The sequence below is a fragment of the Scardinius erythrophthalmus genome, assembly GCF_964197995.2.
Source record: "Scardinius erythrophthalmus genome assembly, chromosome: 9".
NCBI classification, from domain to species: domain Eukaryota; kingdom Metazoa; phylum Chordata; class Actinopteri; order Cypriniformes; family Leuciscidae; genus Scardinius; species Scardinius erythrophthalmus.
This window is the reverse complement of record NC_138229.1, coordinates 11,916,413-11,988,501: the sequence shown is the minus strand read 5'-3', so window position 1 is coordinate 11,988,501 and position 72,089 is coordinate 11,916,413. Positions and strand designations below refer to the sequence as shown.

Genomic DNA, 72,089 nt, shown 5'->3' with positions numbered 1-72,089 from the left:
ACATCTATGGTAGGTCCTCATAAGTTAAAGCGCACAACTTGTATGTGTGTGTTTGGTTCACCTGCGGTGCCATCAAAGTTCAGACACACCTGTGATAAAGCGTTCCGTCCAGTCGTCGCCACAGGGGATTAGCGAGCAGCCTCTGCACTAATACCTGCTATCATTTTTACACACAAACACACACACTTTCACTCGTCTTGTGTCTCTACCCGACACCTGAAGCACAGTCTTCTCTCTCTAGACGTGCCGACACGGGGATTTGACCATCATCACACACCAACGCTAAGCCTGCTGTCAGGATGAAGCGCACCTTTGAGATGCTATCACATTCACAACATAGCATTCATTCCCTCGTATTAACAATCAAAAACCTTGTTGTTCTCACCCTCATAGTCCTGCAGGCCTGCTTTTTAGTCTTGTCATGGGATTTGATTCATAGGGAGATTCTGTGATACTCTGTGGTGTGTTTTGAAGAACGGCAGGCATAACTTACTGTAATGTTTCTCGAACAGGCCTAATGGATTTCAGTGGCATCCAAGAACATATTTAAAAACGATGGCGGCTTCAAAAACATATAAGCCGATTACAGTAATCTTCCATTTTGTCATTCTTGTCCACTGCATGCTTGTTTTGGGACCGGTTTTAAAAGTTAAGGAGTTGAGGACTAAGTGGACCGTATACCTTCAGCCTAATGCATCTCTCCCTCAATGACTATCTATCTTTCCACACTTTTTATTTCATTATTGAGTTGTTTTTCTATCTGAGTGTGGCCACGTCCTTGAAAACCAGAGGGTGGAGAAGCGAGTGATCAAAACAGAGCTTATAAATCATTTGAATTGACTATTGAAGTGCATTTCTCTGTCCCTCCCTCTTTCATTTTCTTTCTCTCTATCTATTCATTGGGTTTGATGAGTACAGTCTAATAGCTTTTTAATGCTTCGCTGCATGAGGAGTAAGAGTAGGAAAGAGTGACGTGTATAGGGGCGTCAGAAAAGCCCCACAGACGAATTTGTCTGATCAACAGTGCAGGGAAGGTTATTACCCATAATGAAGGTATTGAAACAATTCCAGATGAACTTCTCTCCATTATTCTTTCTCTTGCACACTCTCTCATTCTGTCTGCCTCTCTATTAGTGAAGTGTCAGTGTCAGTTTGATACTAAAAGTAGAAAATGCAACAATACCAGTTTTCTACACTAGCAGTAGTTGGCTGCTTTCAAACACTTTAATATGTGTTTCCTAAATGCTTTAATGATCTTGTTGTGAACAATTCATCTATTAATTCCGTAATGTTTAATAATCAAAATCGATCTTCTCAATCTTCCGGTGAAACAACAAACTTCTATCGAACCTCTATCAAAATTTATATCCAGAATTGTGACATTTCACTGGTATTGATATCGACTACATTTGGTAGGTAGATGCTTTCGAACACGCTCATATGTATTTTCTAAATGCTTTTTAAAGAAATAGTTCCCTCACTTAAAAATGAAAATTGTGTCATCATTTACTCACCCTCAAGTTGTTTCAAACCTGTATTCATTTTTAAGTTAACTATTCCTTTAAAGGACAATTCCGGTGAAAAATGAACCTAGGGGTAATTAACACATGGTTACCGAATCGATCGTTCTCTGGGATGCGTTTTCATGCTAATCGAATGTAAAGAGTTTTATCTCTAAAAACAGATTAGCTCATAACACTAGTATATGGGGCCACGAATAAGTAAAAGTAAATCGCTAGTAAATACCACTAACAAGGCTCAAAATAGCCTCACACTAACACGGTAGCATAATGAGGGTCCCTACATGCAAACCGAAGCATTGAGAACTTTGTATAGTGTACAGACAGTTTAATAAGAAGATAAAGGCAGGCATCTTGAAAACATCGTCTCGACTAGTCGGGTCACGAATGCCGTGCAACGTTAGATTTCACAAAACTAAAACTCCTATCGACCAGTCACTTAGTCACTTAGCACGGCGTTCGTGACTCGACTAATCGAGACTGTTTTCCAAGATGACGCCTGTCTGTAAACGCGTAATGTACTGTCTTTATAAAGTATCTTCTTATTAAACTGTCTGTACACTTACAACGTTCTCAATGCTTCGGTTTGCATGTAGGGACCCTCATTATGCTACCGTTTTAGTGTGAGGCTTTACTTTTACGTACTCTCTGCCCCATATACTAGTGTTATGAGCTAATCTGTTTTTAGAGATAAAACTCTTTACATTCAATTTTCATGAAAACGCATCCCAGGGAACGGTCGACTCGGTAACCATGTGTTAATTACCCCTAGGTTAATTTTTCACCGGAATTGTCCTTTAATGATCTTTTTGTGAAAAGTTCATTCATTCATTCTTGATCTTCCAGTGAAAAGATAAACTTCTATCAAACCTCAATCAAAATTGAAGTCAAGAACTGTGAAATTTCGTATCAACTCACTACTCTCTTTCTTTCTTTCTTTCTTTCTTTCTTTCTTTCTTTCTTTCTTTCTTTCTTTCTTTCTTTCTTTCTTTCTTTCTTTCTTTCAAAAATCCACCGAATTCAACTGAAGCAAAGCAAATCACCGCTGGCATGAAATGCCATCGTCTGTGCTGTGTTCACACTCCGGGGCCCATATACAAAGAGCGTCTTTGCCAAACAATGCCACATGACAAACAACTCCCTCAATATCAGCAGAAGATGCTGCTGAAAGAAACAGTGTAAGTTGATCACCTCGTTACAAAAGAAAGATCCACATCTGCGTATAGTTACCGCCCATTGCGGTTTAAATATTCGAACGCATGCTATATGATGACACTTCAAGCGCTCTTAACCTGTTTGAATCAACCCATTCTTTCTCACTCTCTTTCTCATACACACACACACATATGCAAATACACACATAAATCCAGATGTAATTGAGGACGGCAGTAAACAGATGGCTCAGATGACTGAAGTGACACATCATAGCAGGGTGGGAGGGGTGTTTACTGGGACGAGCTCAGGAGACAGACACGCAGACAGTGACAAGATATGCATTTGATACCGAAAAATAAGCTCATTATAAAAAAAAAACATTTACTGTTCACGCTAATCAGTAAACCGACAACTTATTTCAAACCGAAAGCTTTTTCTAACTTTTTGGGATTTGCTTAAGGACTGTGAAGTTTAAATGTAGGTATCTGCTAAAAGTTCATTTTACAAGTACACTGGCTTAAAGATGGTCATATTGTTGGCTCATTAATCCTGTAATGCACTTTAAAATAAGATTCCATTTGTTAACATTAGTTAACTACTGTACAGCTAACATGAACTAACAATGAAAAATACTTCTAAAGCATTTATTCATTTTAAACCCGTTCACATGAGTCTCTATAGCACGCAGTGTGTTGGTTATAGATACGCATGGGTTGGTTAGGGTAGGTTTAGTAGTGTGCGTGTGTATTATACGTTTGGGTAGGATTAGTGGTGTGGGGTGCGTGTGTATTATGCGCAATAAAGTGCGTATCAAATGCACACGAAAACTGCGTATCATATGGACGTAAAAACTCATTTTCGCGTTAACATTGGACGATAAACACACTGCGTGCTATATGACGCCCTGAAATGAGAACGGGCTGGAACAAACACAGCCGAGATGAAAGACGATCTTAAATTTACCTAACGTAAACAACTTACAGAGCTCTGACAGCTGCAGATTCATTTTTTGGTGTTTATAGTGTTGACATAGAAACGTAGCCTATAAATCCAAGTCTGAGGACGTGAACTGCTCCGGGTAGAAATTCACAGGTTGCCATCTCTTAATTACGGTTACAACATGGCGTGAACACAGCATAAGCAGGGGCGGAGCTAGGGGGTGGCCAGGGGTGGCCGTGGCCACCCTTGGTCTAAGCTTGGCCACCCCTTTGGCCACCCCTCTCACAACTGCTGTTTCTGTCCCTTTTTTATTGACAAAAATCGCGTTTTTTAAAACGCTGAACCGTCTCTTTAAGACCACAAAAAACGTGAGACTTTTCAGACGCACACTCCAACTTCACCTCAGCGCCAGGCGCAAGCCAAACCAGTGCGGAAATGCAAGTGCCGAATGAGCTTCAGCAGAACATCAGACAGTGAGATGCACATAGTAAATATAGAGTCAATCTTTCTCAACTGGTGGGTTGTAAGACCGTTTTGAGCAAGTCGAATAATGTGCAGTCAACAACAAACGTAATTCTCTTTTTTTCTGATGCTACTTTTATTTTAGAAGATGTGTGTGAAAGCTTGTGACACTTCTGTCAGATGCTGAGAAAAGCGCATTGTCCTTATTCAGTTGGCTATCTTCGGTAAGATGAGATGTTGTCAGGCCAAATATAAGTAAAACTAACTAACTTTCCTGTCATACGGCTGAGAGTTGTACTGTGCTTGCGGTACGCACATCACGCGCAAATGCGGCGCGCTGTAGCCGTAGTTCTGTCGTCAATTAACTCATGTAAGAATCAAAACGGCGATTAAAGCGGTCAAAACTGCATGCATGTATTTGTTATGCATGTGTCACATTTGTCTGGATTAAAATATTCTGCTATGTGAGATCACAATATAAGGCACAGATATGTAATGTTTTAATGTCCAAATAAATGTGAGCACTGTGCGATAGGCATTAATTTTGCGTTAATTTGTAAAGGACAAACAAAAATGGATAATTTTTAAATCCATAAAATAACTTAATTTTACATTCTGGCAACATTACATTATGAAAAACATAACATTTTACATTATGTGCTGTTGACTTCCGCCTTGTTCACATTCTTGCACATGGGGATTCAATAGAGAACTTTTGTTTTCCTTTTTAATTTAGGTATGATAGAACTGTTGCAATTATTTATTTTGACAACTAATATAGAAAGTTAAACATTTTTTTTTGACAAACTCAGAATTGGTTGAAGAGTTCATTGATTATATAAAACGTATTGAAGGTTGAATAATATTTGGACTACAGTATTATCTGCACGTTATCTCATCCATGAAGATGCAACAATGTAGAACAAGCTATTAGAGATTTTGTGAACCAGAACCAAGCTAACTGAGCAAGTTGAACTTTAGTTATAGTGTGTGCCCTTTTATTACTATTTAATTAATTTTAACATAAGGTGGTGGGTAATAAAAAAAAAATCACTCATATATTCCATGATTCCTAATTCACTACTATTTCAATTACAATTAAGTACAAAATAACTTTATTCAGTTGTGTAGGCACTAAAACAGTCCAATACATTATAGTCAAATTATTTTTTATGATAAAATAATTAAGATTTCTGTGCCACCCCAGACTGGTTGCTGGCCCTTGCCTGGCCACCCCTATGAAAAAATCCTGGCTCCGCCATTGAGCATAAGATAGTTGTTTTGGTTCAGGAGGAACTGTGAAAGGCGGCTGCTGTTGTTTGTGGCGCTCGGTGACTGGATGTCCACAACTCTGCATTGCCTTATGGAACTCACTGATGACGTGTGATGTCTGCACAAGCAGTGTGCATGAAGGTATGGAAATACATATGTTGACAGGCAGGTAGGACATGGCCTCATTGGATTCTGACCGAATGCAGTGATTTGACTAAACTTTTATTGTCCTTAAACTTCCACAGAATATACATTTTAATAGCTAGACCACATCTATTATTGATTGCTATCAGGATGTGAAGAGAGTTTCAACCAGTATTACAAAAAGTTTATAAAACACATTGCCTACTGTACCTTACCTTTAATGTTAATTTCAACATTTATAGAATAAGATAACAACCCTATTGCAAAACCCCATAGGAAAATCTTGAGGTAACCAGTGGTGAATTAGTCTTCCGGGTTTTGACGTCATCCCTGCACCACTCTATAAATACATTTTTAAAATCAAAAGTTATAAATGGTAATATTACGGACCTGAGCTAACATAACCTAACAATGAGCAGCTGTATTTTTTAACTAAAATGACCAAATATCCATAATACTGCAACAAATGTAGGCTATTGCTCATTGTTAATGTAAAATGCCTTAACTAAAGGGACCTTATTGTAAAGTGTTACCAATGTTTTTTTTAGTTTTTTTTTAGTATTGAGCGCCAGAGTCTTAAGCATAATCAGTGAAAGGGAGACAGACAAACAGCCAATGACAGCGAAGCAGGGAGACGGACACATGCATGCATGCGACTAGTGAGGTCAGTAATTACTTTCTGCACCTCTGGGGGACGGGAGCTTCAGTTATTGTACTTTGCTGGAATTAGTTATCAGTCTCTGCACTCATACCTTGACGAAGAAAATGGAAAGACAGACAGAAAGAGAGGGAGACACAAAGAAAGTAGCATTGTGAAGCGAAGAATGAGTCTAAAATGCATAATGTAATTATGGAAGGAGCACAAGTATTTCTGCAGCTGTGTGAGGCATCTCTCACAATAGTAATCAGCCTTTCACAGACATAAAAACAGGGGTGAAAATTCTCCTCAGGACACGCTATCACTTTAGTTCAGACCAATCAGACTCAGACAGAAAACAAGATAATAGATCAGCTCTATATGAAGAGATGGAAGCTCTATTTACTATGTAGGATAAAAGTGTGCAGTTTAGATTTGAGTATTGATAATGACCCTATAGAGAAAGGCTGTCTTGGAAGGAACTAAGGTATACATTAGACATCCAGACAGACAACTAAAAAAGAATCAAACTGACAATTTTCAGTTTTTTTTTTTTACACACATATACATTAGAGATTTAAAAAACATGTTGTATCATTATGAAACTGTGGCAGGACAATGGCAGTCTATTAATGGTAATATTAATTATAATATTAAATATACAGTAAATTAAATATACACTACCGATCAAATGTTTGAGGTAAAAGTTTTCTTTTTTGAAAGAAATCTATTCTTCTATTCAGCAAGAATGTATTAAACTGATCAAAAGAGACAGTAAATACATTATAATATTATAATGATTTCAGCTTACATGTTAAAATACATAAAAAAATATTTATTATTATTTTAAATGATAAAATTTACCCTAAAAACTAACCCTAACCCTAACCCTAACTGTTTTTTAAAATCAATGAAATGCAGCCTTGGTGATCATAAAATACTTACGGTAGTGTAAATATGTCTGTAAAAACTGTATAAAGCTGACTGTAAATATATATGGCTGTATACATACTGACCAGTCTACATAGTGTATAAAATATAAACATATAGTTATATTGTATTACTATAATATATAGTATTAGATGAAATGTGCATGATGAACAATGTACAAATGTATCCCATTTTCTGGGTTATTTATCTGTTGAATTGTAGTGCATGAGATACAGCTCTTAAATGCAAATAGGGCCATGACATAAACAGAATAAAATGGATATTTGTTTGGTACCTGACAGATGCGCAGTCTGCTCGGTTAGTGTAGAACCCCAAATCTTCTACATTGATCCGACAATGAGCTCTCATCTCTCATTACACTACCATTAGAGGTGAGGTCGGGGGTCATGCTGCATTGAATTATTTCTGTGTACTTGCACAAAGCAGGCCATTCTTTTCTGAAGACAATGTTCATTAAGACTGGGACCTCTCTGATTTGTCTTTGTTGGATTTCTGTCCTGGAGAAAGGAGGTGGACAGGTCAGGCCGTGGCACTGTGGGAGGATCTATGTGGACACACTGCACTTTATCTGGTCAGCTGGTATCTTCTCTCAGTGACCCGTGACTTTTCTCACAAGCACATACACACACTGTCAGCATCTCTTAAGTGCCATCAATCTGTCAATTACTACTCAGGTAGAGCCATTCATCCATACAATTCAGGCCTGTGGATACAGTCTCAATGATCCACACACACACACACACACACTGAAGGGGCAAGGGGATGTTCCACATGATTGGGTTTCCTAATGTTAGGCCATTCCATTGTGCATTGAAACACAACTGAAGTGCCATATTGTTCTGAACAAGGGAAAGGGAAAAAATCCCCGGGAATTACAAAGTTTCTCCCTGTGAGCCACCGTGAGCGCCGTTCGCCCATCCAGTGCCAATGAGCCCTTAATCCACAAGGCCTGAATGAGCTAGTGTGCTGATGGCTTTATTTTGTATACCGTCTTCAAGGCTCAGCATCTTCTGTTTGTTTGTGCGTGAGAGAAAATGGTGAGAGAAGCAGAATCAGTCCGGATAAAGCATGGGTTTTTGGCCCGTCGCAGACCCAAATTTACAGCTTCCTTAAGGAGCATCCCAGAAGCGCAGAGCTTTCAGCTGTCAGCACTTAGAATGATTTTACTGCTTGCATCTGATGTGTGTTTGATGATCCTTACTGTGTGTGAGAGAGAGAGTATGTGCATCCATATGCAGTGTTGGGGAATGTAAAAATAATAATTTAAAAATGTCAAAGAAATTAATGTATTGCATTATGGGGTTAGTCCTCATTTGACTATTTCACTTTTCTTTTTATGAAATGTTGCATTATCTTGTCATTTCTTGGCTAATGCTCTCTCTCTCTCTCTTCCAAAGCAGTAGCACTATGCTTGGCTTGCAGGTGCATTCTACAATTTGAAGTGGTATTCTGCTGTCACAAAAGCGCAGTTTGCATGTAACAGCTACCCCATAAAGACATTGCACTGCTTGCAGTATAGACAGCGTTGTTGATTATAATGGGAGCAATCCAGTCACGTTGCACAACTTGCTTGCATTGTAGCCAGACTGTCACATGTGTTGATTCAGCCTACGTGAACAGTTTAGGGAAGGGAGGGGAAAGTTTTCAGTTGCATTTATGTGTAAATAAATTATAGAATGCAAAATGATTGATTTATATTTGCACTAGCTCTACTTGGAACGTACATCAGAGCTCATGAGAAAAATATTTACATTTACATTTATGCATTTGGCAGATGCTTTTATCCAAAGCGACTTACATTGCATTTCAGGGTACACATTTACATTATTATCAGTTCTTGCTTGGGAATCAGGGAAAGCAAGAATATTGACAGAAAAATATGAATATTCAATTTGTGAACAATTGGCAAATCATTTTCAGTACATGAGCGAAAAAAAACGTCTACATTTTGAGTCTAAATAATTTTTAGATTAAAAGTCATATTATTACATAAAAATAATCTGTCATAATACTTTTTATTTCCGATTTTTTTTGTTGTTGATGTTTTATAACTAATTATGTCATAGTTATGACTTTTTTTTTTTTTCAACCAAAGCATATTCTTTTTATTTCCTTATGTGGTAAAAATTGGCTTCCATGCGAATTAGTCTCAAATCGATATTACTGTATTACAAAACCGTATTACTGAATCAGTGAGTTGAACTGAAGAACCAAATGAATCATTTTATTACTGATTTAGTCATCGCCATTTATCTTGTGAACAGAGCTGGAGCAGATGTCAAGACTTTCGAAATACAAAGTGCTGTACAGAACAATATAATCGAAAAATAAGGACATACAGATTACAATACATATTAAGAAATAGCATGCACAAAACAAAAAGATGCGTGAAGTATTAAATCCACATTAAGAAAATGAGTTTTAAGCTTTAATTTGAAAATGGAAAGAGGTGACGCCTTTCTGATCGATACTGGTAGGCTATTCCAAAGTTTAGGGCCTATACTATAGCAAAAGCTCGGTCCCAGTAAATTCAGTAAAAAATTACTGTACCTCACACAAAGCTCATATGTACCACTCTGATTATACTTTTTTGACAGCTCCAATCTTCATTCACTATCATTATTTTAAAAAGACTGACCATGATTTTCTTCTGGTTTTGCAGAAGAAAGAAAGTCATACAGGTTTGGAACAACATGAGGGCGAGTAAATGATGACAAAATGCTAATTGAGGTGAACTAATTATTGATAAAGTATTTGAAAAAGTAACCTGGGTATCAAAGTGTAAATCCAACAAATGACACATTTTGTACTTCCAAAAAAAATATATCAAAAGCATTTGATTAACTGATTGCATGTGAGCTTACAACAGCTTGTGTGTATACCTATGTCCATATATATGTTTGTGCTAATGGATGTGCAAACATCCCTCTCGTCACATTGGCGTTGTGATGTTGTCAGCGCAGATAGCTGATGTGGAAATAATGGCGTATGTCAGTGGGAGCAGACATGCCTCTCCGAATCCACACTGAAAGCCTCCACTTTTCAGCCTCATCTGTAGCCAATCTCCCCGCCGGACGGACCTCGCCGTGCCCGTGAGCTCATTGAGTTGTCAAAATCTCAAATAACCCCAGCTGCGAAGAAAAGAACAACTGCAGAAATGTCTGTCTTTCCTTCCCCCAGGGTCAGTATTCCAAAATCATCTCCTAAAAAGCTCGGAATCAGGGTTGCCGTGGGAACCCCTAAAGCCAGGACCTGGTCAGACCAGCAGGCATTTAAATGGAAATGGGCAGTGCAGGCAGCTCTTTAAAGGCATCTCCCTTCTCTCCTTTAGCTCGTCAGCACACATTTGGGCACGGCTGGCCGCGCAGCAAAGACACCCCACCGGCACACCGCGATGTTCAGGCTTAGAAGATTAGGAGATCCTTTTACAGAAACTAATCTGGTGATATAAAGGGGGGACAATGTGAGCGAAAAGGAGAGGGGAGAAGGGCTGGTTCATTTTAAACTGTGCCTCGGCAGCTCAAGTGATATTATTCCGTTTGCCCACCCCAAAATATGCTCATAATGCAATCTGGACTGCTCTTCCCCGGCTGATTGTGTGTCGTTCTTGCGTGTCACGATCCATCAGGATCAACACGCAGGCAAGAATCCGGCACAGAGGCGGAGCACACGCTCGGATCGCATGCTGAGACGGGAGAGAGTGACATGAGAGAGCGGATGATGGTGCCAGGATGTCATAATAAAATGGGCAGAATGAAAGGCCGCTGTGTCTAACGTGGTTAAAGAGATCAGCTCTTCAAAGCAGCCGTCCCCTTCGTATCTCTCTGATGCACCCCGCACCCAAAGGGCTGCCTTTCAACCTCACAGTGGTCCGGTCCAGACTCACATGGTGCAGCTGTTTCAGAACGTCTCCGAGTGTATTTATATGTCTGTTTGTTTGCACACCGCCTGAGGCTAGGATGGTATGCAAAAGCTGCGCTGCATTATGGGAAGAGCATGAGGTTGGGCATCGCAGCGAGGAGTGCCGAGAGTGATTTGTTTGTCATCTCCATGAGTTCAGGGATATTGATCCCACTTTATGTAAATCATTGGAAAATGAAGGCATTTGAATATTTGTGACAGACACGAGTGAGGCGTTTTGGGTAATTGGTGCAACCTTTACAAAGGCATAAATCTGGGTTTTCTCCTTCTGCAGCAACAAAGGATAACAAATAGTCTAATTGAACATTCTGCAGTTATTTGAAATCCTCAAACCATATGGCTGGGATGAGCAACCAGTCCAAAAATCTGCTCCTGATTTCACTAGTTTTATCAGCATCAGTTTTTTTTTGTTTTTTTCACCCCTACGACTGCAATTCTTCCATTTAGATCGCGAAACCTGAAAGTTACTCTCTCTCTTTCCCCTCCGATCTGTCTCTGAAACATTCATTCATTCATTGGTTCATTCATTGGAGAGCTGCAATCAGGCAGAAAATCAAGCTTAAAGAGAGGGAGTGCCAGACACAGGGTTTCCTTCCCAAACCTAATCCACTTTTTGTTGCAGGCTACTAAATTGCATTCCTGTAGGCGAGGAGAATGGAGTGGGACTTTGGACTGGGTAATACAGGGGCTGAAAAGACAGAGATATGGGAGTTGTTACCTACATGGCAGGAGATGTCTCCTGACAGCAGCTGTTAGGACATGCCAGCTCTATAATGCTGCTTGAAATAGTTTGAGACACTGATTTTCTCCTTGGCTAGGAAATGAATCACCTTGAGACATTCTCAGCTTCAAAAAATAGTATGGATTACTGTATCAACAACAAGTCGGATATTGAAGGATAAAAGACGTACTGCATTCTTAGTGACTTTAGAAACATGGAATGCAATTTTTTTCATTTTTTTTTGGTAGACAGAAGAACGATTAGATATATAGACAGACAGACAGATCTGCGATGGTTCGTGCTCTTTGAAACACTGGGCATTGTCTGCCGTGATTTAAGATGATTCCTAATTCTGTATTCACTCTGTGTGGGAGATACATTAGGGACAGGGTCGGCTCTAATCGTTATTGTCGCGACTCTCTTTTCCATTAGTCAATACTTACGTCCACACACGCGCACCACAGACACTGGGCCGCACAAGACTGATTGAAGCTGGGCGCAGTAAGTTAATGAATATATGCACAGCGAATACAAATAAGGTTCCTGCTAAAGTTGATCTAAACAACAAACAAACAAACCGCATATAGAGCAGCACAACGGAGGAAAATCTCAGCAGTGGAGAAATTATTCAGATATTCACAAGGAAGCAACACCACGATTGGAGTCGTGGCCTGATGGTTAGCCTGGAGGGCTTTTTATTTTAAAGGTTGCTTTCTGACCTCAGGAGAACGAATGCTATGTTTTATTTACGGGTCAACTTTGTTTCAGATGTTTCCTTTTAAATTCCTTAAGAGAAATAAAAATAGACACAAGCACAATTGTTGACATATAGCACAAGTACAGAGCTATTAATGTGCGTAGAAAATGGAAAGAATTTCATAACAACACTGTAAAAAATTTGCTGTAGTTTTGCAGCTGTTTGCCAGTAAATTAATGTAGATTTAAATTTATGTTATTTACTGGCAACAGTTTGTTCAAAGTTAAATGAACATTAAACATTAACAAGTCTTTGTCTTTAAAGAATAAAATTATAAAATAACATCCTCATGCAAAGCATTCTGGGAACCAGAAATCTTTATCAACCTTTTTCTGTTTTTTTCCTTCAGATTTTGGTTCCCAGAATGCTTTGCATGAGGATGTTATTTTAGTTTTATTCTGTAAAGATAAAGACTTGTTAATGTTTAATGTTCATTTAATTTTGAACAAATTGTTGCCAGTAAATAACATCGTTTTAAATCTACAGTAAGTTACTGGCAAGTAGCTGCCAGTAATACTGTAATTTCTACAGATTTTTCTAACAGTGAAGTAAAGCTGCAGTCTGGTGTCTCTGAAACATTTTAAATCCATTATTCGAGAGGAGGATGAGTTATAAATGTTTTTAATGTTTCATATTCCATGTTAGCCTTAATTGTATCTGGTTTTGTGTACATGTTATTTGTATGGCTACCTATCATGACCAGGCCACTACTGTGTAATGTCACTGGTCAAATAAATGTTATAATTATAATAATAATAATAATGGTTGAGATATATTTTGAGATATATTTTGAGAATCACGAATCTCAATTTCTCAGAGAACCAAACAAAAACATACTAAATAATTAAATATTGTATCCCCCTATTTCAACTTAAAAATTTTCAGTTGCTGCCTTGAATTTTTAAGTAAAATCAAGTTGGCTGTACAAGTCATTTCACGTATAAAATAAATAAAAATCAATGTTGCCTCTAGTCGAGTCTTAAAAATGTCATGATGTCAAAAATGCCATGACTTATTGATCATAATTATTATTATTATTATTTTTTTTTTTTTACTGTGAATGAGATATTAAATTAGTTATTTTTCTTTCTTCTAGGAGTGAAGTATGCAAACGCTGACACCTTAAACCATAGCGCTCATGCAGGAAATGCAGGTTTGAATCCAGGTCATGTTATGTCCCTGACCTCTCTGCAGCAAAAAAATAAAGCAAAACCACATCAAAGTCTTCATGGAGAGTTGAGTTTTGGAGTGCTAATCTGATGGACAGTGAGTCACTGGTACAGATGACCTGCTGCACGGGGCCAATGAGATGCTGTTTCAGGCCAAGAAAAACAGCCAATCTTGACACAGAAAGACGATCCATGCAGACCTGCGAGCCGAACTCATCAACTCTCAGCTACCAGCAGGATGAATGAAATCAGACCCCTGCAGCCCTCTGCAGGAGTTTTATCAGTGACTGGCCGAAGGTCCACACACACACACACACACACACACGTTCCTACAGTAGATAAGTTTGCGGCAAGTTGCTTGAAATCTTCCACCATTTAGCTACAGTATGTCCTCTTTTTCATTGCCATTGTCTTTGACACCACTCTCTTTGTAAAAGAGCCATTAATTTTAGCCTCACCTTTGTTCACCCTTTCTCCCGTCTCTTTCACTTTCTCCTGGTCTCTTGTCATTTCAGTGCTCTTCTCTTTTTACATCTCTCTTGTCTGTTCTTTTTCACACCCCTTCCATTTTTTTTTTCCGGCAAGTTGGTCTGGTTTACCTCGCGGTGTGTTATTTTGAGTTCCCATCGAAGGCAAAGTGTGTGTCATAAGGTATGATTTTACCTCTGATAGCACAAGGGGAATAATTGTGGCAGGCAGAGGCAGTGAAAGAGAACAAGATCTGTAATCTGTTTTCCTTGGATCAAACTTTATGAATACTCACAGGGCTTAGTGAGCTGGCGAGATGCATAGTGCAGATACTTCCTGCTGTCCCAAGACCGGACCGCCCGCAGGCTAACAAACCCTTTCTGATTCACACACACATTACGCTGCAGTGCAGCCCAGACACACACACACACACACACCAGCTCCTCTTAAATTCCCTCGATTTCCTCCTGCACAGATTAGCTCAGAGTGTTTTTAACATGAGAGTTCTGCCTGAAAATACACAAAACAAGGATTAAAGTATATACATTTAAAAAACTATCCATGGAAGAAAAAAATCATCCATTTAATTTCTTTTTTTAAAACATCAATGCATCTAATTCCAAAGGGAGGGAAAAGTATTAAATGTTTTTTTATTTTTTATTTTACATTGCCTTGCAAAGTTAAGTGATTGAGAAATGTATGTATTGTGTAGCCAATTCAAAGACTCTCCTTTTCAGGTTGAAAAATGAATCGTCACAATTTACTTAAGTGAAATGTTTGACAGTTGAGGTCAATTGTCGATTGTTGCGACAAAAGCTTTTTATGATTATACTTTGCAAAAAAGTGTTTCTACAAATGTAATTTGACTTGTTTGTATTTAGCTGAATGTAGAAATTATGTTATTTAAAAAAAAAATCTAAATAAAATGTCTGACAAGTGTTGCAGTTTGGTGTTTTGGTTGTGCAAAAAAAACCACATTGATTTTGTTTAAATAAAAATGTTTAAAAAAAAAAAGTCTGCTTTCTCATTCAGGTCTGATTTCTTCTAGTCAATTCTCTATATGCAAAATCATATTCCATGTTCCATCCTCCATTTTCTCTTTGAATATATTTTTTTTACTCAAAAATATGTCACATTGTAGAAGTAAAATGGGTTGCAAACACTGTTTCACATTGACCAGATGCCCAGTCACTCTGAATCAGCGTGTAACAAGCTGTTGTTGTGTGATGAGAATCCAAATGAAATTCCATTTTCAAGCAGTGACATTTTCAAGCCCCTTGTCTTAATTATGATGATTGACCTTTACTGCGGTGTGGCCACTTTAAGAGATTTGAGGTTATGAAATCTGAATTGCATCGATCAAAGCAACATCTCTCATCATAAAATCATTTTTTCACTCAGTCTCCCTTCACACTCCCACTCTCCAACAGCTGATAACACAGGCGATGATTAGCCCCGGCGAGTGGCGGCAGAAGGTCACATGTCCGAGTGCGGCTTTCTGTTTCTCCCGCGCACTCGCAGATGGCGGTGATTAGGGCGAGCAGGACCGTGTGTGACAGTGTAGTAGATGGATCAGGGACAGAACAGAAGATAAATAAACCGGGCTGTTTGCGTGCTGATCCTGTCAGCAAACCCACAACAACCGATCTATCAGCAAAGGCAGAGAGAGAAGTGAAGATAAATGAAGTAAGAGAGGGAGAAAGAAAGTGAGAGAGACTGACGAGTGGAGGAGGAACACCAGAAGTAAAAACCTTTGGAAAGAAAGAAAATCACAAATGAGATCTCAATTGTCTCTGCTGGACAGCAATAAGATTAAAGTCGGCAAAACAGAAGTTGTGCAAGACTTTTCTTCTCTATTGTATCTATATCCAAGTGAAATGGCTTCTTGAACAAGAAAAATGTTGGGATGAACTGGTGCAAACTTAACGGAACTCTCTGAGCGTTACTGAATTAGTGTCCTAAAACTGCTGGTACCCTTTGATAGCACTTATTTATGATATCTCTTATAGCAATCCAAGTTGATCAGTCAAGGGTGAGTTGGGGGTTTTCAAAACAACACCAGACTTTATTCATTGTAGCACGACAAGCCTAGCTTTCCTTTTATATGGTGAGTGCCAATGAATGATGTGTTATTCTCATTTAATCAATAAAAATAACATTGACCAAATAATAAGGGTAAAAATGTTCTCCAGAACCTAACTTGCATTTTTATTGCTTAATTGCTCGCAGTAATTACTTTCAGTAATTAGGCTTGTAAGATTCTAAATCGGCTGGTGTTCCTAAACTTCTGAATCTTATACGCTGTGTCTGAAAGCTCAAAAATGCTGCTTTTTGGAGGATCAAGGCACCTCTGAATCCAATGTTAGCTATACACTTCCTGTCTCCTTAGATACCTTCGATTTTTGAAAGCAGCATAGATGTATCTTTCGCTGCCTTTGATATCCCACAATCCTGTGCTTTCCATTCTGTGACAGTTGAGCTAAAAATAAAGATGGCGTCTGAAAGTTGCGGTTGGTGGTCAGTTTGTGTGTAAATTTACATTTTTGACCAACGTTTTCCACTTCTGATATAATTTCTAGTGAGAAATGACTATTAGTAATTAAATATTTGCTTAGTTATTACCAAAGCTCACTCTATTCATTAAACCGTAATGCTGTCTCTGAAGTCTGTCTGAAATTTGTTTCGTGAGCTACCTTCTTGCACAAAAGCTGCCTACAAAGTCATTGCCTGATATGGCAGCTGGATATCAAGTCAACAGCCTAAGTTTTTGGACGCAGCCATTACCTTTAAAAGACAGAGAACAAAGTTCCAAAGTTAAGCCAGTGCAACGTGAACGTAAAACTGAAGTTAATGTTCAGAAGCTTAAAAAACACTGATATCTTTGCTTTGATATCTGAATGAACACACACACAAAAAAAAAAACAAGTAGCCTATCCTTGTTTCATGGAGTCGGACACAACTCTTCCGCTTCAGTGAGTCAGATGAATTGAGAAACTGACTCATAAGCATTTCTGGTTCACTAAAAAAAGGCTCATAAGAGCCTTTCACTTTGAACTTCAATGGTCTTATTGTTTATTTGAGATTCACTAAATAGAACTGGCTCACAAAATTTAGAATCAGACTTTTCTGATCACGCTGTATGTTTGTGGCTCACTAAAAAAGAGCCGGTTCATAGAGTCATTTTGAGAACTGGACTTCACTGGTAACACTATATATTTCTCACTTTATATTCTCAGAATAAAGCGTGGAATAGTTTTAGAGTATTTTAGTATGGTGTTCTATAGAAGCCCATTTCCACCACATAAGAAAAAAAAAAAAAAACATAATTATGCCATAAAAAGTCAAAATTATGACATACTAAGTCATATTTATGAGATAAAAAGTCAAAATCGATAAACTAAGTCATAAGTATGAAATAAAAAGCTTGAAAGTTGAAAAGGGTCAAAAGTTTAAATCCTGACTTAAAATGTCATAAGTATGACATAAAAACCTATGTCGTTATGACATAGAAATGAATAATTTTGACTTTTTATCTCATAATTTTGACTTTTTAACCCATAATAATAACTTAGTATGTCATAAATAAGTTCAGTATGACTTAGTATGTCAATTTCGACTCCCTCATTATTTCGGCTTTTTATGTCAATTATGATAATTAAAAATTTTTGTGTCATAGTTTTGGCCTTTTAGTATGTTTTCATTTTGTCGTTTTATGTCATAATCAAGATTTAATTTTTTTTTATGGCGTAAATGGGATTCCACAGTATTCGATCAGTCATCAACCGAACATAACGTCATAAAAAACGTGTTTTTCTCTTAGCAGTTAAATTAACTGCTTGTAAAATAGGCAACACGTGACCCGAGCATGCAGTAGAAATATAAGAGCAGGCAAAATTGTTTCTCAAATGCTGTCCTTGCAGTACTGCAGTTAGTGGATCAAACTTTGTTCTGTAGTTGGAGGGGAAGAACATGGAAGAACTGGGGGAGCAAAGAGAAACCTCCGGCCGTGAGGAAGACTCAAAGTGCATAGAGATTATGCTGAGGATATTTATATCTCATATAGGAGATAGTCTGAGCCTGGGGGAAAGCGACTGGAGAGCAGAAGTCTGGAGAAAAGCAGGAAAGATGATTTCGGGGGAGGGGAACGAACATACATAGCAAGATAGTACATTTTAGCGCGAGATAACATTATTAGAGAATGGTCAGGGAAAATAATGGAGAAAGAAAAGAACGAACACAAAGAGGCTGCCTTCAGGCTTCAGTCATAGTTGGCAAGGGTTAATTCTGTCCTCATTTTGCATTCATAATCTGTTCCTGCTCTAAAATGGAGAGCAGCACTCCTCAGCAACTTTCGTTTGATGATGAAAAGTTATAGAACTCAATTGGTCCATTCATCATTCAACAACACAACGTGTGCAGATTTCCCCCACCCGACCAAAGTCTGCTCCTGCTCAGTCAATGGGAGGTAGATTGGTATTCACTCACGGATGTTATCTTATCAGTAACCTTGAATGTGAAATCAATTTGTTTTGTGCGGGCAGGGCTGGTGAATATTTATGCCAGTTTTGGAGCGAGGCAATTGGCTCCATATTATCTCTGTTACCTGCACCAAACGGGAATGTCAATGATGTACTCCAAATAAAGCGTCCTCCTTGTAAACAATGGCCTTATCTCTGCGTTTTTCATGGTCGATTGTGCAGTCAGGGCCATGTCGTTTTGATACAGCTGACACGGCGACCGAACCGTGATATAGGCGGTTATTTCTCCTAAAACAAATGACAAATGTTCTTACTGTGAAGCATTTTATCTGGAAGTAAAAAGCAGTGGGAAGGTAATTAGCGATCAAATGGATAATATAATTAGATTTTCAGTTTGTTGATTGTTATTCCATAAGAAAATCACAGATGAGATCTTAATTTTTTTCACAGCAAAGACATTAAATAGAAAATAAATTGTGACTTTTCCTGGCAAATGAGATATCCAATACATCAGTATACTCATCAGTGAGATTAAACTGGTAGTAAATAGATATTTTTTTTTTTCAGACTTGTAATATTTACACTTTTTATTCAGCAAGACAAAAATTTGTTAAATGAGAATATACATAGATATTTCCTCAGTCGGCATGAAATGGAAATTGATCCTGTATCTAACGCATCATATTGATCTTATTCTGAGATCAAATCAATAAAAGCCCCTAATTTTAATCAAAATCTCACAACTTGATCTTCAGACTTCTCCCTGGTGTCAGTGATGGTTGCAAAACACTCAAAAATAAAGAGCTGGATCTAATCGCATGCTGTGAAAGTTTAATGAAAACAAAATCAAAAATCACTTCTCGGGATAACAGGATACACAGAAAATGCGAAAAGATCTGTCACTACTTCTGTAACATTGTGACTAGGTGTTTCTTCTTGACTGGCATCAAATGGATAGTGAATTGAGACCTTTTCATTCCACGTGTCCCCGCCTCATGACATTGTAGTTTCCATTGTAGATCAGCATCAGTTTCTTAGTTTGTGGAACCTTTCAAATATTGCTGGTTGACTGATAAAATCTTACAAGGTTAAACTAGTTGAGCCAGAATCCAAAACTGGAGTTTCAGATCTCAACATGATTTCAAAATGCACCAAGATGTCAAATAATGTCCCTCAAGACCAAATTATCTGTACATGTACGTCAACAGTAGTCTCATTTGTTTCTACTTTTCTTTTTCCTATAAGGAATTTAAGGCAAAACATCAGAGAAATTTTGAAAGAAACTACTTGCCTCCTGATCTTTACAAGAGCAACCACTGAGCAATTTTAATGTTCCACTAGGATGCGGTCATCTCTCAGTCTGTGTGTGTGCGTGTATCGTTTTGGCTGGTGTTTTGTCACCTGCTCATAAATGTCTAGTAGCAGATTGAAGTCACTGTAGCAGAATACCGTGTGCATTTGTTTCAGTCCAACCTGGGTGAGATCATAACCTGAGGCACAACGCTACCTCCTTCACCTCTCTCTCTCCTGCAGGTTGTTGTAATACAGCAGATGGCTTCCCTCCACCGCTGAACGTTTCAACAGAACGGCTCACAGCATCCTTCTCCGTCCCACTCTCCATCGTGCTCTTCGCCTCTATCTCTCTCTCTCTCCCTCCATTTGCCCCCTGTCCCCACAGTCAGAAATGGACACCGGCCAGACCACTGCAGACCAGCGCAGCATCCCCTCTACCTCGCTTTGGAAGACAGGTTTCAACAAAAACATGGGATGGAAATATCATTTGATTGCAGCGTGTGTGTTTTGATCGAGCTGCGTTTCGCATGCTAGAGATAATGAGGACGGTCTGTGGATTACTTCTTCCATGTTGTGCGTAATTCATACGCATTTGTCATTTGGTGAAAGGTTCGTCTATAAATCCCATTCCATAAGCTCCAGAAGTTGACAAAGACGTAGAGTTTTGTAGAAATCCTAAAGCTCGCCTCAGTATTGGTCTTGGACCATGGCGAACCCTAAAGCCTCGGAAAAGAAATGTGTTTGCGCTCGGCACAGGGGACTTTTGGCATGGCGGTCTGTATGAATTGTCCTGTGGTGCACATGCAAACCGAGGCACTAAGCTCAAGGCCTTGTCCAAACATTTCCCCCACTCTCTCTGGCTCTTAATATTTATCCCTCACTCCATCATTATCTCTATCTCTCGTTTCTGATGAATCACACAAGTGTTCTCTATATCACACTTTGTGGTTGAAAAGGTTCCAGAGCTTTGTTGCATTATAAAGATGGATCTGTTGAACTTTTCCTAAGTTGAGGATTTCAAGATTGCTGGCATGGCCTAAACCCCTGCTCGCGTCTGATTTATACTGCTGGGTTTTTCTTACACAATCTCATAAATACTTACACACTGGACAGAGAAGAAATTAAGCGGACTGCTTTTTGGCCGCAGTGGTGTCTGCAGCGTTTTAGTCTGATAGAAAACCAAACTCTGTTTGGCGTGTGAATGAGGATGCTGTGTTGCAGATGCTGTGGGAAATGGCTGGGTATCAGAACCTCATGTTGGACTAACAGTATTGTTATAGAAAGTAAAAAAAAAAAAAAAAAACTTTTAAATCCCATAAACTATCCTCATCCCATATCCTCATCTTTGATCATCAAACTGACATATTTAAAAGTTTTTTTTTTTTTTTTGGTGAAAATCTCTTCATGCCTTAAAATAGCTTGAATGTACTGTAACTCTAAATCCTTGCTTCATTTGGTATTCTCAGTTTCATGAATATGCAAATTAGTTCTCGCCTCCACTCAGTCACACCAGCTCAAAGATCCACTCGGTCAACTGTAGTAGACTAAACGTTATACAAGGGCAAGTGGAAATACAGGTTTAATTCAGCTATATATGTTTGAATCAGAATCTGATTCAGGAGAAGAGGAAGAGCGACTTATACAGGGTCGTCCACAAGTCCATGTATTAGAATGGTAATGCGTTTTATGTATCGCTCTCTTCAAAATTGGACACATTACGGTAATTGATATGATTAGCAATTGGCTTAACTACATTATCAAACAGTTGCTACTGTTACACAAACATGTTCCCGTTCCCCATCTCAGAGTCAGACTGGTGCCTTCTAAAAATCAGCATCGTAACCCAAATGAAAATAAACTACAAAAAAAGTTTTCAGGGGGGTCTTTGAATGTAATGCTTTCATGTAGCCTACATAGTGTAGGCCTACTAACTCAACACCTGCTCCTAGAGAGAAAGTCAACAGCCTTAATTGTTCCAAAACCTAGTGAGCTACCTACCTAAACACCATTTTAAGGAGTTGTAGGTATTTATACAACCAACACAAAGGCTTGTTCAAACAGTAGGCAGCATGACTATCTTTCTAAGACATCTTCTATTCTGAAAGGAGCATTGCATTAATTATTTTGTAGTGAAAATAATCCCAGAAAGTATCGCAACAACCTCATTGAAAGAGTTTATCCAAAATGGGTGTATAAAACAATAAGATATTTACCCAATATTTGTGCATTCTACAGTACTTATGTATGCCAAGAATATTGAGTTGTTAGCTTAGCAACATGCTAACAGCAAATACTGGACCCTTTTCACAGAGTGTATTGACACATATTTCTGCAAAAATGAAGGTAAGTCTGGCCAAGTGTTTTATTTTCTCCTTTTTTTGTGAATAAACATTTGCAACACTAACCTGGTAAATTACAAAAAGAAAAAAATAGCACTTCTGCAATTGTGTTTCTAATACAGAAGCTGAGGGAGCGATTGTAAATTTGACATATTTCTCTCCCCTGGCTGCCGTAATTCGTCTCTCTATATTATTTTCTTTCGGAAAGTCGTGGAAATGCAATAGTGATTTTCTTTTGCTGTTGGAGCAATTTGGAATGCAAAAGTAATATTTGTTGTGCTCTCCCATGTACAGAAATGTACCCTGCTAAAGTTTACTTTAAGTTACAAACCTGGTAATGTGAAAAAGGTCCATTAGAATCAACTTTGAGTTCCTAAGGTTTCAGACTAAAGGCCTATTTGTGTTATGTGCAGAGTTGCTGTTTATGTTGACCGTTCCAATCCAAATCAGTCACTTTTGAGGCTCCATTTAATTTAGTATGCTGCCTAGGTATAAGACAGACAGGAATCTTACTAGGATTTGAAATTTGATCCTAGAGAAAGCTTGGTAAAATCAATCAATCTTGAAAGAGTGGCAAATGAAGAGTAAAAGTACAGAAAAATGAGCAATGAAAACATTCACTACATATGACGTTATGACAGAAGTGGAGAGACAGTGGGAAAGGAAAATAAATTGAAGATTTTAATTGCATTGAACCCCCTCTGCTCTCTCTCTCTGTCTAACTCTCTCTCTCCATTAGTTGTGTGGTTCCGGTAAAAGCCTGTGGGTGAGTATGACACTGTTAAGCAAACCTCATTACCTTTGTCATCTCTTTCTCATTAATCATGCAGGGCTGTATGAAGCTCACCACAGCATGTGCGCACAGTCAAAGTCAATCACTCACACTTATACACCTCACATATTAATAGGCATGAAATGTCGATAATGTATTAAACGTAATCCAGCATCAAGTGATAAGTTAAAATCAGCTTCATTCATTTAGAGGGAGGAAGCGCAAAGGTCACATTTGCAATGTCTGCACTGCAAAAGTTTTTGCTCAATTAGTATCATTTGCTTTGTTTTCCAGTACAAATATCAAATAGTCCTTAAAACAAAATACATTGAGACACACAATTGTGTAAAATTAAGACTTCATTTGAGACGAAAAAGTTTATGTTGGTCTGTTGGTAAATATTGTTTTCCCCTTGTTTTAGGCATAAACCTCTAAATTCTGAGTCTACTTTTTCCTAACTAATTTTACATCTCATTTAGTAAATATATCTTGTTTAAAATATATGTTAACCATAAAACCAAAAAATACAAAATTAAGAAAATGATTTATGCTGTGGGACCCAATTGACATTATTCCTTAATGATTTCACTCTTGTTCTTCTTTCACCTTTTATGTAAATAAGTAAAATAGAATTAACTTTTCTGATCTGATTCTGAATTATTATTCTGCTGTTTATCACTGAAATGTGTCCTGAAATGCCGTCTTGATCTAGAGCCAGAGAGATTCCTTTAGTTCGGAGGGAGGTCAGAACAACGGTCTTCACACACACCAGGACGACTGTTTGTATAGGGATTAATGGACCAGAGGTCTTGTACAGCTTAAGGCTGATTATGGAAATGTAGAATGCAGAAGTTCCCACCAACCATTTGTCAAGAGCTGAAAAGATCTGTTTTTATCACTTATTTAACATTCAGTCATTGGTCATATAACCCCAAAAGCCTTGGTCAATATGGATTTTATAATATGGGTTGCCTCTCCCAATCTTCAAATAAATAAATAAAACAATTATGCAAATGTTTGTATTTTACCTTGAGTGAAAAAAATCTGCCAGAGCCACAGTAAATGAATCAATTAAAATTCAGGATACTAAAATGCTAAAAAAAAAAAAAAAAAATGTCAAGAAAACAAGACAAAGACAGCATTTTTTTTGCAGTGAATATTTGGTGACATCCTTGCTAAAAGCAACTCAAGACATTTTCCATGCTCGTCTGGGATAGGGCAAGATAAAAGAGAGGGAATGAATTCATTTGTTGCTGCCGTTACAGATTTCAATTGTTAATCTTTTTTCTTGCTAAACTTTTTTCTACTTTCTTGCTTTCTTTAAATCCATGTGCTGGAAGTTGCTGAAAAGAACTGATAAAGTGGCTATTGAAAAAGACTGATATCTAGCTGATAAAAGACGCCAGCACTACAATACACAGAGATCTCGCAGAATAGATATATAAGACAGATTCACATAAATGTAAGACCTGGCTTATATCCTGTTGGTCCAGATTGTACTGTTCCAGGGTTTAAGGATTTAAAACATGGATTCAGGGTTGGTTTTGTAAAGCATAACCTCTCTCAGACTGCAGTTGTAAGCCGTTTCTGGGTCCTTGGACACACTCTATCCTTCACCACCCTCTTAGAGTCTAAGTCCTGGTCCTGTTAAACCTCATCAAGAACTATCAAAACACTCTAGTTCCTGTTCCCCCTCTCTCTCGCTGCTCTCATCCTGCAGGAATGCCGTTTCTCTTCCTCATTACATATCAACCAGATTCAGGCTGGTGAGTCTTTCCTGAGCAAAGTGTAATTCCTCTAACTTCTTCTTTTTGCTACATCCTTTCTTTTTTTCAAGGGTGACGGCGTCTAAATACATGCATAATGAATGCATCTCTCATTAGAATGATTGTCAGAGGAAAAACATTGCTTGGCTCACGGCAGGGTTTTCTGGGATTCTAAAATTACGTTTTCTCCTCGTTTTTTTCCCTCCCTCCTTTATTTATCAAAGGCTTTCCACAATCAGCCCTCATCGCGACTGGGACGGCTGTGGGAAACAGATGTTTACTGATTAAGCAGGCGTACCGTGCCAAAGCGGCTGTATTACGGCCCATTCAAAGTGTAGAAAGGACAGGAGAAAAAAAAAAGTTTAAAGAAATAAAAAAGGAAGGAAAAAAAAGAAAGGCTGACGAAACGCAGACACTCACGGGCAGCCCCCTCTTCTGCCGCTGCTTCAACCATAATACGGTTTGATTGTTGAAATTGTTCTTCGGGGGCGAATTTTCTCATTTTTTTTCCTCTTTTTTTTTACGCTTTTAATGTGTTGGTTATCCCTGCCAAGTTGCTTTTACTCCCAATCAGCGTTTACACAAACACTCACTCCAAGCTCGAGCTGAAAGAGACGAGGAGAGGAATGATGGGTGAAAAGGAGAAGAGGAAACTCAGAATAATCTGAATGCTACTGGCAAGACCGGCAAACCTGTTTATACCACCACATTCGACCGTTTCGTTTCAACTGCGGCCAAAATGTAATAGAAATATGTGACCAGCATTGGAGCCAACTGTCCGCTCTCACCCTCGGCTGCCACTTTATGTGGCTATAAACACGGGATCCATTTCTCTCCATGTGAGAATACCTCATCAGACTCCTCATCCAAATACCTTTCCAGCAATCCGTTTTGGAGAATTAGTGGAATTAGCCACATAAATCACTTTAGACATTAATAACAATGCACTTGGCAATCATTTATTTCTCTCATAGCTCTATTTTACAATTTACAAACTAGATAAAAAAGACCATAAATAAATGACGTTTCATGTACCTAAATTCATCAAATAAAAAATGGAAGAGAGGGAAACCGATGACACAATTGTGCACAACCTTAAACCTAAAATGTCTAGATCATCTGGGCAAAAATGTGAATTGTTAGTGTTCTTTCGGAATAAACTACATTAGGAGACTTGGCACGGTACATTCTATTGAATTTCTCTCCTCTCACATTCATTGCATATTCCAAAGAGGTCCTAAACAGGTAAGGAGGGAATATCGAAAGATGAAACAGGAAGAAAGCAAAGTCAAAAGCATTTCATACGAGAATGCGTCACATTAACAAGAAGTCTCTCAGATTGGAAGGATGGATGTGGTTGACGTGAAACAGAGCACACTTGAAATGTTACGTTTTTTTTCCCTTTTTTATAAACATTTCTGTAATAAGTTTATTTTAGGTACAAATAACGTGCCTCTTCTTGCAGTCCGCATTCAGACCATTCGAATTAGCATTGAAATAGTTTCATTTGAGTCAAAGGACCCAAATAAATGTGGCGTGTTTTTTAGTTACAATCTCCAGCATTGGTAAGAAGCGAAGAACAGCAGTGACTTAGTGTATGTATATAGCAAACAAATCCAGTATGTCGGTCTCCAGAGAGCAGCCACAAAGTTCTGCAGTCTTAGCACACATCATGTGCTCTTGTCCTTTGTGTATGCGCCTCAAAACAAACCGTCATCCTTCAAAGAAAACAGCAACACGCTGCAGTGAGAACGGAGAGTTTTTCCTGTCAAGAGTGAGACCAAATGAAAATGTTCATTATATCGCTCATCGAATCTCTGAGGAGACAACCGAAGGGCCCTAAACCGCTCCTCGGGTTGTTTGTCATGTTTTCAGTCTCCAGTCGTGGAAGCGTTCAGCATTTGCTGAAAATCATGGGAACTGAAGTCCTTTGTCCCGGTGTCAAGTAAATGTAGTTATTGAAACCGCAATGGATGCAAGGATATCGCTGCGGAGCAGATGTGTGAAGGTGACTCTGGAGCGAGAGAGAGAGAGAGAGAGAGAAATAGAAAATGATTATGATTCAGGGATTCAAAGCGCGTCCTGTAAACAGACCAGAACACACAAACGCAGCATTAATTGGAGTAATCCACAGAGTATGGAAACTGAAATTGCTCTGTTTGCTCTGTTGCTGGGGAGTCTGGGAAAAACACATTTTACATCGTTGGCGCTGTTTTCATTTTGAGCTCATCCCATCAAACAGCACCAATATATATATCCCTTGTGTCCATCGGTACTGGTTCTAATCCCAACTAATGAGCGGATAAATAACTGTAGGGGATAGAGAGGAAGTAGAGCAGATCCCATAAACATTGGGTAGAACTTGTTACTTTGTGCTTACCTTAGCTCAGCTCTGATGGAACTTCCAGTAAGGGAGACATGTGTTGATTTCACGGCCCGCCGAAGGTCTCCGGAGACAGAGAGGCGAGGAGAGAGAGGGCATGGATTGAACAGGGAAAAACCGTGGAGACCGAGGTGGAGAGAGAAAGATGTAAACTGAGGGCCGATTTTTCTATTCCAACCCAGGCCAAGCAGAGCGGTGTGGAGAATTGCGGAGTGGAGACAGATATTCCATTCTGAGGGTGGGGAGACCTGGAGACCTTCCAGAACTGGTCTTCCATTGTGGATGTTTGGAAGATGAATGCCTCTGTGAAATCCCCGGAAAAAAGCGGTAAAGAGTGCATATAATCTCTATCTCCGACGTCTCCATTTTGTGTGTTAAATTCCCGCCAGGTGCCGCTGACTCAAGTAACCATGAAATGGCAAAAATCCAGTACTATTTATACATTTACTTACAGGCACATACATACAAAAAAATCAAATTAATGAACAGAGAAACTTCTTCGTAGTCTCACTGAAATTAAAAGTTTCCTACAATCATATCCAGAGCATCAATACAGCGCGGGACGATCCTCTTGACTCGGCTGCGGGGATGGCATTATTGAAAGAAAAGTGCTGTATCGTTCCTCTGAAATGGTTTTCTGTTTTATTTTTTCCCCCAAAATTTAATTTAAAGTGCATGGATGAGGTAAATGGATTTTCTTAGAACCAAAATAAAAAAAGAAGTCCAAAAGTATGTTTCGAGTTTGTGTGTTCTGATCCCATGGGTTCAGACAGGAACCATCCTGTCTTGCATTTGTTGCATCTGGGACAGCATTCCTTGTGCACTGTTGAGGATCTTATCCTGATGTGCGGCAGAGGAGATCCCTATCCTGGCCATGTCTCTGTTCCAATGAAAAACAAGACAGAGCAGATGAGAACATGTTTAATTTTCTCTCAGCAAACTTTTTTTTTTGTCCCTCTCCTAATTTGCTTTTAACATGAAATCTAAGAACTTGATCCTGGCTGAACATTTGAATGCCAAAGTAGAAGTTCTCAATGCTTCGTTGGCATCTACAGGAGTTTTGCACGGACATGTGACTACTGAACCCATACGTCAGGACCGTGTATCCCTGAGCGCTGATTTAAGAGTTGGGTTTCTTTCCCTTGTATTAGTCAAAAGTATGCCCGAAGCCAACATACACACATCACACATCTCCTAACACCTTAATAGTGCCCATTATTTGGTCACGTGACTCACTCTTGTGTCATGTGGACCACAGCCTCTGGGGTGGTGTAGCCAGCAGCAGTGAAGTTGTCTCTGTAACGTTCCATGTTGATGGCCTGCAGCCAATCGGCAACTGATCCCAGGGTAGATGTGAATTCTGGGCTGCTGGGCTCCAGGAGGGTGGTGTTGGGTCTAGAAAAGGAGAAAAGACTTAGTTAGGAGCCCCAAGAGCTTGGGCTGGCTATGTGTTGCCCACTTTGAACAACGTATGAAAGAACTATAAAAGACTTTATTGCTGTGAGCATCACTTCATTGGAAAACGTTTATATAACACTGCCAGTCATGCGTTTAACATGCACTTATGTGCCACAGCTGAAAACACATTTACAGCAATGTAATCACTGGAGACTGGACCCAAGAACTTGGCCTATATGAGAAGCGGCATGCCCATTCAAACTGAGCAAAGATTTTGAGCCAAGTGGATTTTAAAATGAAATTATTATTGTAATGAAATAACACTAATAACAATAATAATAATTGGATGCAACTTCCAAAAAAAAAAAATTATACATAGACATTTTACATCAAACTTTAAATATTTAAACCAGATACTCTCTCAAAAAAAGATTGACATATTTTTGTATTTAATAACAAATGCAACTTATATTATTTAAAAAAATATATATATTTTTTTTGGAGGCTGTATTACAAAAAAAAAAAAAAAATATGCAAAGCACTGAAACCCTATTGTAACTGTAAGGATTTTTTAAAATTATTATAAATACAACTCTTTGGCTTATGTGACAGAGATTTTATTTATTACCTGGCTATCTCTCCTCCCTTCCTTTTCAGGCTGTTGGGGTTGCGGATAAGTTTGTCCAGCATGTTGACAATTTGGCTGAACTTTGGCCTTTCAGCGCGCTCTTTCTGCCAACAATCCAGCATCAACTGGTGCAAAGAAACTGGACAGTCCATGGGTGGAGGCAGCCTATAGCCTTCCTCAATTGCCTTTATCACCTGAGACAGAGAAGGATCCAAATGGGAAGTTAAACACAACAGCGGAACATTTAAACATTTAAGCTCTGAATCAACCTCGTCCATTACTTATAAAACACTTACATCCTGGTTACTCATGTCCCAGTATGGCCGCTCTCCGTATGACATCACTTCCCACATGACGATGCCGTAACTCCACACGTCGGAGGCGGAGGTGAACTTTCTGTATGTAATGGCTTCAGGGGCGGTCCAGCGAATAGGAATCTTGCCTCCCTGTGATTGATAGGTTCCTGTTATTTCCTTTCAAAAGAAATAGCAAACACGTGCATCGAGGTTAATCACACACACGCATGCACACACACACACACATGCTTTGCACTCAATATTGGGGTTAGTTTGCTCATTTCTATACTACTTGAAAAGTTACAACACTTCCTGTAAGAACAACCACATACATGCGGGTTAAATGTTGAAGATAATGGGTTAAAAAGCTTGTGTTAGGGCTGCAAACACAAGTACAAACAAATGAGTTTCAAACGTAGGTGTCAGACTTACCCTGGTAGTGTAAGCAGCATCTGGGTCTTCCTCCAAAACTCGAGACATGCCAAAGTCGGACACTTTGCACACCAGATTACTGTTCACCAGGATGTTTCGTGCCGCCAGGTCACGATGGACGTAGCTCATGTCAGACAGATACTTCATTCCTGAAGCGATACCACGCAGGATGCCCACCAGCTGAATTACTGTAAACCGCCCATCGTTCTTCTATGGAAGGAATAACATTCATAGTTAAAAGATGTTTAAGCCAATACAGTACTTAACAACTGCCGGGTCAAAATGATGTGCTTGAAAAAACTCACAAACAAAACCCACCCTGAGAAAAGCATCAAGGGATCCGTTCTCCATGTATTCAGTGATTATCATAACTGGCTTACCTGCGCAGAGAAATAAAAAAAAAGATTTGAATAAATGAACATTTTATCATTTTATAGCATGTAAGTGAAAAGTGACAGTAAAGAGATTTATAAATAATCACAGTTTCCACTCAAATATTAAGCACCACAGCTGTTCTCACCATTGATAATAAGAGCACCATATTATGTGGCATTATGTGACACTGAAGACTGGAGTAATGACGCTGAAAATTCAGCTTTGCCATAATAATTACGTTTCAAAATATATTAAAATAGAAAACTAAATAATTTTTTTATCAAATAAATGCAGCCTTGTGAGCATAAGAGACTTATTTAAAAAACATTTACCGACCCAAAACTTTTGAACGGTAGTGTATGTCTATGTTAAATCTTTGGATGCATTTAATTAGCTTAATCTTAATCTTCACTTGAGTTTCCAAGTTGGAAATCTGATTTCTGTTCAGAAAGCAACATTAAAGCCAGCGGATCCTTTGTAGCTACATAATAGCACCTGATTGGATGCAGTTTGCCCTACTCAGAACCAATCAGAGCTGGTAAATCTGGGTACTAAACCAATTATCTGCTTAAATCACCTGTCTTCAAGAACAAAAACAGTCAAATAGTGATTCAAAACTCAAAGTAGATCAAAATGCAAAATTTTCTATTTTGTTTGTAGTCGTATGCACTCAAGGCACACATCAGCACATTTGAATGCCACTTCCCAATCAAGCCATAAAGTGTTAGTTTGCAAGCCCCTCCTTCCTCACACTCCCTCCCCCTCTTCGCTCCTGTTTGCGAGTGGGATTTCTGTGTGGGTTTGTTTACTGAATGCAGCCGTTGCTGGAGGCTATCAGGACTGGATTCCCACATTACCTGCCAGTCAGTACAGAGACAAGGCAATGCTATGGCAACGCAAGGCCCTCTCATGGAGCCAAAAGGATGGAGTGCAGTGGCTTCACAATAGAGGACAATGGCACACGCACACACACCTACACAGAGCCGCTCACAGACGCATACACACGCACACACTTCACCTCAGAGGAATCATTGCAGTGTTCTAGTGGTGCCTTCATTATGCAAATACAATTTTGCATTTAATGCCAGCGCATAAAAGACTGCGCCCACCAAGCCCGTCTGTGAAAGCTTTCTACAGAGACGGCTGGCATCATGTTTCTCTCCCGCTCTCAGAGGCTTAGGGGCATTTTGTCTTTATTTATTTAGGACAATTTCTACATCATTAGTAATTTATTTAACAGGTTTAATTGGCCCAGTTGGAGGCGTAGGCTACCAGAGAGGGCAGCCATAGTCTGTTTGTAATAACAGTTTTCCTGAAGACACTACTTCTGCCATGCTAAGGATTATGGGAGAATGGCTGATAATAATAAACAGCACTCTAACGCTTCACACTAAGCTGGCTCTGCAACACCAGCCCTGTTATAGGAAAAGTTCTGATCACATTGTACAGTATCATGCATTTTCATCTCAAACCATCCTAAAAAATATTTTAAAAATGAATTAAATTAAATTAAATTAAATTAGGTCAAGTTAATGTACTTGCTAAGTAAACAAACTTAATGAAAATGGCACTTGGCTCTTGTAACCAAGAGTTGAGTGTAACAATTTCCCCCATTTATTTTTCCGCGAGTGGTTTCTCTCCTGGTCCTTGTAATGTCTCTGTCTTGCTCTCTGTTTCACTTCTGTTCTCTTTCTCTGTGTGTAACCCATCTGTTGGCATTGTCTTCACTAATACATCAGAGAGGATGGGGATTTGCCAGGGCTGTCTGGAGAAAAGATGTGACTCAGTGGGATTGTGGGATTGTTACATGTCTGCAGAAGCCCCTGCATATGAATGCAGCTCTCTTCCATGCAGTCTACCAAAACAAACTAAAAAAAATCTACATCTTTGTGTTTCTCTAGAGCTCTCGAACTGCCAGACAGCACAAGAGCCATCAGCGTGAGAAGACACTAAGGGTGTTCTTCAGTCCAGCTGTCAAATGCAAAGCCATCAAATGCAAATCACAGCTCCATACACACGAACACACACACACACACACACACACACACACACACACACACACACACACACACACACACACACACACACACACACACACACACACACACACACACACACACACACACACACACACACACACACACACACACACACACACACACCAGGTCCTCAGCATATTTGTTACGCACAGTGAGGGCCGGCCACAACTACACTCTAGAGGTTTCTTAAACACACATATGAGAGAGAGTCAACTTTCAATCAATAATGAGTTATTAAAAGGTTTGATGTCAGGTCTGCCAGTCAGCCAAGATTCCATTCTGGTAGTGGGAAGGGTGCATTACAAAAGACAGGGTTGATTTATCATCAAATCGGGGAACAGGGAGTGCGTCATTCCTTCAGCATGGTGCCAAAAGGCATTTAAGATGCTAACAGGAGGCAGGCATCACCAGTAAAAAAGTTTGAAGCAAAGTGGACCAATTCTCAGGCAAAGGCTTTAGATGGCTAAAACTCAAAGAAAAAGTCGAAAACCTAAAGAAATTAAAACCATCAGCTCTACAGCAGAGCTTCGATGGGTGGCCAAATAAGCTGACAACACAGCAAACAATAATTTTCTTAACAAGCATTTTTGTCTCTTTTTTTCTGTAAAAATATGTAAACATCTCTTTCGCCCTTGTGAGAAGCACAATTGCAAAAGATTTTTTTTTTCATTATTTTTTACATTATAGTTTTTTTTTTGCAAAGTATAAATCTAACAGAATTTAAGGAGGTTCATGCTTAAAACAAGAAAAAGATTGAATTTAATTTAAGAAAAATTTAAATATATTCTTTAAAAAACTTTAGAAGATCATCATGCATTACTTTGTAAAAAGACTTTTCATGAAAGATGGCTGTAGGCAGAGAAGCACAGCTTGAATCAACAAGGTCACGATTTGCAAAAGATATGCAAAACCAGAACAAATCTGTCTGAAAGGATGTGGTCAAAGTAAATGAGTAGCTTGTTCACATTTTAAACACTCAAAGGACTCACATTTAGTGACGACTCCCTCCAGTCGGATGATGTTGGGGTGGTCAAACTGGCCCATGATGCTGGCCTCACTCAGAAAGTCCCGCCTTTGCTTGTCAGTGTATCCTGCTTTGAGGGTTTTTATGGCCACACAGATCTCACGCTTTCCAGGCATTTTGAGACGCCCACTGCACACCTCCCCGAATTCTCCTTTAAACGGAAAAACCAGGCTTGAATCAAAAATGTAAGCGGTACATAATGACCCATGAGATATCTCTGGAACGGTGGGCTAACATTTCACTTTAACAGTCTAGCTACACTCAGTCTGAGACACACGGAAAGGAAAACAGCAGGTCGTTTGCTCACCAATGCCGATGACCTTTTCAATCTTGATGCAGGAGGCGTCAATTTCTTTAGCGAATTCACGGACTGCTTGGTTGGGGTCCTCGTAGGTGAAGGGGTCCACATAGATCCGGACCCCTGTGGAGAAACGAATAGAGGTGCCTACATGTTAGGAGGTTGAAAGAAGAGGAGGGGAGGATAGCTGGCAGACAGAAAACATGATGAATATACAACATCTGTTTTCTATTTTCCTCCTTCTCTTGTTGGCTTCTGTCTGTCCTCCACCACACTGAGAACATACAAACCTTCTCTTCTCCTATACAACCAACAAGCATTTGAATGAAAGCGACTAGATAAGATCAAGCAACACGGATAGCATTAGCAACAAGCATGTTGCCCATAACCTGATAGCTTAGCTTCGTGAAGACTTTCAGAGATGAATGGAGAGTGAATCACATCGAGGCCTGTGTCAATAATGCAGAAAGAGGTAATTTCCAAATCAGGCAACTTATGATCAATGCGGCGAATCTCGTGTTCACGAACTTGAATGAATGAGGTGAAATCCTTGTGGGGAATGAATTCCTCTTGCTAAATTCCCGATTGCACGATTCCTTGTGAGATAATGCGGTTTGCCTGCTGAATTTAGCCATTTAATTAGCTCCTGAGAAACGCCATAGCTGCTGATAATACTGAAGGAGCTTATATATGTATACAGTGATAGGCGTCGTATTCCTATAGGTAGACGTGGATCAGCTGATGCGAGCTTAACTAACGTGACCTGCCAGAACTGACGCTACGCTTAATGTTTGTGTTTGTTTATGTGGCCACTGCATTACCTGGATGTAAATGTCTCTCCTCATCAGAATCCTGTTTGGCTTTGCTGTATTTGCTTCTCCTGTTAACATACAGAGATGAGAGAGATTTTAATCCACAGAAGAAGAAAAAAACAATCACAAATCTCATTGGTTTCTTTCAAACAGGAATTAATTCTTTGAGATTGAACAATGTCAGAAACTGTGCTCAGATTTTTTTAGATAGCAGAAGTGAGCAATGTGAAAGTCAGCGAGGGAAATTAACTTAATATTTTTGCATAACTTATTTGACTTTTGATTATTTTTACAACACCTCCTAAAGCGGGCTGTTGACCTTCAGAGGTTGGTGATGAATGTTTTAGTTATTATTAAAACAAATAATAAAAAACAGTGGTTCTGCATATAAGTTATCAAACACTTTAATGGGAATATATCTGAGATTTTCAGATACTAAGGCACTTTAGGATAAAAATCTGAGATTTATAACAAGAAACATAACCCAGCTCTCTAAGTCTCCTGATATATGAAACAATCACTTATATGAAATAAAAGAAAATTCTCAGAGAAATCACCTGAAACATTTGTTTAAGAATTACACACAGACATGGTGGACCAGTCAATGTAGTAGGTGAAACTTTTGACCTCAAACCTTTTCCATAAAAGTTGGGCTGTAAATATCTGTAAAGCCAATGAGGCTGCACAAAGTGAGAGGGAGAGACTACATCATCAAAGCAGAAAGAAGGTCTGTTCACGAACCAACTCCACTGGCCTCTCATCTAAAAATCATTTAGAGATTGGCAGATAAAGAGCAAACAGCAATGAGGTAGAGAGAATGACAGATGAGTAAACACAAACTCATCAAGTGGCCAAAATGGCAACAAAATTCCATTTAAAACCATCCCACCCCCTCTTCTAAAACATCACTCTCAGCCTGTCCACAATGACATAAAGGATCTAGAATGTGCCACCTTCAAAGTTACCATTTCACCCAATCACCTGCTGACCCCTTAGGGTCAACCGCTGACCCCTCTACATGGGAGCAGGGGGCAGAACAGAGGCAATGGAACAGATAACAACCCCGCCCAGGACATTGCCAAATCCAAGACTCCCTGCTGGGGATGGGGTCACCTGCCTGTATATAGAAAGGGGGGCTCATTCAGGAATGCACAACTGCTGTTATTGTTTTTCTAGTGCGTTCTGGCGCTGACAAAGAATCCCAAGGTTTGGGGCTACTGAAGGAAGAAAAGGTTAGAGGGAGGGAGAGGGGCATATCCACAGGTAGAACAGGAGGAAAGGGCCAGGCTTTAATGCTTGAGTGCTCCGCAGAAGCTAGAAATAGCTCTGCCTGCAGGGGGCCATGGCTTCGTTGGAGGAGGCCCTGCCATCAGCGCGAGCAGCCAGTACACGTTTATTTTAGGAACAAGGAGATTATCAGGTGAGCTATCCAAGTACAGAAGCAATAAACGTCACAGCTTTGTGCGAAGCTGTAACCCCCCTTCTTCACCTCCACGATCGAGCGGTTGGTTTCCCCTCGAGGTAGAGAGGAGCAGGCCAAAGGTGAGAGCTACTCGTGAGGTGTAGGCTTATCTCCCACTGATGGGCTCCACTGAGGAAGTGCTTAATGGCTGCTTGGCCAAAACAAAAGCCCCATTCATTAGCTCAAATTGTTAGTTTCACCCTGAATGAGGGTGATGGCTCTCTTTCGGGTACTTTGAGGATGCGAAGATAATTATCTCGGCTGATAATGATACGATGTCAACCACTGCAAGAATAGACGCTCTAACCTCGGTCTTGGGAAACTCAGATCGGACACAAAAGGAGGAGGCCTTCAGAAAGGGAAACGTAGCTGATGATAACCATGATGGATTAAGAGCGTAGCTGGCTGAGAGTTTGGCAAGAAAAAGTTGTTTAATTAAGGTAAAGCAAACATGACATTTCGCCTGTGGGAGTATGACAGTTGCTCTGATTGAGTACGGTACGCACATATGCCGTCCTGCCGCGCGTCTCAGCTCCCTTGGGAATGGTACGTGTTCCCTACGGATTCCGACACACATGGCACATAGACCCGTAGCAGCACAGTGGAGACTAATCAGGCAGAGCTGCCAAAGGCCTGTCACAATACCACTAGCTACACCACAGGAAAAAATAAAGAGCGAAAATGCGGGAAAGAGAAGGTGGAAGAGCCGTGAGAACCAGACTGATGGACAGGTAGAGAGAGGGGAAGACAGCAGGAGAACAACAGATAGAAAGTCTGATTCAGGATGACAGACAGGGTGAGGGAGAGGTGATGGAGACGCCCACAGGGACGGGGAGAGATGGAGGAATGCTTCCTGTTTCAGACAGTATCTGTGAGACGACTGACACCCAGTTGGGACGGGTGGCTTACCTGCGGCTGATGATGAAGACTCCGATGAAGATGAGTAACAGAATCACGCTGCCAATCACAGACACCAACAGCACGGTGGAGTTAGCACCATCTCCGATGATGGGAGAGGGAACTAAGAGAAAAAAACAATATTAAAGTTCATCTCAAATGTATAATTCTCATTTAAAGTGTCAGATTGAATTTGTCAGCCTAGTTTCATCAGGGAGGAACAAATCTTGTTTCTTTTAAGCTGCTGAAACAACCTAGTATCAAAGCTCGAAAACATTCCAGTCGTTACAGAGTTTGCTTTAAAGTGCTTTTAAAAATACCAGGGACTTTGTAGTGAGCAAACAAAGAAACTATCGTAAAGAAAAGGAAAACATACACATAGGCTATAATTATGTTACTTTAGAGAAATAGTTTCCGGATGAATGGGTGATCCACCCTAAAATTCAACATGAGTCTCTAATTGTGGAAACAAAGACTTGCTATTGTCGGCTCGGTAACATGCACATGGAAACCTACCTGAGTTGGTCATGAACTCGAAGGGGGCACTGAAGTCTCCGTAGCCAGCGGCAGTACGGGCACGCACATGAAATACATAGGAGGTGAGTGGGCTCAGGCCTTTGATCTCGGCACTTCGGGATGTGGTCTTCATTATGCGATAGCTGCGCTCATTTTGATCCTGATTGGATGAGAGAAAAAGGAAACAACAGTTGAACCAACTTGTGGGATTGGTCATTAGGACTGTTTTATTTGAAATCAAACTCTGATAAAACAAAACGGAAGAGGGATTTGTCTAAGGTCTGATACAGAAACTACAGCCAGGCTTTTGTAGGGAAAACCGCAGCCTTGTTGTACAAAAACAAGGCTGCCATCTTTGTTTTCACTCGCTCCCTTGGGTGTAACCTGAATTTGCTTGTTCAAAATTCCCCCGTTTCATCACTACATCCAAACCACTTAAACAATGTCGAGTTTGAACCAAAACAAGCAAAGGAACTAAGTTTAATTATTTTTTTTCAATGTCCCCTAATGTTTGGCTTATAATTGTTGGATCACGAAACAATAACCTTTGTGTCTTGGTCTTATGTGTGTGTCAGAGTGTGTTTGCAATGGAAAACATCAGCGTGTAAGGGAAAGGAATCTGACCACTGCTGCAATCTGTAATCAGTCAGCCAGAGGAAGACACAGCAGGAGCAGAGAGAGGAGAACACTGTTATCCTCTCTCTATCCCAACGGCCCACATGCTCCACCCTAGATCTGTCTATCCACCCCATGCTGTTCTGACCCGCCGGTTCACCAGACTCCTGCTGCGAGTGTGAGTGAGTCTGGTCTGGTCTGGTCTTGAACTAAAATGCAGCTCTCTGGTTTTGATGTACAGTACCTGACATCATACTGCTCATGTAAAGGACTTAAATGAAGGCTTCACGTTGATTGCTACACCTTAAACTGTGGTTTCAAAGCAGCATATTTCCCATTTGTTGTCCCTGACATGTGATGTCACAAGGCCTAATCCTGAACTACATTTCCAAAAGTACACCCCTAATCGCATGCTGTCAAGATGAGCAACCAGCCAAAAAGACCATCTTAAACCACCATGGATTGCAAAATTAACCAGCATTGTTTTTTTTCTGGCGAAGCTGGTTGACCAAGATTTCTAGTCATGAAGCCTCATTGGGCTGTACACCAACATCCAGAACACAACATATGCTGTTGACCACATATGCTAGTCTTTTCAACAAGGAAGATCTCATCAGGGCTAAATTTTGGAAACTACTTTCACATGAATCATCTCACCTTCTCGTAGTACTTGACCTCGTACTCAAGAATGACTCCGTTGGGTCTCTCGGGTTGTTGCCATGCCAAAGACACAGCGTGTCTAGTGATGTCCTTGGCCTGGATGGTGGTAACTGGAGAGGGAGCTGGAATAAAAGAAAATCACAAAGAGAAAAAGCTTAGTATTTCTAGGAGCACCGACCACCAAGCTGTTTCAGAGAAACATAAACATAATAGTGCCATAGAGCAATGAAAAGGTATGAGATTGGAGATATTTATGCTGTCAAACTGAGAAAACCAGAAAAACAACTAAACGCTGGAAGCTACACAGGTTAGCATCTGACACTGTAGTGATTACAGCTTCGCAACTCCCAGAAAAAGGTTGAATCACCAAAGTGATGCACCCATTATATCATAATCATTACGGATCCACTCTGAGAATCGGGCGAGTGCTTCTGATTCTTTTCCTCCTCTCATAATTCCACTTTGCTACTACAGAAGGTCCATTGATGTAGTCATCTAGGGAGCACATGCTTATCTGTAATCTTTAGGGTTTTATCAATGACACTCAACAGTTGCCAAAGGGGAATTTAAGCCAGATCCTGAGACGATTCTGGCCTAGTTTCTCAGCACAGATGAAAATTATAATCAGAAACAGATCCATGTTTAATATGTATCTTCTATTAACTTGATTTTTACATTTCCTGTCGAAAATCAGAAAAACATGCTGCTATACAGTTCTCAGTGGGTGCAAGAGAAATGTTAAAGGGTTACTAGGGTAATACTGATATAGCCCTTAGCAAGCACCAGCAGAGAAAAGCAGATCTGGCTTCAGTGCTGTAGGGCAATATCTGCTGAGAACCCCGATATACGGGGTCATAAAAGCTAAGAACAGACAGTCAAGAGTGAAGGTCTGTTTGAAGAGTGTTCTGTACAGGTGTCATGGCTATTACAATCAGAGTTCACCAAGACAATGATGGTGAGAAAGACACTTGGAAGACCCCACTCCTGGGGGCCCTACACACACAGTCCCAAAAGCCAGACAAAAAGGCACTTTCTGTCTCACGCTTTCTCAAGAACCCGAAATTAAACACCTTGTAAAAGTTAACAGTCCACTCAACGCAAACAAATGTGAACAGCCAACATATGCACATATGTGCAATTTGACCCGACACGCGGTTTAATGCCATAAAAATCCATTCTGACAGACACAGGCAATAAGTAATTAGAAATTTCTCTGTGGTGATATAAGACAGAACACTTTCACAGACGAGAAGCTGATTACGGAGTTGATGACTATGTTCAGTGTTAGACTGTGGTGACAAATTCAACACATTAGCTTGTGACCAGATCACATGATGACATCATCCTGGTATTTAATTAAATCATAATAGTGGGAATATCATATTTATCAATAATTTTTTAACATAAACCACACACTTACCCGCTTGGTTAGTGGTAACCGTCACAGACACCGCCTGTTCCGGTCCAGGACTCTGTTTGGAGACCCCATTGACGGCCCATATCTCAAAGGTGTAGTTAGTGTGAGCTTGCAGGTCGTTTATGGACACCCGAGTGGTGCGTAGGCCCAGCTGCTGAGGGGAAAAATGGATGCCATTGCCGCAAGGCTGACAGCGTTGGCCGTCCGAGCTGCACCGCTTGCATATGACATTATAAGCAAGGTCCTGCCTGCCACCGGAGGATGCTGGAGTCGTCCACTCCAGATTCACGGAGGTCTCATTCACATTGGAAATAAGGTGCTGAGGAGCAGATGGGGGCTCTATGAAAAGACAATTTTGGAAAAATAAACAGTAAAAAGATTCTATGACAAAATATGCACATGATTTGCAGTGATATCTGAAAGTTTTGGAACAAACAAAACAGGATTATGACTTTGGCAAGAATTGATCTCAAAATACACCCTTGGCAAGGGAATCTTCAATGGAAAGCAAATACACACCCGCACACACACACACCTTTTTATTGCCACTGCAGGCAGATGACGGATACAAGTCTGTTTGTGTGCTTGTGTGTATTGGCGCTGTTTTTCTCTGTGGTGTTTTCGTAAACCAGGCGCTGCTGAATTTAAAGATAATTACATTTATGGCAAACCAGCACCACAGGCGACGCAGTGCTAGCTGCGCAAAAAGGAAATACTCTAAACCCGCGAGAAAGAGAGAGAGAGAGAGAGAGAGAGAGAGAGAGAGAGAGAGAGAGAGAGAGAGAGAGAGAGAGAGAGAATGATTACATCTCCATAATTGAGCAACTTGCTGATAGGGATCTCATAAATGCTAGTTTGGTCACCCTCGCTGCCATCTCTGGTACAGCAAAGCAATGACGTTCTTGTCATAAATATGGTTCTCTAAATCAGCAGTCTCAGGTTGACATTCTCATAAAATCTACTCTGAGGAACTTTTTATTGCTCAGGAGTTGCTCTTGTATTGCTCAATTGAGTCCTCAGGTATGTACAGTATATTCAAGTATTAGAGGTTTCTCCTAAAATTCCTGAGGAGAAATAAACATAGAAAGAAGTGTGACAATTGTCAACATACATTATAGAGCTTTTCAAAAATTATAATTTCGTTAAGATAAAACTGGATGAGATATGTTTGAGTTCAGATTGAAATTTCAAGACTTCGGTAGCTTGACAACTTTGAGCAAAGTTTGAGACACTGTTGAGTTCTCTTTTGAAACTCCAGAGGATTTGAGATTGTTAAGGTCTTCATTAACATGACACAATCCGAAAAGCTAGAGATAACAACCTTATTTTTCAACCTGGAAGTAAGCAAATTTCTGTAAATCTGTGAGACTACATAAAAAAATCAAGATAACAAATACCAGTTTGCAGTTTCAAGCAGCATAACATACTTTTTTTGTACAACTAAAATAACTGGTAGTGGATGACACCAAAAGCCTTGTACATTAGAATTACAAATGGCTGCACTTGCCTGTTGTTAAAAATAAGGTGGATTGGCATTAAAGGGGTGGTAAAACACGATTTCACTTTTCTAACTTTAGTTAGTGTGTAATGTTGCTGTTTGAGCATAAACAACATCTGCAAAGTTACAACGTTCAAAGTTTAAAGCAAAGGGAGATATTTGCTTTTAAAGAAATAAATTTCTAAGAACTACAGAAACGGCTGATAGGGACTACACGACATTCCTGTGGGCTTGCTGACATCACTAAGCCCAATATTTACATAAACCCCTCCTCTGGGAACACAATACATAACGGGGGCAGGGCCATTTTATGTTGCTTTGAAAAAGAGTTGTTGTGGTAGTAGCGAATCACAACACACTGGGCCAGCTAACCAATCTGAGCCCATTGCGTATTTTTTAGGGCGGGGCTTCATAGAACCAGGAAATCATCCGACCGTTTTTACAAGGAGGGACAGAGCAGTGTAGAATAATGGTTAAATATGTGAAAAATAATGTGATATTTTAAAAACGAAGCATGAACACATATTACAGTGCACCCCACAAACACAATCAAGCCTTCGAAAAAAGGTGTTTTACCACCCCTTTAAATATAACGTCTCATTTTAATTTCATTGCTCTCAAAGAAAAACAATTGAAATATTAAAGCTAAAGTATGTCTAAAGTATGCCTGCTTGTCCGGCCAGTGGGAGATGAGCCCACTGGCTGGACAAGCAGGCAGTCCCGCCTCCAACTCGCACCACTGGTTAAGCCAAAGTTGGCATATTTAGCTCGGATAGACAAGACTACTTTAACCAGAAAGAAAGAATAACTCCCTTCACTCTTTAAAAGATCTCGTTTGAGATTTTTCATTCCTGTGGGTGGTCTCGCGTACCACACATTCAACATTAAACTCAGAGAAGTGAGTAAGAGGACAAACATTCAAACAGGATGTGTCTCATTATCCCTCCTCAAGATCTCCCCATATGGCAAAAGCCATTTTCAAATATCTCCATATCCTCCAAATCAGTTAAACACTTCAAACACATATCTGACACAGGTCTGGATTAGATTGAATTCCTCCTGGCTGAGCTTTAAGTGTAAATGGTCTTTAAACTCTGTTTAACCTGCATTAAGTATGTGGCTGGTGTACCCACCCGGCAGACTGGGGTGAACCGGGCGCGCTCCCACGGTGCCTCAGTGCCACGCGCTCCGTGATTGACAGGAGCTGATTAAGCCGACTGGCTTCGCTGCATTTTAATACGATAAGGTGAGAGAGAGTCTCAGCTCGGCAAGCGTAATGGGGTCGTTTCTCTCGCACCTCTTCGCTGTCTGTCTCCCCAATTTCTCGCATTTCTCTTTATTCCCTCCCTTGCTACCTAGCGCCTTTTTATCTCGTTTTTTGAATGCGCCTTTTAGTGCATTGGCTGTTGAGTATGTGACGGCTGCTTCTGGGTGAACGACAGACGGTGATATGAAAGAGAGATCCAATTAGAGAGAGGCTAGAGAAAGGAGATAGAAGCGAGAAAGACAATCCGATACGTAAAATGGACGCCCGATAGGTGCATGAGAGCCCTCCCCCCCCAACCTGCCGCCCCTGATCATTCAGATCTGGAAAACCTATTAAATCTGACACCATGAACACATCTGGCCTGGGTGCCTCTCTGCCCCTTTCCCACAGATCTTTAAAATATTTATTACATAACGCTTTTTAGATCACCCCAGCCTAAGCGTGTGTGTCTGCAAAAACAAGAGTGATTCGTATGTGAGAAAGAGTGTGTCATAAACGATTTGACGTGTGTTCGGTATTTTTTTATGATTAACCCTGTCGTCTTGGCTCAAAGCTGTGCCATGTCAACTGTCCTGGTCTCTATTTAACAAGCAGAACACTGTTATCAAGTCTATGACTCACCTCAAGGTCTGACAAACATATCTATCTTTACTCATCATGACAGGGCTCCTCCCAACTCACTGCTACACACATTTTCAGTCTGTCACAAAACTTTTTGATAAGACAATGCAGGAATAAAAGACGCAAAATAACATCTGCTGCAATTAAACGTCCAATAATTTGTCACTGTCAAGCACTTTTTTTTGTCCTTAACTTTGGTAAGCAGCCTTTAGGAAACAGCTCCAATGGTGTGTGAAGTGAACAGCTGCAGTCTGATACATGTCCAGGCGATGCTGGTTCTCCTGAGTGATATGTGCTTCCTCAGTTCAAAAACCCTGACCTGGTCTAATGATTGCTCATGTCCAGGGCGGTTTGTTTACGTCTGTGTTTTGACTATAAGCATAATCTGGTTCATGTTACAGTTTATTCTGACCAAGAACAGCACACTTAGACCGGAAGAGACCATAACTGAAAAGTAAAATTACCCTGTGACTTTAAAATGTGGGTAATGAAATGAAGTGTCTTTAAAAAATTTTAACTTTCTACTAGGTATTTCAAACTAACTCAAACTTAGCATGTTTTCATGTTTTAAAATTTCAAAATTATTCAGATTAAAAAAATTACTTGTTTTTATGTCATTAGTCCAACTGAAATTGCCGGATTGTTGCGAAGCCGGAATAACAGAACCAAATATTTCTCGGATTTGTGCACCATGTCTAGAGACTACCGTTCAGAAGTTTGGGGTTAGTATACTTTTTTTTTTTTTTTTTGGAAATAAATTAATATTTTTATTCAGCAAGGATGCCCTAAATTGATTAAGTAGTAAATTGATAGTAAATCAATAATCAAAAATGACAGTAAATATGAAAATGTATAAAGTTACATAAGATTTCTATTTCAAATAAACGCTGTTTATTTTCATTACATGTTGCAATATATTAAATAATAAATGCTAATATGTTAAAATAGAAAACATTTACTGTATTTATAATTCGTGCAAGTCAGTTGTTTTCGCTGAATTTTTGTTCAAATAATGCATAAGAGTCAAAGAGACTTTTTCCAAAAACATTTAAAAATCTTACCAACCCCAAACTTTTTGAAAAGTAGTGTAAATTGGACTACAATTGGCAATGAATGCCAGCCTGAAAGACAGAAGTGATGCACGATGTGCATATTAATCCATGGAGTCAGTGTGAACCCAAATCAAAGTAAATGCACTTACGTGTGCAGGGCATAGAGGCAGGGTCCGTCTCGGACCTGAAAAAGCCTTTGTCACAGGCACAGGAAGTGGATCCCTCTCTCACAGAGTAACTGTGCAGGGGACACTTGAAGCAGCTGTCGTCTGTAGCCAGCGCTCTGTAGTAACCGATCTTGCAGGCTGCAAAGAGAAAGAAAGAGGGAGAAATTTGAGACGTTAATGATCATAAACTATTCAACATATCCTGCTATAGTAGCTCATAGTTTTGTGATAAAAAACCGTAGTCTTTAACCTCCAGCAATCATAAAGACACTCTGTCTGTGTATGTTTATGTCAGGCCTGTGAAAGACACTGTAAGGGAGTGGTGTGGAATGTCTGAATGACAGACAGCAGTGCACGGCTTTATGACACTCTAATGAAGAGAGGAAGTGATACCAGAGGAATGCACTGTCATTAATCCTAACACCCAAGCCAAGCCCTCTCTCTCTCTCTCTCTCTCTCTCTCTCACTCTCAGCATTTGTTCCTAGCTCTGTTTTCTCTTTCAATCTCTATTTTCAAGTTTGTCCGCTTTCTTTTATTTCTCGTCCATCTCCCTCCAGCTTTATTATTTTCTTCCTTTGTTTGTTTGCCTTTCTACTTCCTTCTTTTTTTTCTGTTGCTCCTAATATGCCACACACACACACACACACACACACACACAAACACACACACACAGCATAATTTCCTATTTATGGTGACAGAGACAAAGGAATGCTTTGAGGTCTTATATTGATTTTTTTCCCTCTACAAAGCCATCGATACCCGCAGAAGTACAGATAGCATATGAACAAGAATAAAGCCGCACTACTTATGACATTTATCTAAGAGTTTATTGATCTGTAGATAGTGTGCAGATGTGTTTCCCTAAAAGGCCCTATCAATGTAAACGCTCTGTACAGAATATCACAAATCATAATATAATGCCTTTAGCGATAATCATACATGCTCTTAGCAAAGCATTATGGGAAAGAAACACAAAGCTTTTATATGGCAAATAGGACAAACAAGCTTTCGTGTGTCGAGAGGATGGGCAAGTCAAAATGGGCTTTGTGTGCCATTCACTTACATTCATATGAATGCGAACAAATGTGAATATTATTTGCCTTTCACTGGGTACAAAAGTTTGTGCTTGGTGAACTCTGACCTGCAAGTTGGCAATGCATATAATATGTTAGACCAACAAGGGATATAGACATCAATGATTGGCCTCTTGGGTGAAAATCAAACATGGGTAAACTCATTTTGGTGGTTTTGCATCAATATTAGAAACTTAAAACTTAAAAAAAAAAGTAAAGTGTAAAAAAAAAAAAAAAAACCCTGAACCAGTACCAATATATCATGAATCATACTGTGATGGAACGTGACATCTTCCGGTTTCCTAAATTTGTTAATTTTTTTTAAATCTAGTGTGACTACCCTTTACAAGGCTTCCAACCAGCCATGTAGCCCCGCCCACAGTGAAATATCACTAGTGCAAGTATAACTGTATATTAAGGGCCAGATTTACAAAACAGGGCAAATCAGCGTGAGAGCGCAATTCCATAAAAGCGCTGATGGGAGTGGAAAGTTCTCTGTGTGATCTACTGACGACGCGCAAATTAACGACGCAGCCGGATCATTTCCACAGTGACCAACGCAATCTACCAAGAACAGCACAAATTAGCGTTGGGTCGCAAACAAGCAGAGCAGCTGATAATCAGGTGCAGGGGGTTCTACTAACAACACAGGCACAAAATGGGTTAAGACGTGCTTTTTGAGGGGCGTTAAATAATGGCACAAATACCAGTAAATTGACTAGCGAAAACCTAAGTAAATCACCTTGCATGATACATTAAAATACTCTCCTCTTAAGGTCTGCACTGGCGCTGGCGCAAGCTGTTAGTAAATCTGGCCCTAAATGTGAAAAACATACTGATTGCTCTGATATTGTTGCATCACATAGTATTTCCGCTTCAAGTGAGGACAGAAAAGTTCTCTGCTTTTGACTGACAAGATGCAGGAGGTCAAGACCAACAGTACTTCAAACAAGTGTCCCTCATCACTCTCTGCCTCATTCTCTCTTATTTTCTCTCTTTGCTGGCCAATTCTTTTAATCTCACATAAGTGTCAGGAACCCCGGGGCTGCATTAGTGCTTGCCCTCGGGAATCACCACCTTCCACTCTCCTCCATTTCTCCGTTTTATCTCTCTCTCCATCACAGACTACCCAGGGGCCAATCACTCGCAATCAGCCGCAACAGCAAGTTTGATCAGAGAGAGTTAACGTACATCTTCTGAGAGGAGATTAACACAGTTTTGTCATCTTCTAAACAGGGTCCATAAAACAACAGTAGGGGGTTGAGGGATAGAAAGATAGGACGAGCTCAGGGAGAAGAGATGCGGACCTGGGTCGCGACCTCCACTGGACCGAGGGCTTTGTTGCCGTGCATTGGAGGGGAAGGATGGGAATTAGAGCTAGAAGCTTCATCTGATCAGCTTTGGTTCATCTTAACACCAGATGAAGGACAGAGTTAATTGAAGAGGATTCTTGGGAAGCTTAACACCACGGTATGGGGTGTGATTGGGAGACCAGAAGACCTTGAGTGCAGGAGCTTCGGTCTTGTTTATAAGCGAATGCACTCATTGACTTGTAGCACTTTTCTCAAGCACTTAGGATATCTAACACCCTCCACCTGCTTAAGAGCCTGAGTGTTTTCTCAGTCCCAGACCCTTACAGAGGATGACCAGCTGTCCTCTCCCTTCCTAAGTCCTCCATCCTAGATCCCTCATGAGACCCCTAACAGATCCTGGTTTCCATTCCACACACAACTCGCGTCCCCCCAACAGGTCTGACCTTTCCACTCTCTCTCCATGAAGCCTATGACCAATGGGCTGGACAATAGCAGGACAATCACAGTCTCATTGTCCACTCTGGTGGACGATTGAAGAGATGAGCTTACTGCCTTTGACATAATAGGGTCGTAATTACCAGCCCATGCCCTAATATTCAGGGTCAGCGCTCTCGTCCTGCCGTCCACTGCAGGGACAATGTCCATCTCAATGAAGGCACCATCTCAGACTGAATGCTTTCTATAGTCTTTAGACCTTAAAACAGTCACCTGTTGTCTTCCACAGAAAGACAAAACGCAGGGTGGAGTTGAGGACAAAAGCGGATAAGGCATTGTGTTGGGAAGCGAATGAATCATGGAATTCTGCAAGGTATGTGTGGTGGTTTATGAGTATTGAAAGATTTTCCAAACGGAACAAAATACTTCATTTAGATGCATGTAATCCGAGGACGTTCGGTTAGACACGTAAAGAGGTCTGATACTTGTGTCAATAAAGACATTGGTGGTTTCTATTCAGATGATCGCAAATAAATAAATAGTGGACAAAGAGGTAAAACTGCAGGAAAAATAAATAGTAATGTGAGGAGAAGTGGAAAAAAAAAAACGAGAGAGGGGGACAGGAAAATGAGAGTGAATGGAGCTTCAGCACTGGGTGGTCTTCAGAGTGTGTGTGTCCTCTCAGAAATTCAAAACTGACTTAACTCTGCCAGGTTATATTTCTAACACAAGTGAAGTGTGACTCTCTCCGTCTCTGTCTCTCTCTGTTTCTGCCCTTTTTTTCTCCACCACATCCTGCTCCTCGGAGTAATAAAAAAAAATTATAAAATAAAAAGTCATAACAATTATAAAAACAACAAAATTACGCAAAAAAAAAAAAAGAAAATAGCAGTTTACGTGTCAGTCTTGAAGGTTTTTGTACATTTTGAAACATTTATTTCCATCATTCTATGCATGTTTCTATCCAGCATTTTTATGCATTATCACATAATCACATAAAAACATATGTTGTGAAGACAAAGAAAAAAGAAAGTCTCTTTTGCACACACACACACACACACACACACACACACACACACACACACACACACACACACACAGAGAGAGAGAGAGAGAGAGAGAGAGAGAGAGAGAGAGAGAGAGAGAGAGAGAGAGAGAGAGAGAGAGAGAGAGAGAGAGAGAGAGAGAGAGAGAGAGAGAGAGAGAGAGAGAGAGACTTCCCGAAGGCAGAGAAAGTGAAGTCAAGACCTGAGCTAATGGCTAACATATTTATGACACTTTTATGATGCCGGCTTATCTCTGAAGCCGCTGCTCAGAAGGATCAACAGCGGCTAATCCACATCACATATGCACACTCACTCACATTATATCATGAGTTGCCAGGTTCAAGTTGGAAAATCAGAGTCATTTTATGACATTTATCTAGTTCATGGTATATAATGCAGTTCCTTGCCCCTTTTGTCACTTAACAGGCTTATGTTATTTGCAATAGAAATATATACACACACATATTGCCTGTTAAATATATAGTTAAATAATATCTATATTATCTTCTATTTAGTATTTACACACTTATTTGTCATTACTATATGCTTTCTAAATTATATTAAAACATTACCACCACAACAGTCAATACTCGGTTGACCACTCGTTTATACCTGACCAAAATTCCCCAAGTTATACTTTTTTTGAACTTTTCAAACACTGCTTTCACTCTTATCTGATGCAATTAGTGAACAAACTCCATCGCACACCTGCAAGTGATAGGTGCGTAGGATAATAAGACCAAACAGGTAGGTCGTTTCAACAGATAAGGAACTCCCGCACACTATTGTTACTTGCAATTTAAAATTAATATTTATTAACACACAACGTTTCGGTGGAAACGAGCGAAACGTTGTGTGTTAATAAATATTAATTTTAAATTGCAAGTAACGATAGTGTGCGGGAGTTCCTTATCTGTTGAAACTCTTATCTGATGCAACATCTGAATGAACAGAAAAAGAAATACAGCGAAAACCAGACATGAAAAAGAGAGATGATTATCATCTCTGCCCTCCAGCACGAACACACCAATTCCCTCATTGATCGGTTCCCACCTTCTTCTGCTTATTAATTACATCTGCAGTGACTGATGCCTTGATCCTCTCACTGCATGCAAACATTCCTCATCGCTGTACTGTGCGTGTGCAAGATGATGCTGTGATTGATGTGGCTCTAACCCCTGAGAAGCTTGTTTGTCAGCAAGGGGCCAAGGGCCCTACTGGCTTTAATCTATATATATTCGCCTAGGTTTTATTTATCGCTCTTCTGTCTGCCTCTGCTTCTTCGTACCCTTCTCCTGCCCTCTCTCGCTCTCTGATCCCCCCCGAACCTGTCAAAAGTTTCCTGAAACTTTTCTAAAGACAGTCCCAAGGTCTTACCAAAGTAAGGTACGGTGGTACAGCTAGAGGCGAATGCACACAAATGACGTGTGTTAACCTTTATGTGCGAGAGCTCCGCTCTGAGGTAAATTATTACGTGGCCATCTGCTGAACAGAAGTGTGTGTGTGTTGCTGTATTTTATATAAGGAGCTACGTAACGCGTTGAAGGAAAAGAAAGAAGGGGGCAAAGAAGCATAGACAACAACTCCAGGGTAGGTCTTTCTGAATCATATCAAGATCCCAGCTAGAGGTTCAGATCTTATAGACAGGAACTCCACCTATACACTACACACACACACACACACACACACACACACGGCATTTCAGGAAGTTCTTGATGAAGGGTTGGCTCAGGCAGGTGACAAGAAAACACTCTTTTCTCCTCTAAGTCTGCTGTGGGGGTAGGGACGGTGCAGCAGCAGGGATATGGAGGTGAAGTCTCTCTGAAATGCAGCTCATTGTCTTGTCTACTGTCCTCTGAGGGGAGCGGGCAGCTGAGAGAGGCAGGGGGCCAAACATCTCACATTCCTAACAATTCCTGCATAGCAAACAAGGAGGAGCTGCCTTGTGTATGCAGAGGGGAGGTTCACCCGAATGATGCAAATTCAATCAATATTATGCACTCTCATGTGGCTAAAAACATGTAGGGTTAGATATCTACAAATCTAACTATATTTGACTATCTACAAATTATAGTCAAATAAGAATGTGCTTTATGCTAATTTTTATATAGTGCTTTTCTGCATACTCAGATAGCTTTACATATGAAAGGGGGAATATCCTCAACCACCACCAATATGCAGCATCCACCAGGATGATGCGACAGCAGCCATATTGTGCCAGAATGCCCACCACACACCAGCTTATTGGTGGAGAGAGAGTGATGAAGCCAATCAGTATATATAAGGATGATTAGGAGGCCATGATGGACAGAGGCCAATGGGAAAATTTGGCCAGGATGCTACTCTTTTTCGAAGGACATCCTGGGATTTTTAATGACCACAGAGAGTCAGGACCTCGATTTAACATCTCATCAGACGGACGGTGCTCTTTGACGGTATAGTGTCCCCATCACTTTACTAGAGCGTTAGGACCCAGACAGACCACAAGGTGAGCACCCCTTATTGGCCTCACTAACACCTCTTCCAGCAGCAACCTAGTTTTCCCAGTAGGTCTGCCGTCCAGGTACTGACCAGGCTTAACCCTGCTTAGCTTCAGTGGGCAACTACACTTGGGCTACAGGGTGATATGGCTGCTACATGGTTCTCAGTGGTACTTCCAAAAATACCATGGAGCTAATATACTAAAAGTCTAAAATCCTGTGGTAATACCATGGTATTTCTTGGAATTTGTCTGTAAGAGCATTTGTCTCACTCCCTTGTTCTCCCTTTATCGATTTCTTTTTTTTCTCTCTGTCTTTTTCCACTATTCACTCATGGTCATAATTGCCTCACTCCATAGGGCGCAGAATCATTGTCCCCTCATTGCAAAGCCAACATTTTTCCCCCTTACTGCAAATACTCTGGCCTGCAATTGCTTTTCTGGCACCCCATAAACCACCCCTCTCAACCCTGTCTGTCTCTTTCCACATATCTCACAGGCAGGATTACTCTTACAATCATTAGCAAATAGCACTCGCTTCAAGCAGGCTTGGCAGTGGGCTCTCTCTGGACCGCTATATTAAATTCTGCTGAGGGGTCGAGGCGGTGTATTCGGCATGAACCCTAGCTAAGTGGTGCTCTCTTGAAGAGCTGATGCTTCTGAGAACAGGTCGTGTCCCGTCCACTTGTTTTGTTCAGCGGCCAGACCGCAGAGACTGCAAAGGGGCTACTCGGGGCTGGGCTGCAGCCAGGAGCGGCGGGACAGGCTTTGACAGCTCATGGTGAAAAAAAAAGAGATTCTCCAAGACAAACGCCTTAAGAAATGTGCATTTCAAAACCTGAATATGAGCTACGGCTTATTGGTTTGCACACTGAGCTGTGATGCTCATGTGGAAAATTTAAGTTTGAGTTCTGCTCCTGATCCTATTTCACTGTCTTCTGCAGATCTCCTGTTTTCTCAACTAAAATTCAAAATTTGTCAACTTAAAACCTGCATAAGTTCATGTCATATAATGCACAAGGTCTTTAAGTTACAGCATCAGATTTCCAGATAGAACCTATGCTAAAGTTGCCCCGTGAGCACCACGGTGAACACAGAAAAAATGAAGGTAAGGTCTGTTCGGTGCTGGTAGATGCCAGGGAGGGTCGTGGCCTCTGGGTAGAGATATTGCGCACGAGAGAGAGAGAGAGAGAGATAGAGAATGAGAGGGAAAAAGAGAGATAGAGAAAGGCCCTTATTGATTCTAGGAGCTTTTCACATGCTAATGCTCTCGCTGTCGGCTTCGGTCCCCCACCTCCTCTTAGCCAAGGGCCTTCAAAGGGAGGCTGCCACACAAAGACAGGGAGAATGCACTGTGCTGCCCGCTGAATGGACGCTCTCGCTTAGCGTGCAATCTATGCCTTAAAAAACACCAAGAACAGCTCATGACATAGAGAACATTGCACTGGAGAAACAGGCAGACTCTTTAAATCTCAAATGGAACGGATAAAAATCTAACAGTTTGATTACATGCATCATATCAGAGCCAAAGAAAGCAGTAACAACTTACAGTGAAAATAAGCAACATTAAGACTAGATTTTTTTTTCCCCCTCTCAAGTGATCCAAAATTCAACACAGCGCAAGAATTCCTTAGACTTACTGAATGCACATGCAAAGGGTTATGGGTTGTGGTTACAATGAATGTGCGGCCACAAGCTCGTGCCTCAGAGCAGAGGTGTGTGCCGACGAGGTGGTGAAGGGGCAGAAAGAGTTTCTGGATTCTCGGATTAATGTCCAGCAAGGGATATTAAAGGGTAAATGTGTCAACACCACGGCAACGATGAGTGAATTACACTTCGCAACAGTCTCTTTTTCAAATTACTGCTTTGCTTTCTGTCACGTGTGTACGTTTTTGAAGGTTGAGTTGTGCAAATATAATCAAGAGAAATGCATGTGTGGTTGGATTGCGAAAGTCTGTGTGCACACACACATAAATGCGCTGGGAGTCTGTTAAGGGAAACATACTCAGGTTTTTTAAGTAATCCACATGTGTTAGAGGAGGCACGCAACATTGTAATGCTGTTAAGGGTCATTTACAGGCCAGGAGGAGTGAGTGTGAGTGTGTGTGTGTGTGTGTGTGTGTGTGTGTGTGTGTGTGTGTGTGTGTGTGTGTGTGTGTGTGTTCTAATTATAAAATGCATAAGTTTGGTTCCTTACTAACTATCAATTTCATAAGTTAAATCATTCAAGCTACTTAAAAAAGAGAGAGAGAAGAAAAGAAGTAGTTGGCTATACAACAAGCTACCAACAAAAAATAGCTAACAACACTGAAGCTACTAAAGACATAAATGTGTAAATATCTAAAATTATATTATATTTTAAGGAAAAGACTTCATAATTATAAGATTTAATTAGAAAATATTAGTAAAATAATAAATTAATCTATGTATAAATCTCAATTAGGATGACTTAATTACTAAATTAAATACTTAATATATGAAATATTTTGCTAAAAACTGAAGTAAAATGCCATGCAGGTACTTCATTAATTAAGCTTTTTTGTTTATGGGTTTGACACAATCTTTAGTTTGGAATTCAATGTGAAATAACGGTAACTCGTTGCTAAACTATTTTAAAAACCGTTGAGCCACTGTCAAGCTAAAAAATGTAGCTAAGTTAGTAGCTTAGCTACTTTTGCTACTTTTTACTCCTCAAGGACACCAAATTATTATCTCATTTCACAGTTACGTTTTGGAAGCAAAACTGCAAAGCAACAATGTGTAGCTACATTACAATGCTTCTATATAAGGATCCCATTCCTATGTTTCGAAATTCTTTGATGAAATTTACGTCTACCGAAGTGCTTCAGCAAACGCTCTTCATCTTCCTCTCCCGCCTTTCTGTGTCTTTCTCTCAGCGCTAACAAAGACATAAAGTCACAACTAATTGTGTTCAGTGACATACCGAGTGGCTTTTTCCACAGCAGCTGGTCTGAGAGAGACCAATCCACTCCAACGAAAACCCCAGGAATGGAATAAACCCTCAAGTCTAATGGCAAGCATTAGATCCAGCCATGCTTCAGCCCCTCCAAATAATTACTAGTATTAATGTGCATTGTGAAGTCGCCGCTGTGACCACTCTGCGCTAATCACTAGTGTTGCCTTGCATTGTGGAAACAGGTCTGCCAACCCCCAAAATAATCCCATTACTAAGTCTGTCCTTTCTCCAGCTCCCGTTCTTGTAGACACGGTCTCAGCTAATTGACATCTGTTAACTGACGTCCTATCTAGAAGTGCCGAGAGTGAGTTTTGCGAAGAGCACTTCAGTCAGGAATCCCTGAGTATGCAGGCGAGTATGCATGTTTGTGCAATGGAGAGTTCAAAAAGTGCTTTTGTGTGTGTCTATGAATAACATTTATTTCATTCACGTTTGCATATTTACCTAAGTGAGAAAACACTGAGCCACTTCAGTTCCTGTCATTCACACTGCAGAAAAAAAGTTTTGTCATTTTGTTCAAACTACTAGCACTAAGATTAATTTGTGACATCAATCATCATGAATCAAACCTTTCATATTAGGCCTTCATAAACACTTCATTAGTAGAAAAGAACAACTGCATTCATGGGCTCCATCTGGTGCATTTGTACAGAGAAAATTTTGGCAGCGTCCTAATCAAACCCGAAGACAAAGACACACAGCAGCCATGCTGACTGTAAAGTTAACCGTGCCCCTCTCACATAAAACAGGTCAGCCTTTTCAACATCTCTTTCAGAAGAAAATGATGGCTCGGGCCTTCCTGCCTTTGACACAGGCTCAGACTGACCTATGACCTTCTCTGGAAGGAAGCCAACTTAAGGGTTCCATGTTTGAAGCGGGAAAAGAAAGGAGCAAGGCACTAACTGATGGGGAGGATCGCATAAAGTAGCTGGGTTGGACGCTCACGTCCGCCGTTGATGGACATCTTGTCAAAAGAACACAAACTCTTTGGCATGAAGCATGTGTGGAGAGCAGCGGCTAAATGGATGCTGGGTTAATCAGGAAGAATGGGAGGACAGACCTTCAAGCAGTGAGTCAATAAGGCTCATCCACTCGAAAAGATAAACGCTGGAATGTGGATGCTGAGACAGTGCTGTCCACACCGCTGTTCTAGTGACGCTAAAGGAGATCTGTGCTCAGCTCTTCTGATCTTAGGGATCCAGCAATGAATGTGTTTCAGACGGTGTAATTAAAATATAATTAAACACCAGAGAGATGAGACTAGTGGTATCAGAATTTCTCAAAAGGGAAAGCGAGCAAGTTCACATTAGCAAAACTTTGCTTAGCATGTAGTTTCAACAGACTTTCTTGGGAAATTATGTGAATTTATCAAAGACGCTGGATAGTTTCTACTTAATCTGGTTATTTCAGGCATTTTGCCTTACAAAAAAAGTACAGTGATGGTATCATACTATGGTACTTTGATATATACCATGGTACTGGGGCATTTCTGGAGACAGACGTATCTCCTGGAAAACACAGACAATTTACAAGGTATTTCAAGGAGTACTATGGTATCACCATGCTCCATTTTCATTTTAAGTATTTCTTCATAATCTTTTTCGTGTCAGATAACATTAGCATGGGTGCAAACAGTTTGACTAGTTTGCATTAGCAAAAGCAAGTAGTTTCAAAAACTCCTCCTGAGAAATGTAAATTTAGCAGTGATGTTATATACTAAAATTAAGTAGAAAATATCCTATTATAGAAATGACTATGATTGCACAAAGGCACAGCGATTGCATCAGAAGGTAATAGGCTACAATATGATAGTTTGAATGCAGTGATTTAATTTGAACGAACAGTAAAAAAGGGCATTTGTCACCTATAAACTTGCATTAGCATGGATGCTAACAGTTCTGTAGGAGGGGGACAGTCACCTCCATCCCTCACCCTTCCCACCAGTTCTGTCCTTCAGGCCGTTTTCCGCCCCCGGTGCATCCATCACAACATGACAACTGAAGGGCTGCGAGCTGTCAGGGGAGCTTCCGTATGGGAGCACCGGATGATGATAGACAGGAAGAGGTCAAGGAGAACAACACACACATGAGCAAGCAATTGCACACATACAGACAGCGAGAGAGATGCAGACAGACCAGAGTGTCTGAACTCGAAACACGAACGTCAGACTCCGCCGATTCAAAAGATCTGGAATTAATCATGCGAATCATATTACCCAAATGATTTCAAACATATACAGCATGCTGCCATGATCACAGAGCGAAGAGGATGGACCCAACCTTCGCTCGATCTCGCTGAAAGGACGAGCCGCCCATTGTCTTTGAGAGACAAGTTTGCTGGCTTTGCATTTCACGGACGAAATATGCAAATGGTGTATTTGTCTGATATCAAAGGACACCTCTCTCCATCTCTCTTTCCTGGGACAGCTGACAGTCCATTCAAGGGCCGATGGAGGGGCTCATAGGGGAGAACTGAGGAGGATCGTGACAGGAATCAACATATGTGCTTGCCATCAAAAGCAAAAAGGAAGTGATGAATATTCATACGTAGGAGCATTTTGGCAGGCGGCGGCTATTGTTTAACAAAGAAAAGAGCAAAAAACGACTCACAGCTGAGGATGATGAGTCTCATACACCTGTTCATAATTATGACAGCGAAGAGATACACATGCAAGCTTTTTCTAATTAGGCATACACAGCCGCATACAGGTGCTAAGGTGCAAAGTTTACACAGGGAAAAAAAGCTGCGTCTCAACAATAACACATGAGAAAACCGGATCAATACCTCTCCTCAAGTACGCCAATTTGCTTAATGTGTGATTAAAGCTAAAATGTACTTTTGCATTGTGAAGTCGATACAAACGGCGTTCTCTTGAGAGTTTATCTCAGCTCACATACATAAATAATGTCTTGTCAAGCATCGTTTTCCTTCCAGTTACACAAACTGCTGTCTGTTCTGATTCAAAGAGCATGGTTTCAAATTATCACACCTTCCCATCATGCTCTAGTTTTCAAACCCTTTATCCTTTCTAATTACTTAAATATGCGTGAGCTGTTTTACATTAGCACCCATTAAAAAAAATAATGCGGTGGCACAATGGCTGAGTGATGTATCAGATGGTACTTTGATATATTCTATGGTTCTTGCATGGTGCATTTAAAATACCATAGTATCACTGACAAAAAAGAACCATGGCACTAATATAATTTTTAGACAAGGTGTCACAACAAACTACCAAACAGTACCATGGCACTACCAAGGTTTTTTTTTTTTACATTTATATCACCTCCTACTGTGGTGGTACTATGGTACCAATATGGTATGATGGCTTTGAAATATACCATGGTGCTGAAATCCATGTACTATGGTACTTCCAAGAATTCTATGGTAGTACTATGCTACATATCTAAAATCCCATGGTATTTTTTAATACTTTTTTTGTAAATGTTACAGAAGTATCATAGTACTATCATGTTTTTTGGAAATGCACTATAGTAATACCATATTATATTTTGAAATATCTTTATGTACTATTTAAATAGTATGGCGCATGAATTTCTCTACCATGGTCTGTACCATGGTACTACCATGCTTGTTTGGACATGTTTCATGGTAACAGTACCAGTACTTCTTTTCTAAGAGACACTATCATGGGGGTACATTTTTAGAAATACTGTAGCACATTTTCTGAAGAGGCATATTTGTCAAAAGAGCTGAAAACTCACTAGTGTTGGTTGGATTTTTCTCCATGTCGTCGTGCTGTTTCACTAAACTACGTGTACGTTTACAGTGTAGTGAAAAGCTGAGAGTGGGCTGTCATTCTTAATTGCAGCCTAGCATCTCAGCGGGCTTTTACACGTCTCCAGCTCGCCGGACGCCCACTAACAAGCAGAGATTTCCTCTCTATCCTCACCTCCTACTCAACACAGCAGATGAGCAGTGAGAAAACAGCAAACTCTTAAAAAGAAGAAAAGACACCAAATCCTCTGGCCAAGTCTCCGCTCCATTCACCAACCGAACGACGGCTGTTTTGTGGCCATCTCTCGCTCCTCTGTTCTTGGACCTGTCCATCTAGGCTGCAGCTGTCAAAATTTTGACGTCTTAATCAATCTCGGCCATGACCCCCGTCTCTTGGGGAGGAGAGGAGGATAAAGCCAGGGGTCACCCCTGACCCTGTCTAGTATTCCTCCCCTCTCACCCCATCCCCGATCACGACATCCCAACAATTGGGGAGAGGCTCCCATTGAGGCATTCTGGGGTACAGGGCTTGTATCCCTTATCCTCAATGGGCATTTTTCACAAGGTTCTTGGGACGCCCCATTGAGAAAGTTCTCGCCCTCGCCTAAGCCCTCACATTGAAGGTGAACCTCTGCATCCCTCCCCTTGCCTGGGCTGCACACACAGACTTATTAAACAGACAGTGACTCGCATCTGCATGCTGGGATAGAAAGCCACCTTTTGAACCCGCTTCAATGAGGAAACAACTGCCTGTTGCCTTGCTGAAGACAGCGTGTGATGGCTTAATCAGACATTGATGACAGGCTCATGCTTAAATAACACAGATATAAAGAAGATGGTCTAAGGATATCTAAAGAAGGCACCTGGATATTTATAAAAGGAAATTGGAATATTGGCTACAAAATACTAAATATGAATTATGATTAGTTTTTATTGGTCAACTTTTTGCATTGGCAGATATCAAAAACTGCTTGGAAATTTTTTCCTTTTTCAACAACAAATATATTTTATGCACCAATGCTCAACAATAAGAATGTTTTTTTTTTTTTTTGCACTGAATTGTTTATCTTTTCTAGAAATATATATTTTTTTTCATTAAGTGCAAAGTTTTCTTTACAAAATTTCTTAGTTGTGCTTTCAAAACTGTCAAGTCATTTTTGCAAATTCAACCTCTATGTTTGCCAGCTACTAGTGTTTTTGATGACAATCAGATCAGCAGAACATGCAACAACAATAGACAATAAAGTAAGTCACAGAAAACCAAACATAGTTTGCAATTTATAAAAATGTACGAATAAGATCGATAAATGTTACATTGGTGACTCAGCATCGGCTGCAGCACTAACCCTAACCGTCCTGAAAGAGCAAGTGATGGTTTTGTTCAACTGACCTAAAACTCTGGGCCAGCAGGCCATCCTTACAGTTCAGCACTGTGCAAACAAGTGGCCAAAATGATCCAATACAGCTTTTATGACTTGAAGTGTTTTTTGTGTGTTTTGTTTTGTGAGTTGGGAAATTAAATCTAAAAACTTTTGCAGACTCCAAACAACAGAAATATCAAAATCACTCTCTTCCAAATATCTCAGAGTAATGAAATCATCAACGCAAGCCCTGAAGTGATTTAAGTAAAACGTTTCACCAAATGTCTGTATGGAAACTCCGTTCTGCTCTTGGTCAATTACAGCCTCTTTCCTTCATTTCAACATATCTGAACGGCAAAAGAGAGCAGAGGGAGAGAGACGGAAAGCTAAGGAGCGAGTGGGGAACCCTGCCACTGCCAGCGAGCTCTGCTAATAAAAGAGTGGCCAAGAAAAACGGCCAGATCCCTGAGAATGGCCTTTCCCAGTGTACCCCTTCAACCACCCACACAAGCACATACACTGAGAGAGAGATCGCCCGCGGTGAATGCCGACCACCCCCCTTGAGCCCGCAAGAGCCCTAAATTACAGCCCGTATTTGTCATGCAATTAGCCCGCTGAGATAGCACTCATAAATAAAGGCCGTTAGACTGGCCAGTTGGCCGTTTATCACCCCGCTCAAGCGACGACCCTCTCCTGGACCAGACGGAAAAGAAAGAAAGGGCGTGCTCAAACCGTCTACATGTCCTCTGGCTCTTCCTTTTTGCTTGCACTGACCTCAGCATTACCCCAAACAGTATATCATGGCTTTTTCAGTGCCGTATGGCCTGACTACGGACACTGGGAATCAAAGCCAGCATGGAGAAAGAGAAACGACCCTCTGGTGACAGAAGCAATCTATCTGATCCTCTCCTTTTCTTCTTTTATCTGTTTTGCTCTTTCAGTGCTTTGCCAATCGCATCTTTTTGCTTTAATGTGAACTGAAAACCACCAGACATGCTCTTGAGAGATAGCAAAATGAGAACGAGAGTGAAAAGGCTACGAGAGCATTCGCCCATGATCTAATTAAGCGGATTCTGCACATAAACCACATGGCTGTTGCTCCAACAAAATAATTAGCGCCAACTTTTCTCATGCGCAAATCCACTGGGAGGTGTTGTGATATCAAACAGGGCGATTCATAATCATAACCAGACCTCTCGAATAACAACACTCGCTCAATCCACAGTGATCTGCCGAGTACCCAGATGTATACATCTGAGTAAACTCTCACATCCCTGAGAGGGGAAAAGTGCATCCGGGTCAGCCTCACTTATAATGATCTCATCTTAAATTATGGAATATATTGCTGCTGGGCGATCAGGGTATTTTTTTTTACTTTCCATGTGGGAGGTGCATAAATCTTGAATCTCAAAACAGAACCTGGTGAAACGCTCTGTTGGAAAAACTCGAGCGAGGGAGTTATCCGAGCTCTTACCTTGGCATGTTCCCCCGTGTTCCTCATAGCCAGGGTTACACAAACAGTTTCCAATAGGCACCAGCCATTCTCCGTCTGCTCCGCAGTACATTTTAGGGACCTCACGTTCCTCTGAATTGTCCACACAAGATCCGCGTACCTCCACTAGTGATGAGGTGTCCGCACCGGTGGTGGTGTCTGGAAACTGGGCCAGGTTGCGTACAGTGAGGGGGCATTTCTTATAGAAGATCCGTACGGATACCAGGGCGATGCAGGCCCCAACGTCCTGGAAGGCCAAGTAGAAGCCCTTCCGTGTCAAAATTCCTACATCCCGCACTTCCGTGTTCAGCTTCATGATGCGGTCTCCTATGTCCACCTGCGTGAAGCTCTCATCGGCCGCGATGGTGTCGATTTTGGTGAACTGGTTCTCTCGGATGTACCGCTCTTTGTCATTGTTGGACTCATAGTAGTAGAGGTTAAAGGTCTCCTTGCAAGTTCCCATGACTCCTGGCAGGCTGTTGCAGTCACGCAGGGTGAATTTGATCTCGATGTAGACGCGCTGAGCTCCGCCACGGGGAATCCAGTCTGTTCGGAGCCAGTTGTTCTGGTTGGGTTCCATTACGTTGCATACCTGGTATGTCCTGATTGGTATATTCTTCTCATCCATGATGCTCACCTCTTCCCACTGTGAGAGAGACGGAGGGAAAGACAGAGAGGTAAGTAGGCCTATAGAGATTCTGCTAGGGAGACTTTTGTCACAGCAAATGCACACAATTCCAGGCCCAGAGCTGGAGATTTACCACAGACCAACAGCTGCAATGATGCAATGATTTCATTGATTACGATATGATAATGAGAATTTAAATCACACATCTGCCAGATTCAGTGCACTGTTTTGTGAATAGCAGGGGTGGTTTACCCAGAAATGAAAATTCTGTCATAATTTACTCAAACCTGTGTGACTTTCTTTCTGTTGCAAAAAGCAGAAGAAATTCTGAAGAATAATTCAACTGTTGTTGTCCATACAAGGAAAATCAATTGGGTCCAAAACAAAAAAAATTCCCAAATATGTCTTTTTGCGTTCCTCATTAGAAAAGTCTTACAGGTTTAGGAACAACATTAGGGTGAGTAAATGAGTATAGAATTTTCATATTTGGGTGAACCATGCCTTTGAGACAAGCGGTTTTAATACTCAAACTTTACACTTCTTTGCAAGCAAACTCATTGGCCATACAAAGATTTTATTGGACATTGCTAAATAATTAACATAATTGAGATAATATGATTCTTTGAAGCATTGTTCAGCTCTGAAGCAACTGAAAGTGCCGTTTAAGACTTTCAAAGGCTTCAAAAACAGTTGTTTTTGGGAGATAGATATGGCGATATGTCAAATGATTGATTGCTGTGAATTTCTTAACACTAAGGTGAAAGTATGCTTTTCAATAACAATACAGCATTACCAAAACCCTTGCACATCTACCAAACAAATGCAGTACCCAGCAACATTTACAAGAACGCCCTGACTTCCTGGTCACCATTAATCCCATATTAAGCCATTGTAATACCATGGGGCCTAGAGTTTGATGCTTCCTGCTGGTGAGAGTTTCAAATGAGATGTATGCAATGAAGGAGAGTTTTGAAAAGGCCTGTCACGATCTATGACGCTGTCTTTTCTTCTCGCTTTTTTACTCTTTGTAAGTCGTAAGTGTAGAAATCCCAGCTGTCACACCGATAAAGCTGTACATTCGGCCCGTTTGCATGAGGGAGGGGGTTCTGTCGGGACCCTGTCAATCAAACGGGTGGATGAGATAAAGCAGTAGAGGGTGGGGGGAACCACATATCCTCAAATGCCAAGTTCACTATTAAACCTGAAACCAACCAAAGTGTGTACGGAGAGAATAAGGAAGACTAATTGTGGTTTAATGAATCAATCAAATCACAGATAAATAACTTCACTTATACTTGAGTAGATTGATTTCAATATTTCAATAAAAACATTTGAAAAATGTATTGTATTATTTTATGCAGTTGTAGTGTTAAAAAAAAAAACTATGTTGTACTAATTAAATCACAACACTAACAATAATAATGTGTATATATAATGTGCTTAAACTTATTCATGCAGTTGCTGATTGCATAATAATTATAATTAAGTACAAACATTACTGTAATGTAAAGTGTGGCCAAAAAAAATACATATTTTAAATAAATATAAAATTTTGAAAAACGTATAAACTAAATATTTTAATCTCAGCATGTTAACCATCAGCACATAGCCTTCATACAGTATTTAAACTATCTTGTTTGTACTCATTTTACTAAGTCAAAAAGTCTAGCTTTATTGTTGTACATGCAAAATATAGTGCACCAAGAAATTTTAAGTTTTAAGATGCCAGCCCATAAATAATGTAAAGAAATGAACATCATAATTACAAAGCATAAAATTTCTAGATTAATTATCCGGAGCACAAGCACTTAAACTCAAGTCGTTTCTCAGTCTGTATGAAACATCAAATTATAAGAACAAAGCCATTTCATCTGTCAGGATTTATAATTATGGATGTTTGTGTAGATCTCATTTGGCTTCTGTGTTTCATCTATGCACTAATGCAGAAAATACCGATTGCATACAGTGTGATGCATCTTAAGCCGTTTTCCATCAATTTGTGGTGTGCTTTTAGCATAGCATGAGGCCTTAGTTAAACCTTCTTGTTTTATGTACAGTGTGGAGCAGCAATTCCGCTGTGCTCAAAAAAGGTTCTTTAAATTCTTTAGTCTGCTTTTCATGTGCAAATATAGTTTCCAAGACGATCAGCACCTTCAAGAGTTGTCAATAGAGATTTTTCCACACAAATACAAAAGTAAAAACAACACTGTCTGTACTCTGTAGACTCACCCCTCCTTCCGTCGGACTCGCAACCCATTTCAGTTCTCCTTGCACAGTTCTCGAGTCCAGCAGCGTCACTGCGGAAAGACAAAATGCCATGAGTCACTGAAGATGGATCATCAACCTCCTTATGACTTGACCAAACTGTCTCTTAAGTCACAACTTCTTTCTTTTGCAACCCTTTTGTTCCCAGCTGTACAAAGTTATTACTCTCTCCATTTACTCAACGTACACTGATTTATGCTTATTAAGGGAATGTATTGGATATGGTTAAATAGCACATATATTTGGCCATTTTATAAAGTTTGATTGTGGCATGATTAAGTATTGTTTTAATCAGTGTTCCAATTTGGCCATTGTCCAAACAAAATCCGGTCCTTTGAGAGAAGAGCATAATCAGTGAACAGTGAATGTGCAAGGAATATATAAAAGGTTTATGTTTACAACAAGTCATTTTCTTTTCTTTTTTCTAAGGGTTTCAGAATTTGTCTATTTGTGTGTAGCTTATGGCCTTCATACACCAAAACAAAGCCCTAGCATACCCTAAATTAAAAGCGTACAGTGTAATGAGATATTTACGCGAGTTAACAGAGAAAAGTCTACATTATACTGAAATGCTTTAATCATTTGTTTCGTGCGTGTCTCTGCTGGTTATGATGGTCGAATTTCGTTCATTTCGCTTCTGAAAACGCTCCAAATAAATTTAAATAATAAAGCAGTCGTACAAGTTTCCATCAAATTATTCGAATACGCTAGCCTAAATTTCCATTTTGGTCATCCAAGCACATTTCTTGAAATACAAATAAATAAATAAATAAATAAGATAAAAAAATAATTCCAACAAAATTAGAAGACAGAGTGTCCATTAGAGTCCGAGTTTAAACTTCGTTTGATGAAATAAACGGCGCAGTCTTCCATAGGATCTGCGGATTTAACCACAGACACTTGGAGATCCCCAAAGGGACTTTCGGGGAAAAATTCTATAAATCCTTTTCGCTGACGGGATAAAGTCTCGAAATAAAAAATACAAATGGTAAATAAAGAAATAAACGTCATTCGTAGTAGTGTGCCACTCTATTCCGTCCCAAGTCTTAACCCAACAACAACAACAAAAATAACTCTTGGAAAGATTTTCCTTTGGTTTGGTAAATCCTTACCTTCATTAGGAGGGTAGACCCGTGCGGTTAATGTTAAAGTCGGTATCCAGATTATTAGCGCAAAAGTCGCTGTGAACACAAGCGCAGCCATTGGTGTCATTTCGTGTGCGTCTCCTCCGCTCCGCGTGCGGACCGAAGTTGCGTCTGTCCCGGTGGAATTAGCGTTTGAGAGTGATGCACTGCTGAACACCGCCGAGGGGCGGATCTTTACTGCCTGACCTGCCTGTCACAGCGAGACACAAAAAGTCAACAGTCTGTCCATTCGGGGAAATAGCCAGCCCATTTTTCAGGTATAAGATAATTGGAGAAGTATAAAAAGTCTTTCTTATTTTAATCTTTTGCGTTTCATAAAAAAACTAAGCTCGCGCGTGTGAGAGAGATAGGCTAAAATGCAGTGTGCGCGTGAAAGAGAACGCGAGAGAAAGAAAGAGAGATGCTGTTGTTAAATCTCTTCTTTACATATAGAACTTGGTCCACAATATATGGGAAATGTCCTGATCATGATTATTATATCTGTATACGTCATACAAAAGACTGTATGGAACGCGCAAGGCATTAAAGTTAAGTTTACCAGCTCTATTGTGGGAAGAGCAAGTGCGCCGTCTAGTGTTTGCAATGTATTCCTCTAATCCACAACACTCAGACATAAGCCAGTTTCTAAACGTGCTAGTTCGTGTATAAATACTTCATTACTAACAGGCAATTTATTCAGGGGAAACAGAATTCTCCAATACTTATTAATTAAAATAAACAATTCTAAAACTATGAGTGGGAAGATGCTTCAAAACGCAAATCAGACCATTTTAAACTGCAGTGCTTCAGTGCTACAGTCTCAGTAGAAAGACTCATTATCGCAAATCAGTCGGTTAGTATTGGGAGATAATTGCGTCATTTGCATGCCGGCATGGCATTACAAAACCACATGTAGACACATTATTTCTCTTTAATTTTTCGATACAATTTTATAAATAGCCTAATTGTGTTTATCGTGTCCAAAAAAAGAAGTCCGATTCTTGTACGAATTGTTCAGACCGATTTTGTGAACCGCATCATTAAAAGACCCGACACAAAAAAAACGATTCATTCGCGAATCTAGCATCGCTATTCAGTTTGTGTTGCTGCAAAGACTAAAAGTTATTAAATGTTAGTGAGACCCTTTATGCCTTTATCAACTGGACGCCTACACTCCACGACCTCTCCAGCCCCTGTCAATCAAGCGTTTCATGACGCCCACACCCGTGCGTCTTTTATATCGTAGTTCCATCAATAGCAGCAGATGCGTCGATTTCGCTTCACGCTTTGCACTGTCTTACTATATGCGCCCACCTGATGAGCCAATCTACATCCTGTAACGGGTGTCGGGGCTGACTGTGTGCTGACAACTTTGACAACAGTGTGTTTGCATATGGATGGGCTGCAAAGGAGAGTAGGCTACTGACCGTCCTCGAGGCTGATGGATCTGAAAGAGACAAGGCACTGTTTATACTTTAACATTAACAGTTGTAGTAGCACTTTATTATGGTGTCACTGTAAGATAAATTTAGATGGCTGGAATAAAGTGAGATATCAGTGTGTTTGCTTAAATAAATAAGCACGTAAAGCTTTGTTATATCCACAGTGACTTACAATGTGGAAAAACCTGGGACACTTTGGTGTACCATGACCCTTTTTTGAAAGCATAAAACAAATCCCATTTTGTTTTTGTTATATCTATCAGATAGGTTTGATAAACCTTAATTTATGCTGCATTTGCAACATTTTCACCCATTCTGGTGTAGTTTTGTAATGTTGTAATAAATTTAGTTATTTGTTTTTTATATCAATTTAATGTTTATTGCTAGACAATTATAATTAGAAAATGAATAGAAAAAAAAATGCTCATTTAATTTAAGGGGGGGGGGGTGATAAACATTTTCAGGAGGCAACTCCTTCAGCGAAAATTTGTTTTCCGTTTCAGGCCCCATTTTGTACCCTATTCACGGAAAGTGCCATATTGTTTAAAACAATGCATTTCTACTGAAGTGCTCCCAGTAAAGGGTGTGTCTTCAGTTGTTTTCTGAAAGTTGGTCCCAGCAGATTCGGTCAAGGCTTGAAAATTGTTCCACCGCCTTCTCAGACTTTAAAATTCAAGATTCGTCTGACCACAGCTAGCGTTTCCTGTTTATGTATAGGCCAGAGAAGCTACGTTTTTGTTCTTTTCCATATGCGTTTGGGGCCTCTCTGGGATCTCTCGTTTTTAATAGCATTAGGCTGAGGAGCAGGTGACGTCCGGGACTTTGTCTCTAGGGCCACGATCGAAACGCTTTGTGGCGATGCCGTTGCTCCGGCGAAACCATCTCGGCCAGCATAATGAAGTCGGGCGGAGCATCTGGCGTTCCTAGATGGGTGCCCAACATCGATTGTCACTCAGTTTGACGGAAACAATGGCGTTTTATTTTCTCAATCTGCACGAAAGACTGCGCAATCATAAAGGCCCAATTAGCCAAGGAGGAGGCGGTTCGTTTTTAGCGGTCTCGGCCAATCCCTGCGGTTTATATCGGTGAAGGCCTATTGATCGCGTTATGGCCAGTGGGCGGGGAGTCGCCACAGGCAGGGTGTGTTTCTGCGAGGCTTTGCTCTGGGCCGTTGTGTTTGGTCATTTGTGTCACAGTTTTTTTTGATTGATTACCGTCAGATCATTTTCTATTCTCTTTCTGGATTCTCGGGTCTCCAGTCCTGATTGAATTCCCTGAACGGCGCCCCCACACTCGGTTTTGTTCTCCGAGCCCCAGATGGCATCTGCCCACACATCTGTATTGTGCAACGCTAACGCAGGCCTCCAGACCGAGTGCACCCGGGACCCCCAAGGGACACCGTGCAGTCTGTAATTGCCAACTTTGAGCAAGACAACCCTCTTCTACTTTCTGTACGCCCCACGTTCTGGCCTCTCTCAGAACCTTCCAAACAACTTACACTCGTATCCGAAAGAACTCGGCTCTAATGCGTACATCCTGTGCACATGCAAACATTGGACATGTGATGGATTGGTTAAAACGTAGTAGAGGGGATGAATGCAGGCAGGCCGGACCAAAAGGACGGTCTCAGCAGTCTAAAGAAGCGTGTGGGTGTTTGTGATACAGAAACAAAGGAACTGAAGAAGAGCTTTTGGCTGTTATTTTACGGACAGTTATTTCACCCTCAGCTCGATTGAGATGTGACCGCGTCCAATAATATAAGAGATTGATTGGTTTTCTGTCTCCAATAAAGATGTACCCTTACTAGATGTTTCTATAGCCTTTCAGAGGAACCAAATGAGGAGAGAAGTTTCTTTGTTAGAACGTGCCTGTCTTTCAGTAAATCCAAAAAGACCTTGCTGAGGTTTTTGCATAAAATCCTCTTTCTCCTTCTGATAAAGATGAGGAATGACTCACTCTTTCTCTGTCTCTATACATGATTTTCCCAAAGACCTTTTTGTTTGAGATAGAGTCCTGTTCCCCCTCGAGTATGTGAATGGATTTCAGACTCTGAAAATCAAACACAAAGCTATCAGCTCTGCTCTGTGTTCTCAACCGCTCATCCCAGGGTAGAGGAGAAATCAATGGATAGCGTAAGAGCTCCTAATCATCAGCAATGGAGAGTCCCTGATGTTTTCCCAACTACAGCATCAGATACCCAACAATCAATGTATCGGACACTCGAATGGTGTTTAGACAGTTTTTATGTAAATGTTACTTACACAGTAAATGACATACAAAATCTCTACTGCTATTTGTTGAATCTGTTTTAAAGAGCAGGTCCCACACGTGTACTTATTTTCCCTGGGTTCACAGTAATGGTCAAAGTATCTGGGGTTTTCCAATGGTCGATGTCAATATCTAGAAAGCAGAAGCAGAAATTTAACAGTCAATGCATACTAGGAAATGAAATCTTCCACCATATTTTATGTATTAAATTGAATGAAATATATGCATTCCTACATCATCTAATCTACCTATCTACAGTATCTGTCTATCCATCCATTCATCCATCTCAAAACTTTTAAACAAGGCTTTGTCAAGCCAACATTCAAAGTATGTCTTGACATATTGCTTTTTTAGTTAACAATTATACTTTCATTTTATTTTACAATTTAATTCGAATTATGCTTCCTTTCATTAAAACCCTGTTTGCTACCTCAATTCAAATTCAGGAATTTAAAAGGCAATCTCATTTCCTGCAGTATAATACAATTCAATCATAGCAAATGAGATGTACACAAACTAGATCAAATAAAAAAAAAACTATCTGAAAAAGAAATTGAGTAAATTGTACGGTACACAATTATATTTACGCCAAGTGAACGTGGTTTGTCAGCTGATCTGATAATCTCAAAATGGCCAGATATAAAGCTATGCATTGTTCTATCACTACTTCAAAGCATTGGAGAGTGCAAACATACTACAGAAATCAACAATCCTGAAGTGTGACCACCTTTATAACGAAGAAAACGGTTACACATCGTGACTCTATTTCTCCAGACCTCCATTGGCAAACATCCCACGGTGGTGCAGGCTAAGTGCCACATGGCCTCAACGTTTGCAGTAGCATGGCTTCTATTTGCTAATTCTTCTTCTCTTAAGAGTTTTAAATAACAGTCTAGTGCCAGCCACAACCCCGCAGCAGGCTTCAGATGTGGCGGAGTGGCTGTTTGGTGAAGACGGATTGACTGTGTAATGGTGCGGGGCGTCCTAGAGCACTTCAAAAAAAAAAAGTAGAGTTATTAGAATGGTAAAGGCATCACTGTCGGTCCCATCGCACCAGGCAGCTGTCACAACTGTACGGAGCAAAAACTCAGGATGAACGAGGAACGAAAGGGAAAGAGAGTCATCTATGACTGTAAAACACATTACAATATTCAAATACTCCAGAAAGCTCCATAACTTCTACCTTTGTGACTTAGGTGTACCATTGCTCAAAGACCGAGACATCTGATCTGTCATGCAAGACTGCAATCTGCCTTTTGTCATTTCACTAAGTTAACTGCCATGACTGTTTGTAACTCTAACCTTGAATTATTTCAGCGGAGCCTTATATTGCTTTGTTTAAATGTCCTCTGCCATTTGTCTCGGAGTCAGCTCCACGCTCGATGGCGCTGAGCGGTAAAGTTTGACATAAACAGAGACTCAAAGCGGCAGCAGGTGCTGGCAGAGAGGCAGGAAGACAGCGAGAACTTTTGTTGTTTCAAACGGGCTGCTGAGCCCTAACAAAGTCACGTTTAGATAAATATACTTAATTATAAGCACGCAAAAGGAATAAACGTGTAAATGTTACTTTTGCACATAGGCCTTCATACTGCTATGGAAAAATAACCGATTTTGGAGAGACCGAAACGTACACTATCAACATATTTACAACACCACGGTTACTGCTTTGACATGTACAACTTTAAAAAGTATAAATCCTTGTCCATAACAAGTTCAAGAATTTCAATACTAAGACACAATATGGGACTCTCATTTATTACTCAAAAGAAATAAACTTTGAGAAAGGCCCCTTTAAAAGACAAAAGTTTGTATAAATGAAATCCAGATGGGAGTAATAAAAGTGAAATCACTTAGTCTCTATATATGGATTAAATTCATTATAATAAAACGTCAACAAAGTATGAAATATAAGTGAAACACAAATATAGCGTTACATTAACTTATTGCACTCAATAAGCTGTTTTACTCATTTACCGATGTGTGTGTCCTTTCAGAATTGTTCCAACTTGTCTTTAAAAATCACTTAAAGAATGAAACATCATAAGGCAAATTAGGTAAACACATTAACTGTGTTAAATAAATGTGATAGCATTAAGCATATTCAATTGATCAAACTGATAATAAATAAGATAAAACCAACATATTCATTCTCTGAATTCAATATTGTAAGATCATCAAATGATACATAAACTTTTGTACGCCTTGTATGCCTCTAAAGTTGTACACTATATAGAATGTTTACATTTAATAATAAGAAGAAGAAGAATGAGGAGAAGAAAAATAACTATTGGTATAGTTGGAATTATTATTATTAATTATTTAATAATTATTATTTAATGAATTAAATATTAGTAGTAGTAGTAGGAGTATTTGGGATAACACATTACAAGTAATGCAAGTTGCATAATCAGATTACTTTTTTCAAGTAACAAGTAAACTAACACGTTACTTTTAAATTTACAACAAAATATCTAAGTCACTTTTTAAAATACTGTAAGTCCAGCCCAGGCGAGCAAAGTAATGCAAAAGTAACATACTGTAAAATTACTTTTCATAAAGGTAACTTGAGTAATGCAATTAGTTACTTTTTTAAGGAGTAACGCAAATATTGAAACGCAATATTTTTAGAAGCAACTTTCCCCAACACTGATTACTATTATTTTTATTATCATTATTAAAATGCTTCAGTGTCCATGCAAACATACAAAAATGCTAGAACCTCACCTATAAAAACGGCAAAAAACCTACACAGACATATGTGCTAACACACAGGAACCCAGACAAGCAAACACAGACATATGGAAATGAACACAAATTCAGACACACATGCCAAGTAGCAAACTGACACACACACACCCGCAGAGAAGGGCAGAAGGCAGCCAGGTAGCGAGTTTCACCAGTGCCAGAAGCCTAATAAATCATCAGACGTGAGGCTTGAGGTCTTGAGACAGCAGTTGACTGGTTCTTGGAGCGTCAGTCGCCTAGTTAGATATGTAAATATCGCGTAAAGAATTCCGTCCACAATGCCTTCTCCCATCTGTTCCTCTTGGCATATTGATTTTTAAAGCAGCGCTTGTAACATGGCAAAGACTCGGCTTTCCAAGACACTGCTTTAATTTGCCAGAAATTACAATAGCTACACTGTGCAAACCCTTCATATATCATTCTATCATTACATGGTTTCTTTTACTAGAACAAGCTGAAAGCGGCACTATAACGGGCAAAAACACAGCTTCAGTTTTAGCAGCTTAAATTATCGATTTCTCTGTTGTAGAAAAACAGGGAGGCAGAAAGAAAGAGAGTTTTTTTTCCCCATTGTACTTGCTTTTAACGTGGTTCAGCAGCAGTGGAGGTGAGCTGCCTGTGCCTGGTGTGCTGAGATGAATGAGAAATCTATGATCTGTCTGAGCGATTTCATTAGGAAAGGGAGAGATGGGGCGGCAGTGTTAATTACTGACAGTACGGCAGTGCTAAGCTGCCACTGATACTTGCGATCAGAGTCGTTTTTAATTACCGCTGTCGTAAAGTGAGCCACGTTTACAGTAATAACATGATTATGGTATGAATATTGCAGCGTGAGAGGAGGCATGCCTCACACTTGGTAATATTTTACGCACCGACTGCAGTAATTAGTGCGGTAATTGTGTTGGCATGCTTACTGATAAACAAGCAAATTATTTTTGGTATTACTGTGAGCTTCAGAAACACCTGTGATACATTCATCTAGGGTGAAATTGAGAGCATATGTGTTTAGGAGAATACATTGAAGTTTTGCATGAGTTTATTTGGGTTCACAACAAGGAGAGCCATTTTTTAAGATGATGAA

General features: G+C 40.1%; 1 protein-coding gene across 2 annotated transcripts; it reads right to left on the bottom strand.

Annotated features, from left to right (window-relative positions):
• Positions 1–25,701: 25,701 nt before the first annotated feature.
• Positions 25,702–64,726, bottom strand: epha4a (eph receptor A4a). 2 transcript variants are annotated; one of them, XM_081374798.1, is made up of 18 exons: positions 64,542–64,726; positions 63,394–63,461; positions 60,519–61,182; positions 44,604–44,759; positions 40,020–40,355; positions 38,597–38,721; positions 37,325–37,484; positions 36,821–36,932; positions 34,459–34,517; positions 33,647–33,760; positions 33,305–33,490; positions 30,220–30,281; positions 29,902–30,111; positions 29,470–29,646; positions 29,174–29,367; positions 28,384–28,542; positions 27,145–28,027; positions 25,702–26,778 (listed from the first exon to the last, which is right to left on the bottom strand). In XM_081374798.1, the coding sequence occupies exons 1-17, from the start codon at positions 64,639–64,641 to the stop codon at positions 27,913–27,915; spliced, it is 2,997 nt and encodes a 998-aa protein (XP_081230924.1). In that variant the 5' UTR covers positions 64,642–64,726; the 3' UTR covers positions 25,702–26,778; positions 27,145–27,912. The 2 variants fall into 2 exon arrangements, with proteins under 2 accessions (XP_081230924.1, XP_081230925.1); XM_081374799.1 differs by having other exon boundaries at positions 29,470–29,619; positions 64,542–64,708.
• Positions 64,727–72,089: the final 7,363 nt, after the last annotated feature.

Coding starts and splice junctions, on each gene's coding strand:
- epha4a (XM_081374798.1), bottom strand. CDS start 64,641: ATGACACCAATGGCTGCGCTTGTGTTCACAGCGACTTTTGCGCTAATA. Junction 40,356..44,603: donor TGCCTCTATGCCCTGCACAC/GTAAGTGCATTT, acceptor GTCTTTTCATAG/AGCCCCCATCTGCTCCTCAG. Junction 30,282..33,304: donor GGAGGGAGTCGTCACTAAAT/GTGAGTCCTTTG, acceptor TTCTCTGCGCAG/GTAAGCCAGTTATGATAATC.